This window comes from Notamacropus eugenii, chromosome 1, assembly GCF_028372415.1.
Source record: "Notamacropus eugenii isolate mMacEug1 chromosome 1, mMacEug1.pri_v2, whole genome shotgun sequence".
Classification (NCBI taxonomy): Eukaryota; Metazoa; Chordata; class Mammalia; order Diprotodontia; family Macropodidae; genus Notamacropus; species Notamacropus eugenii.
Window position 1 is genome coordinate 691,570,837 of NC_092872.1, and position 72,089 is coordinate 691,642,925.

At 37.7% G+C, this 72,089-nt stretch overlaps 1 long non-coding RNA gene across 1 annotated transcript; it reads left to right on the top strand.

The window, feature by feature from the left end:
• The first annotated feature begins 20,401 nt into the window (after positions 1-20,401).
• LOC140528398 (uncharacterized) lies at positions 20,402-50,137 on the top strand. The gene is made up of 5 exons (XR_011975176.1): positions 20,402-20,633; positions 20,733-20,975; positions 31,144-31,227; positions 48,993-49,084; positions 49,945-50,137. It is a non-coding gene; the product is annotated as an uncharacterized lncRNA (long non-coding RNA).
• The last annotated feature ends 21,952 nt before the right edge of the window (positions 50,138-72,089 follow it).

Genomic DNA, 72,089 nt, shown 5'->3' on the forward strand with positions numbered 1-72,089 from the left:
TGATTTAGGTCAGCATCTTCTTTTCAACTTACATTCTTAGTTGTCCAGAACACTGAGTCATTAAATAATCATCATCTCTCTTTATAATAACCACTTAATTTCTGTAGTCCTCAGTGTTCTCATATGTAAAATGGGAATACTAATAGCATCTAACTTCTACGGCTGTTGTGAGGATCCAATGAGGTAACAATTGTGACCTGCTTAGAATAGTTCCTGGCACAAAGGAAGAGGTATCTAAATATTAGCAATAACAGTAACAATAATAAATAGCATTTAAATAGTGCTTTATAAATATCTCATTAGATTGTTACAACAACCCTGGAAGATAGGCACTATCATTATATCCTTTTTAAAGATGAGTAAACTGAGAAAGATAGAAGGTAAATGACTTGACCCAGGGTTACCCACCTAGTGTGTGTAGGACTTGAATCTTGGTCTTATTGGCTCCAAATCAGGCTTTTTATCCACTGTAAATGGCCTCCTCTCATTATGAAAAACATTTAAAAACAAACGAACAGACCTATAGTTGACTACCAGAAGCAAGTCAGCCACTCTGTACTTCAAATTACTTGAAGTATTGGGAATCTATGCCCACAGATACTTGTAAGTATGCATACTCACCCTCTCCCCAACTTGTAATTCATTTTGGGAAATTTGATTCATTTCTAAAAAGAAGCCATTCAGATATTGAGATGAAATATGTGACCTTGTATTTTATTTTTCTTTAGGAGCAGATCATCTTCTATACAAATCTAAGAAAAGATAAACATTCACAATAGTTCATTTTTCTATAGTTTTAAAGTTTACAAAGCCTTTTCTTCATAAGAACCCCATTAAACTCCATTAAGTTCATAAAACACATGGAATTTGTTCCCATTTTATGAATAAGGAAGCCAGACTCAAAGACAGAAGTGACTTGCCAAAGTTCCCACATTTAGTAAATGCCACAGCCAGAATTTGAGTCTGACCCAAGTCCCTGGATTGTAAGTCTACAACCAGCAGCATATTACCTCTCAACAGAACTCACAAAACGTCCATCGTAAATGGCAATGTAACACCATAGACTTAGAACTGGAAAGGAACTTTGAATCAATCAAGGCCAAACCCCTCATTCTAAAGACAGAGAAACTGACTTACAAAGATGCAAAGGGATTGGCTCAGGGTTGCGTAGCTAATATCCAAAACAGGATTTGAACCCAGGATTTCCTGATTCTAAGTCCATTACTCTATCTACCAAAGCATCTTATAGACCATCTAAGATCCCTCTTGGCTCTCAGTGTATGATCCTAAGATCTAGTCTCTTTAAATATGAAGAAACTAAATTTTACATATTCTATTACTTACTCAAGGTCAACCAGTTATAAAGAAGATTGAAATATCTTTTATCCTTACGTTTACATAATGCTGACACAGTCACTACCATTTCATACTCTTAGTATTAATATACAACTCAACCATACTGTATTGTAGGAAAGTCATACCATTTTGTTATCAAACTCACTACCTACTCATTGCATTTGTTTTTGGATATGGAATTAGCTCTTCCTTGTAAAACTGCTTCACCTAAAATCATGCTTTAATGGAATGAAATAATGACATTAGGCTGAGTATGTCTGTATTTTAAGCAGAACCAAGACCATTTAGGAGCAATGTCATATTCTTAAGCAAGTAATCTGGCTACCTGTACAAGGACAGAAGAAAAGGGCACAGCCTGTGAGCTTGGCCCAATGGCATTCTAGCCCAGGGTAGCCAGAGCCTTCTTGCCTTAAAGCCTATGGTTGTAGAAGAGGGGAGCCCAGCTACTGAGAGTCACTCAGGGACATTTGGGGGTTCAGTGGGGCATTAAGAGCTCTACTTGAGCTGCTGGAGGAAGGCCAGAAGCAAAACCTACCTCTCTCTATGTGAGGTCATTAGAATGTGAGCTCCTTGAGGGCAGGACGATTACTTTTTCTGCTTCTATTTGTTTTCTTAGTGTTTATCACAGTGACTGGCACATAATAAGTGCTTAATAAATGATTGGTGACTTGACTTGAAGAAATACCCTACTGCATATCCAGGCAAAGCCTCAGAGAAAAATGTCCTGGTCATAGACCATAGATACTGCAGTATCTTAAAATAAACCCTCACTTAAAGACTAAATGCCTTGAAAATTAAACTGGGAGAAACAAAAAAACAAGAATTCAAGAAGACAGCAAGAAATATTAAAACTAAACCACATAATTAGAGGAAAAACAGAAGAAAACATAATAGCAAAAAGAACAGACCTGGAAAACATCTCAAAGAGAGATAATCTAAGAATTACCACACTATCTGTCAGAAAAAAGTCTAGATATGATATTTCAAGAAATTATAAATAAAGCTTGCCCAGAAGTTTTAGAACTTGTGAGCACAGTAAATATAGAAATAATTCACTGTTCATTTGTGGAAAAGAAAAGTGAAAATTCCGAGGAATGTCATAGCCAAAATTCAGAGCTTCCAGATGAAAGGAAAAATATTATGCCATGCAGAAAGGGAAGAGCAACCAGGAACCCTGCTTAATTCCAACAAATCCTATGCTATCATGGAACCAATGACAGGGACCTGCTCCAGACACAAAGACAATGAATACCTAGTAATGAAGCAGAGGCAATCCTATTTAGAAAGATGTTGGTTTATTATCGCATTAACTCAAGTCAATACTTCGGGCAAACTCAGGTATAACAGTTAATATTTTGCTCTGCCTTCCAAATCAACAGATTAACTTTAGAGGAGGGGCAGAGTTTCTTATGGCATTTGCAGAAATAAGCGTTACTTCACCTGCATTTCCAAGAGGAAAATGCCATTTGTGAAATTGACTTCTGAGTGAAATCAACTAACTGCTTGGTTTGCATTGAACTTAAAACAATGCAGGTCTGATTATTTTGTCCTCGATGCAAATGAGAAAGGGTGTACCTATTCAGATTCTTACCATTTGCCTCCCCCAGAAAGTGCATTACAATTATTGTGTTGTGTGTACTTATGTACTTTTTCTTCCCCCACACAGAACCTGGCATGACTCATAACTCTCAGGAGCTTGTTAAAGAAATAATAATAAAAGATTACCTCAGAAGTGCACTTATTCTAACTGCTTATGAGAAACAGCTAAGTACCATCTAAAAAGACCCGAGGTCACTGCCATTTTCTCAGTTACCACCCAATCTGGCATAATCAAGTATCAGGTCTTCCTTTCTATCCCCTTGACTAGAATGAAATTGACTTCGTTCCCCTTTTCCTGGTGTTGCTCTCAAGAAATCCTATTTATGACTGGCTTTAAAAGTCCTTCTCTATCCTCTAAACACACTCCAACTCCCTTAGGTAGATCATGAATATTATTTTAGTCAGCCAGTCGATAATCATTTATTTAAGCACCTATGATGTGCCAGGAACTGTGCTAATTCTTTCACTTGAAGGATGTTTAATTGTTTATCTCAAAAGAATAGGAATTTCCCTAATGATAGCTTAAGATACATTCTCCTGTACAAGATCTCCCTATTGCCTTGTAGGCAGCAGGCTAGTTCTGTTTTGTTCGTTATTCAATAAAAAATAAAAGAATAGCATTTATTTTGAGGTCTGCACAAAATGCTGTATATCTTATCTCACTTTGTTTTTCACAATGGACTTCTGAAATAAATGCTGTTAGTCTTCTTATTTTATAGAGGAGAAAACTAAGGTTCAGAGACATTAAGTAACCTATCAGTGTTTGCACATCAGAATCTAAGGTGATATTCAATCCTAGGTTTTCCTGACCCCAAATTCAGGGCTCTGGAGACTCATACCTATAGAGCTGGAAAAGGCCTTAAACATTTCATCCAGTCCAGTCCTCCTTATTTTCATAATAAAGAAACTGAGCCTGAGGAAGATTAATTGGCTTGCCCAGTGTTGCGAAGTACTAAACCTCGGTGGTTGAATTTTAAACTACATCCACTGACTGTCTTCTGACTATAGATAAAAAGGTGAATAAATGAATTAATAAAATAACACTTATTAAAGCCTAAATATGTACCAAGCTCTATGCTATACACTAGAGTACAAATATAAGCTATCAAGAGAGTCCCTATCCTTTGGGAGATTACATTTTAATAATAGAAGGCAATAGATAGATAGAATATATGCTATATATGTGTGTATAATATATATATATATATATATATACATATATTATATTGTTTATATGAGGTATAAATATTACACACACACACACACACATACACACACACACACACACATACACATGAGAAAAAAAAAAAGGAAGAACTACAGCTTCAGGATGCCAAGAAGTGTCATGAAGGGAAGAGTTAGGTTCACCCATCAGATCCCAGGATTCCAGGGCAGGAGGTATTTAACTCTGGGCTCTGGTGGAAGGAGATCAAAGTGGTCAGAAGGCTAGAACCATGGCTCCTAAATGGCCACCAAAGAAGTGAGCTCAGAGACTGTATATAAGGCAACCTCTTCATTTTGAAGATAAGTGATTTTCCCCACACTGTATACAGTGCCTAAGAAGAGGATATATGACCAGAAGTTTACTTTATAGCACTATGATGGACACTGAGAGAGATACAAATGACCTAAACTCATGGGTTAGTAGTGAGGTACAGTGAAAGGATCATTGGGTTAGGCATCAAAAGACCTAGAGGTAATGAGTGGGAGAGACATTGAAATGGAGATCAGGAGAGCTGTGGGATCCAGCACTTTCTAATTCCTGGCTGTTGAAAAAGTCACTCTGCCTATCTTGGGCTATGGAGGATTGTGCCAGCCAATCTCTGAAGTCCATTTTATCATTGACTTAATTTGAAATGGAATGTGATTTCCATGGGATTGGACTATGAGTCAGCCAGGTGGTACATTAGATAGAGGGCTCAACCTGGAGTCAGGAAGACCTGAGTTCAAATCCAACCTCAGACACCTACTAACTGTATAACTCTAGGTAAGTCACTTTATCTGTCTGCCTTAATTCACTGGAGAAGAAAATGATAAACCATTCCAGCATCTTTGCCAAAAAAAAAAAAAATCAGACAATATTGGTATGCTATTATCAACAGAGACACAAAGAGTCAGACATCGCTGAATGACTGAACAGCAAATGATCTCTGGGAATAATCAGCAAATGTTTCTCAAGTACATTCCATGTGTGAGACATGCTATAACTTCAGACAATTCCCATTCTAAGTAGTCAGTTCCTTCAGCTCCAGTGAGAAAACCAATTCTCTAACACCAAGGGTGCGCTATAGGTCTTGTAGCCTTGCTGAAGCAATGCTGCATGAATCGGAAAGTGGATATTTGTTATGCCATTGATTTTAAACAAGTCTGTGCCAGCTCGTTAGCATCCCTGGCTGCTGAGCTGACATGGGGTTTTCATGGCCATGAGCTATTGGGTAACTGTGTTAAAAAGAGAAAAATCATCTTGAAATATATGCTTTTTCAGACTCCACTACTCATCACCCCATGTGTATAATTCCACAATTTCCAGCCTCCATACCCTTACTTAAACTTTACCCTACATGTGATTGACCTTGCACAGACTTTGGACTAATAAAATGCTGTTTCTTCTTCAAATTTCTTCTGAAATGACAATTCCTCTTTGAAGTTTGCTCAAGCGAAAATGAACCTTCTCTTTTTCAGGCATGCTATCTCTAAATATATCTTCTTCTCAGTCTTGCTAACTATTCATACATGGCTATTGCCCCCTACCAGAATCTTAAAATCATGGAAATGTCAGAAGTAGATATGACTTGAAGGGCTATTTAGTCTAATTCTCTTATCAGAAATAAAAATAAATAATGATTTGAGCTAGCATTTATAGAGTGTTTTGAGGCTTGCAAAACAATTTACAGATATGTCATTTAAGCTTATGACAATTTTCAAAGATAGATGCTGGTGTTATCCCCATTTTGCAGATGGGAAAAATGAGGCAGAGAGTGGTTAAGTGATTCACTCAGTTTCCCTCAGCTAGAAATTGTCTGAGGGATTATTTGAACTCAGGTATTTTCTGACTCTATGTCCAGCACTCTAAGTCTTTGTAATCTTCAAAGGTCTGAACCAATCTGCCTCAAGACTATGATGTTCCGAGAGCTGAAGGGTCGTATCAAGCTAATCAATAGTATTTATGTCTCTATTGTGTGCTGAGCATAGGACATATGAGAACAAACATATAACAGGTATGCTTTTGCTTTTTGTCCTCAAGGAACTTATAATCTCTCCAGGTAGTGGAGTGAATGAGAGAGAAAGAAAGAGAGAGAGAGAATAAATGGGGGACAGGAATGATGTCATATAGAAGATGGTGCTTAAGCTGAGTTTTAAAGGATCCTAAGAATTAAAAGGAGACAGAAGGAAGAAGGGAATGAGTTTTGAGTTTTAGGTGTAGAGAACAACCTATATAATAGCAAAGAGAATGGAGACCGAAAGTGCTATATGGAGAAGAGAAAGTAGGCTCTTTTAGTTAGAATGAAGGGTACATGGAAGACAGAAATAAGTCTGAAAACATAAACTGGAGTAATTTATGAGGAGATTTGTATTCGCATATTTTTCCTTAATTTGAAGATCTTTCCCACCCATTGGTAGGCCCATGTGATTTGCTTAAATCACACGGAAGCCTAAGTCACATGTGGCAGGAGGAGCTTGCTGAATGGGTGGAACAGGAAGAGTGGAGCAGAGCTGGGATGAAATTGGTGAGAGCAGTTAAGGCAGAGGAGAAAGAGAACACAGTCAGGCAGTCACACCTTGTCTTGTGAGTGTTTGCTTGTGGGAAGGTCCTGGGGATGGTGGTGGTTGGAAATGGTGTTGTCCCCTGCAGTGTTAATGTGTATTCACTTCTTGGTTACTATAACAGATTTGACTTTCTGGTCTCTGAATAAATGTTTTTCTTCTGCCTTCTATATGAAGAGTCTGTTATACTTTGTGATTCAGAATTACGCTGGCATATTCATAGTCACTGTTGGTACCATGAATAGTGCCTTGGTGATACAAAATTTAAATGCCAAATAAAGTTGGTAATTTAAGTTGAGGCAATAGGAATTCACTGAAGCTTTTTTGAGAAAAGGTGTGCTATAGTCAAATCAGTATTTAGGACTATAATTTTGGTAGCCCTGGTGAGAAAGGATTGGAGAGTGAAAAGACAATGTAGGTAGACCAGTTCTAATGTTATTGAAATAGTCCAGGAGAGAGGATATCAATGGCTGAATTAGAGATCTGACTGTTTGAATGGGCAAAAAAAGGAATTGACAGTTGAACTAAGAGTCAAGCATTCAGTAAGCACCTTCTTTGTACCAGACAATGAGCTATATCCTGGAGATATAAATGTTTCATGGGGGAGACAACAAATTTAGATAGCTTAGATAGATAAATGGTAGAGATATGTGTGTATGTATGTATGTATATATATATATATATATATATGTGTGTGTGTGTATGTATGTATGTTTATACACATATAAATATATGTCTATACTCATGTATAGACATGCATATACATATATATGGATTATATACAATGAAACAAGTGTGAAGATAGAATTAATAGAATTTGGCAACTAAGTGTGATAATGGCTAATGAGACAGTGGACATAATACCACCGTCTTAAACTTAGGTTCCAGTAAGAATGATGGTGCCTTTGTTAAAAACAGGGAAATTTGGAAGGCAGGTATGTTTTGGATAAAAGCTAATGAATTCTAGTATGGATGTGTTTAGTTTGAAATGTTGATGGAACATCAAGTTTAAAATGCCCAAAGGGCAGCTGGTGATATGGAACTGAAACTCAGGAGAGAGACTAGAACTCACCATAAAGATGTGGGACTCATCTGCTTTATTAAAATACTTGAACCTCTAGAACTGTCTACAATAATTAAAAGAGAACCCACGAAGAAACTTTAGATATTACCTCTATTAGAATATAAGTGATGATGTAATGATAAAAACTAGATAGTGATAAGAAAAGTAGAGAATAACCCAGAGAGGATAGTATCATAAAAACCCAGAAAGGAGAAAATATCCAGAAGGGCAGGGTGGTAAACAGTATCAAATGCCTAAGGGAAGTCAAGGATTTTGAAAACTGACCAAAGGCCAATGCATTTCACAATTAAGATGTCATTGGTTCTTTTAGGGAGAGATGTTTCAGCTGAATGGAGACCAGTTTGATTGTAGAGGGGAGGCATGATGTAGGACAATATTTTAAGGGAAAGATAGGATCAAGCGTGTTTTTTTAAGGATAGTGTGATCTGGGAATGTTTTTTGGCAACAAGGAAAAAAATTAGTAGATAGGGAGAGAAGGAAAATAAGAGGAAAAGGAGGAAATAGAGAGGATTATCGATCTGCTGTTGGAGACAAGAGGGGATTAGATAAAGGGTGCAAGTAGAGATGCTGGACTTGGTAAGCATAAATGCTCCCTCTTTTAGTTTAGAAGAGAAAATGAAAAAAAGAATATGGGAAAAGAGAGTGCTCATGGCAAATGGGCTCAGTTTTCTCAGTGAGCAAATGGAGTGGTGTGGAAGCATTGAAGAAAGAATAGGAATGTGAAACAATGTGCAAAAAAATGCAAAAGCATTAGCAATGAAAAGGTTTACATTGCAACAGTGGGGGACTAGATAAAACAAAACATAATTTGCAACAAATCCAATTGATTGATTTCCTCCAGCACCATTAGTTAGCATGTATATAAGATCAGAAAAAATGGTGAGGATAAAACATACTTCAAATTTGACCAGACTTACCAGCTAGATAGGACAAGGAGGCAAGTGAATAAAGAGGAGAGGACATTGTAAAGTTGAACTGATTAATTCCAGAGTCAAGGTTAGATAGTACAGAACATAAAATCAAAGCAGGGGAGATGGCCTGATACAGCAGGGAGGACTGAAAGTCATATCAAAGACAAAATCTAGTTGGAAGAGTCAATCACACAGAGCCAGAAATGACATGATTTCAAGACAGAGGCCATTCAGAATTTTTGATAATGGAACACTTATGGGGAAAGATGAGACCAAGGGTTGACCATATCTTCATGGAATTGAGATAAAGGGAAAGTGTAGGACATCAGAATTTTAGGAAGATGATGAATTGGAAGGCAAGCATATTTGAGAGAACATTCACATACATATCCTAGTATAAGGAAAAAGAGTTAAGAGTAGAAAATACTGAATGTGAGTTAATGAACTCCTTGAAAAAGGAGGAAAAATGTCTTGGAAGTTGGTAGACAGCCTCCTTGGAAAGTTATATAGGGTGCTATATGTCCATAGTGTGAAGGGCAAAGGAGAAAAAGGGTTGCTGAATGATGTCTGCAGAAGGAGAGCATGTAATCAGTAACGGGAAGCAAGAAGTGTGACTACTTTCCCTGGACCAGTATTTGGATGCCGTAGGGTGGAGAAAGGATGGGAGATACTGCATTGATTACTGGAAAGGATGATCAGGGAAGCAATGTGTTATGAAGAAAGCCAGAAAATGAAAGGAATATGAGAGACTGTGTCTAAGATGAAGGGAATCATTTTAATGATAAAATGGAGTACAAGAGAGTGGAATGAAAGAGTTGAGCAACGCTGAATTGGCCCTTTGTTGGGACAGGGCAGTATTGAATAGGAAATGAGAAACAGGGAAGTAGGTGAAGGATTGGTTTAGGAGAGGGGTGATTTTTACTCAGGCATATAAGGATTCAATATCAGTGGAACTGGGAGAATAAGAAGTGAGTGTGTGTGGTGGTGGGGGGGGGAATGTCTTCAAACCAACAGGACACTGTTAAGAATCCTATGAATGGGAGGGGGCACATCACACAAATAGCTATTGACACATTTGAAACTAAAACCCAGATTTCCAGACACTTAGGGTACAACTCATTGTACATTACCCCCGCATAAAGAAGTACAATAAACCATTAGACTCACAAAAGTTGTTAGATTGTTAGAGTTCATCCAGTTCCACATCCTGTTTAACAGAGGAGGAAACTGAGGTTAATGAGGAAAAGCAGGACAAAAGGTCAGAGAGTGATTCTTGAGAGAAAACCATTAACAGAGTCCCAGTCTTGTGAATCCAGGCACTGACTTTTACAAATATGTTACCCTGTCAGGCTTCATGTCTGTTATCCCTTTGTTTCTCCCCAAGTCCCAGGTTAAGCACTTTGCACAAAGTAGATGCTTCATAAATGCCTATTTAATTGAATTTCCACAAAGTCGCATTCTCTTACATTCTTCAACTCCATTATAGCCAGCTAAAATATATAGTTTATTTCATACCAACATTGTTGTTCTTCTATTATCTGTATTTTAATACTCTGATGGATCCATGATTTCATTAATGCAGGTGCTCCCTCCAATAGCAAAGATGGTAACTCAACTTTCTTCCATCACTGTGTGACTCTTATCCCCATCCTTCTATAAATCCTCCACAAGAGCTATTCCCAGTGAGCTGAGGGCATTCCTCTAGAAATAATGTGTTAGAGCTACCACTGTGGGGATGCCAACAGAGCACATGATTATGTTCATGAGTTACTCCTCACCATTTGTGCATGACCAGCCCACTTCATTTTCTGGTCAGGAATCTTTCTGCTTACAATATTGACAAGTACCACCATATATAATTTTCCCCTGACTCTATGCTACAACCTCATTAGTCTCCCATAGGCCTCTCCATCGCCCTCTGGCTAATCACAATTTTTTTAATCCTTCAAGGTGCTAGATTTTAGACTGTTTTGAGTCTTAATCTTTCAGCAAAGAACATCGGTGGCTAGTAGTACCAATAGTTAGAACTGTCATTTGTTTGGTGTTTAAGTCTTTCTGACAAAAGTGGCTTGTATTGTACATTTAGCAATAGATGTGTGTGCATGTTTGTGTGTGTGCACATGTGTATAAAATAATTAATTACTTTTCTCATACTCAATTCATAAAATAAATTGGAAAGTGATCTCCTGCTCACTTTTTGGGAAGACCTTAGATCAAAGGCACAACCTAAGCTGTAAGTAAATTCATCCCTTAATATAGGGTAAGGTTGTAACAAGCTGAAGAGTTTGAGAAACTCTTTTTGTTATAGGGTAAGCTCCCCCAGAACTGAACCAGGTTGAAACAAATGCCTGAGTCAGAAACAGAAAAAGAATGTATGCAGGGAGTCAGCCCACAAAGACCCATTGATTCTTGATAACTATTAAATTAACAAGTCACTTTTATATATCAGTCTAAGATTTAAGTTACATAGAATGCTTTATCCACACCAGTTCTGTGACACAGGGAGTATAAGTATCATTGTCTTTACATTATAGATGAATTAAAAATATGTCATGGAATTAAGACTCTATTTGACGTGTTTAAGCAAGAAATGAGTGTTAAAAACTAGGAAATAGATGAAGGAAAATATACTGACAGACTATAATAATTCCATGTGTAAATTTGAAAGATAGACATTTATCAATAGAATAAAGAGAATAAAAGTGTCTATAAAGAATGTTAGTCAGCAAATACATGACTTTTCATTTTTTTTTTTTGCCAAGAGAGACCTGGCATTCAAAAGGTGCCATAATTCAGAATATAGCCTCTTTTCTGAATCCTTAAAAAAGGGTGGTAGAAAAATTATGAGCAGCATTACCTCATAGTACAGAGAGAAGCAATGAAGGAGAAAAAGAACTTAAGGGAAAAGTTTGGAGGGATACTCAAATAAGCAGATAGTATAAAGATATGAAACCAGAAGGAAGAACACATTCAGAGTAAATATGTAGACCTGCCACGTAGGGTCTAAAGCATCATTGTCAGGGTAAAGGGCCCTGAATAAATAAGCAAGCCAATAACCAGATAAATGTAAATAAAAAACCAAATAAGCAAATATAAGAATATATGCACACATATACATGAGAAAGGAAGCTATACATACATATATACATATACACACACATATATATGGGTATATATATGTATGTATGAGTGTGTGTCTGTGCATGTATATATGAAAGAAAAACTAGATGACTAATCATACACAACACGGAACAGATCAATCCTAGAGGTCATAAGCTTTTAAAAGTTTTAGGAATCAATTCTCAAAGTAGAGGACTAAAAAAATACAAAGAATATGGACCAAAATACAACCAGACATAGGAAACCAAGACAGCATCATTCATCAAAAAGCCATAAGGTTGTTTTCCTATCTATATAAAAATTAGGAAAATAATATGCACACATACTGAAGACATTGTTGATTTGGTTATTAGAATGGAACATTCCAGACTTCTACAAATGATATTCCTCCCTAAAACACCATACTTTTGCCATCATACAATTGACCGATAGATATGGAGTAACAAGATTGTACTGTACTTTTTGTTTGTTGAATATGAAACACACACATTTTTTGTTTAATAAAGCACAATGCCACCATAAAGGTTCTTTCCTCTCCCAATCTGCCTCCCAAGAATATCAAAATTATAGAATCTTTCTTATATCATTGAAGAGTAAAAGCCCTATGATCATTAGTAACGTATAAGGCATTAGATTGGAGATAGATGTTCACCAAAAGTGGTGTTCACTGCTCTCACAAAGGGTATCCAATAGAGGGACCAAGTTGAAGAAGCATTTCTTATAGATGAGGTCTTCCAAATGTTGCTGTTTACAAATGACATTTTACTGATGCATCAAGCACCAGAACAACACAGAGATTCCTGCATGTTATTCATAATCTTTCTAAAGAGTTTGCCCAAAATATCAACCTAGAGGAGAATAAAAGCATATAAAGTATTCTTATTGTCCAGATTATGAGATGGAGTTGGAGGACATCCTGGACAACTTTCATAGCCTGTCCTTGTGTGTATGGTGTGTGTGTGTGTGCGTGTGTGTGTGTGTGTGCATCTGCAAAAATTACAAGTAGAAAGTGAATTGAGCTGAGATTGGAACAGAAAGAGGAGAATGAACTGAGTTGCTTTTGGAAATTTGCAAAGTTCTTTTAATAAAAATTTCTCCCTGAAAGAAAGGCTTGTATTTTTAATATGTATTTTTTTATCATTGTTGAATGGCTTTGAATTCACAACCTTGAGAACGTCCTTTGTAGGCCTTCCCTTCACCCTCATGTATCAAGGTGTCACACATATAGAAAGAGTACAAGCATTGACTGGCATCTTTTTCAATTAAAAATTTCTCATGAAGTTAACTGAGCAACCCAATCCATCCAATTATGGATGGAGTGTTGGGTGTGGAGTCAAGAGGACCTGAGTTCAATTCTGGCCTCAGATACCAGGTGTATGACTGGACAAATAACTGAATCCTGTTTGTCTCAGTTTCTTCCTCTGTAAAATGAGCTGGAGAAGGAAATGGCAAACCAGCTCAGTGTTTTTGCCAGGAAATCCCCAAATGTGGTCACAAAGAGTTGGACACATCTGCAACAACTGAACAATGACTATGTGTAAAATCAAGTACTTGCTGCTAGAGAAAACATGAAAGTAAATTCTAATGACCCGTTCCCTCAAGGAAATTACCATGTATTAAATAGATAAGACATGGACACATATTATAAAGGTAACAAAGCTGTGAATATGAGTGACAAGTGAAGTATAAAATACAACGAGGTCAGAGTGGGGAGATATCTTTACCAGTATTACACAGAGATCAAGATTGTCTTCACAGCTTGGGACAAGAGGATATCTTAGTTAAATCTGTTGATGTTTTATTAAGATTACATGGTCATTGTTCCTAAGTCAAAGAAGGGAGATCATCTCTCAGTATGGATTGAAGTGGCCAGGGAAGGATTCATCATAGAAGGTTTGATATGAATCCCTAAAGACTGGTATCAATTGGGTGGGTTGGACAGGAACAGTGATGGCATTCTAGAGAGAGACTCAGCCAGATTTTGATGAGTTGTGTTAGGGTGGAGGGAGGTATGAGGAAGGTAGGTGAGGAGATAGAATTCTGGTTATTTGAGGGTGGAATTGTTGAATACCTTTGGTAAAGTTTATAAAATGGTCTAAGTACCTTGTTAGGAAAATGTTAAAGCATAAAGAAATATCTTAAGGTATTTATAATATGATGCTATTTCCAACACCCTTGTAAAATCTGATGAAATCATCAAAGAAGGGTTTCTCTCAAACAAGAGAAAGACCTTTTAGATCCTATTAATCAAGAACTTATATTATAAAATGGCATTAGATCATTTACTGTGGTTTGACTTTCTTTATACAAATTAAGCATGCTACCTCATATTGAGAAGCAGCATAGTACAGAAAGACATGAACTGGGAATTAGGAGACCTGGACTTCTACTGAGAACTTCCCCTGGATTCCTTTGGACATATTACTTTCTCCTTCTAATTTTTATTTTTATCCCCTGTAAAAAGAAGGTGCTAGAACAAGATTTCTTAACTTTTTTGTATGTATTGAACTCTTTTGGCAGATGTAAGTCCATGTATCCCTCAATGAAATAATGTTTTTAAATGCAAAATATAAAAGATGTAAGGTTAAAGACACTATCTGCATCCAGAAAAAGAACTGATAAATGGAAGTATGTTTAGGATAATTTTGCATACACATATATATGTATGTATATATGCATATACATACATATGTATGTATACAAACACACATATATAGTATACACATATGTATGTGTGTGTGTTTGTGTTTAATGGTAGACATCTCTAGAGTGGGTGGGTAAGAAAGAAAAAAGGGAAAGAGAAAAGAAATATACAGGATAATTTTATTGTATATTTTAAAGGAATAGTAAGTTGTGCATAGTTTCAGGTGCAATCATATTTTTTATTGCACCATATTATGGAAATGCTTGCCTTATCCCATAAATTAAAAACAAAATATTTTAAAATAATAAAACAAATTCCATAAACAGAAATACATTTAGCAAAATAAAACGCAAATATGCATACATGTATATATTATCAAATATGTATTTCTACATAATTGGTTTCCTTTGTCATTATATATATATTTGCATTTAAAACTATATATGTATATTTGTGCAGATATAAGTAGCTGTAAATACTTATGTGTAGATAGATGATAGTTGTATGTGTAGGTGTAGTTTTATTTGTAGGTATAGATATAGGTATGGATATGGAGACAGAGATAGATGTATACACAGATATAACTATAGATATACATAATATAAGTCTATAGAGGGAGAGAAAGAGATAGAGATAAAAAAAGGTGATATAGATTGATACAACTCTAGATATGGGTGATATCATTATGGATAGAGAAATATATGATATAGATAGTTTTAGCTAGAGATATAGATGACATAGGTATTTGTTTTTGTCCTTCGTTTTCAAAGAGGACAAAAATGACATCACCATGATAAAGTAAAGTTTCAATGTGTACAACTGTGGCCAATCAGACCAATAAGAGCTCAGAATGCTTTACCACAGATTGGGCACAGATATTCCATGTGAACATTTGGGGTAGTTACTTCAAATTTGTGCATCCTACATTTCCTTTGTGCTGTTTCAATTCTGCTTTGCTCATAGAGTACAGTACCCTTTCTGATGGGGGCATACCATGCTGATCAGTCCTGTGCCAGTGCCTCCCATGTTGTATAATCAATCCAAAGTTCTTGAGAGAGGCCTTGAGAGGGTTCTTGTATCACTTCTAGCCATCATGCAATCGCCTGCCTCATGCAAGTTCTCCATAAAATAGTCTTTTAGGCAAGCATACATTTTGCATTCAAACAACGTGGCCAGTCCATTGGAGTTGCACTCTCTGAATCATAGTCTGAATACATGGATGTTCAGCTTCAGCAAGGACTTCAGCGTCTGATAACCTTATCCTGCAAGACAAACCTGAGAATCTTCTTAAGAGTTCAAATGGAAGCAATTCACTTTCCTGGCATGGTGCTGGTAGACTGTCCATGTTTCACAAGCATACAACAATGTGGTCAGCACAATGGTTCTGTACACCTTCAGCTTGGTAGTCAGTTTAGTCAGTTTAATATCTTTTCTCTCCCAAAGTTTTCTTCAGAGTCTCCCAAACACTGAGCTAGCTCTGGCAATGCGTGCATCAACCTCATTGTCAATGTGTACGTCCCTGGAAAGTTCACTGCCAAGGTAAGTGAACTTATCCATAGCATTCAAAACTTCCCTATTTGCTGTAACAGATGGTTTCATGTATGGATGGTGTAGTAGTGGTTGATCTACAAAAATGATTCCACTCACCATCAGCACATGGAACATGTGCACACTTACAGACAACACAAAATCCAGTAGACTTGAAAGACGAACTGCTCTTGTTGCAAGAGAACTCAGCTTGTATCACATCCAAATAGCAGCCTGGAGTGAAAAGAAGGCTGGCAAATGAAGGCCAGATTACTGAAGTTGGAGCTAGATACAGATTTTTCTGGAGTGGCCACAGTGAAGGGGAGCACTGTGAAGCTGGTGCAGCTTTTGCAATCATTGACTCTGTCCTCATGTAGGTATAGATATATAGAGAAAGAAATGTAGAGACAAAAGGGATGATATAGATAGATAACATAGATATGGATATAGATAGAAAGAGAGGGCTAGAGAGAAAAGAGCAAATGGGATAGATAGATACAACTTTAAATATAGATGATATAGTTATAGAGATATATAGATGATACAGTTATGGAGGTATATAGATGTACATCTATATCTTTCTATATCTATCAAAGAAAGGGAAGAAAGAGAGAGGGAGGGAGGGGGAAAGAGAGAGAGAGAGAGAGAGAGAGAGAGAGAGAGAGAGAGAGAGAGAGAGAGAGAGAGAGAGAGAGAGAGAGTGTATGTAGATAGTTCATGGATTTCAGGTTAAGAACCTCAGTGCTAGATGCTTAGAGGGCTAAGGACCTTCTCATTTCTAACACTTGTTTTCCTTTCCACCAGTCCCTTCAAACTCCAGCATTCAATGTCCAGCATTCAGTGTTTTAACATGACATGCTCTTCTAGCCCTGACAAAATATGTTTCTTTGTTCTACCATTAATCCTGACTCTGCTGCCTTGGGAAAGTCTTCCCCACTCTGGGCCCCAGTTCTATCCTCTATCAAGTGAAAGGATTGTACTAGATGGTCTCTAAGGCTGCTCTGATGGCCTTTGATTCTAATTTAGGTCACATCACTCCAACCACAAATATCTAGTTACTAGTTGTGGTTGGGTACTTGCTGCATGTTTCTGTTTCATTCTGGGGCAGGAGCATTCATTGCCTTTGATATTGCCAATATTTTATCCTCCTTCCAGTAACTCCCCTTAATGAAATGGAATTTGGCCGGCGTTGTCAGTGCCTTGTGGTTCTTTTTATAGGACAAATGGATTTGTGCCATAAGATCACTGTGATACTATGGGAAAACGGGTTTCTATCACATTCCATTATTTTTCTCTGCCCTCTCCAGGCAATTTCTCCTGGACTTTTAAGAGAAAAGCACTCTAGTTGTATATAGTACATAACCCATTGTTTTCAAATTAATTAGAGCTTCAAACAGCACACTGGCATTTGCCCATTTCTGTCCCATTGGTATTTTATGTCCTGGAAGATCCTCATCTTTCCCTTCAGTTATAGGAGCCCAGCCTGGATAATCCTCCTTCATAACTCATAGAAACAAACTCTGAATCACTTTGGCTGTCCTCCCTTTCACCTTCCCTGTCTAAGCAATGTCCTTCTCATAATTAAACCTCAACAACAGGCAGGCACTAAGCAGTTGAGTTACTCAAAGATCTTCGCATTTAATGCTGAGACTGTGAACAAAGCCATTTATAATCAGCTGTTCCCTCTTCAGAGATAGCCTTGCTTGGCATTGCAGTCTTGAAGATGAAACAGTGTTTACCAAAATATTTTAGAAAATGTCTCCTCAGAATCCTATCAAGTAATGTAATTACCTACTCTTAAGAGTTGGGGGGACGGACTTTGAAGGTCATCTATTCCCACCGCATTCTCATTTTACACATGAAGAAATTGAGGTCTAAGAAGGAAAGGTGACTGACTTATCCAGGGCCACACTACAACTAAAATTCAGGTTTAACTCTCAAGTTTAGGGTTCTTTTTATCCATATTATTTTCCTTTTCTGATACTCACCTTTCTTGAGGGGGTGGAGACAAGGAAATAGGAAAAAATATGTAACTGCTAGTATCCTAATTGTACATCTCACTGAAATAGAATAACAGTTTTAATCTCATTGCTTAGTCATGTCAGTCATGTCTGAATCTTCATGACCCAATTTGGGGTTTTCTTGGCAAAGATACTGGAGTAGACTGCCATTTCTATCTCTATCTCATTTTACAGATGAGGAAACTGAGACAAACAGGGTTAAGTGCCTTCCCCACGGACACACAACTAATAAGTATATGAGATCAGATTTGAACGCACAAGAAGAGTCCTCCTAACTTCAGACCCAATCCTCTATCCACTTTGCCACCAAGCTGTTCCACTTTTAAGCTCAAGCATGTAGCAATCAATCAACCAACAATAATTTATAACGTGATTACAACATGCCAAACACTTTGCTAGACTCTGGAGATAAAGAGAAAATAAAATGAAACAACCCCTCCTCTCAAGATATATAAGTTCTTATACCCAAAGAGCTACAAAAATGTGCATACCCTTTGACCTAGCAATATTGCTTCTAGGGTTGTATCCCAAAGAGAACATAAAAATGGGAAAATGTCCCACATGTACAAAAATATATTTATAGCAGCTCTTTTTGTGGTGGTCAAGAATTGGAAATTGAGGGGATGCCCATCAATGGGGAATGGCTGGACAAGTTGTGGTATATGAATGTAATGGAATACTATTGTGCTGTAAGAAATGGTGAACAGTTGGACTTCAGAAAAACCTGGAAAGATTTATATGAACTGATGATGAGTGAAATGAGCAGAATCAGGAGAACATTGTATACAGTAAGAGTCACAGTGTATGAGGACTCTTTCTGATAGGCTTAGCCCTTCACAGCAATGTAAGGACCTAAAACATTCCCAAAGGAGTCTTGCGGCAAAATGCCATCTACATACAGAGAAAGAACTATGGATTGGAATGCAGAATGAAGCATAATATTTTCTCTTGAGTTATGTTTTGTTTTGTTTTGGTTTGGTTTTTCTTGTGGTTTCTCCCATTCGTTTCTATGCAACATGACTAATGTGAAAATGTGTTTAATAAGAATGCATGTGTAGAACCCATGTAATGTTGCATGCCGTCTCAGGCAGGGAGGGGGAGACGGATGGGGAGAAAATTTAAAACTTATGAAAGTGATTGTTGAAAACTGAAAACAAAGAAATTAATAAAAATTTTAAAAAGACTATGTAAAACAACATGTGTTTATTAAACACCTATTCTTTGTCAGGTAATGTACTGGGAGCTGGAAATACAAAACCAATCAATCAACAAACATTTTCCTCCTTAAAATAATGCTGACATTAATAATCAATCCTTTCTATCTCTTAAAAAAATATATATGTTATATTGAGAGAGGAGACAGAGGAAAAAGGAGGTAGAGTTAGTGACCGAGTCAGAGAGGCAGACAGACAGAGACCGACAGAGAGAGAGAGAGAGAGAGAGAGAGAGAGAGAGAGAGAGAGAGAGAGAGAGAGAGAAAGGAGACAGAAGTGAAGGGAGGTAGAGAGTTGGAGTGACAGAGACAGTCCGAGATAGAGACACAGAGATCAGATGTCTCCCTGATAAAGAAGGATGCAACTCTTACTATTAAAGTTGTATTTTGAGAGAGGAGGATGGGACTTTGACTCAGTTTTCATCATGTTATAAGTTGGCAAGATGCCCTCACAGTGGTTAAGGGAAACATGGCCCTTGGGAGAAAGCACAAAACAGAATCACGGCACAGCAGAAGAGAGAAGAAAACAGGCCACTCATTCTCTTAGAATGTCTGCTTTCATTCTCATCTGGGTACCCCTCTACCTTCACTTCTGTTCCTCTGTACCAGTACTATGCCTTACCCCAGTTAATTTTGTCAGATTAAAAAAAATCTCAATTATTCATCTGTTTAGTTGGAAAGAGGGCTGGTTTTGGATGAATGCAGGAAACTCAAGTTCATATTTGGGCTCTGACATTTCAAGGGTTTGTGGTCATGGCTAAACCACTTATCCTTTCTAAGCCTCAGATCTCTCTTCTGTAAAACGGGTATAATGATTAGATTTCACGGAGTTATCATAGTACTCCATACTTTGACAACCATAAATCTTAAAGTACTATGTAGTCTTACTCTTTCATTTTCCAGAGTAGGAACTGAGACTCAGAAAGGGGCAAAGTCTTTATGAAGGTCACAATGATAGTTCTAGCACCAGAACCCAACACTGTTGGCTTCAAATTTGATATACTTTCTACTGCAGTCTAATGATACTTAAATATCCAAATGAATCTGGAGTTGCCCCCAACAACAGAGGCAGAGACCCATTCATGTTTCCCCCTCCAATGATATTCTCGTCCTTGCTCTCCACCCAATTTGTCACAATGGACTCACCAAACATGTAGGGCGTCTCCCTCACTTTCTCCACATATCTAGAGAGCACCAGTGAAGCATTTTGGTTGTCCATTCATGATTTCTTCACATGACCAAACCATCTTCACTTTCTCTCATGTACTTCTTTAATAGAATCTTTTAATAGCCCTGTTCTCTGGAGTTCCACGAGAGTGCGACTGTGTCTTACTCACCTTTAGTTCCCTGGAGGCAGTGTGGTTTCAGGTATTGTTGTTCTACAGCAACAAAGGTAATGTTTTCATTGATAAGATGGGCCTTGGTTGCTATGGGAAGCTAGAAGTTAATAAAAATATTTGGTGATTCTCTTCTTTTTCAACTCTACATACAGATTATTGTTCATCTCTATATTGAAATCTGGGCGATATACATTCTTCATCCATTGGACTTTCCTGCACAGACCATCAAAACTGCTATGCATGATTGTGGATCTCTACCAGAAGACTGCAATATTTAGGGCTTTAAGACAGTCAGCACAAAGTCATCCATAAATACAGTCATCTGGAAAACCTTTTCAATCATAGGAAACCTTTCCTGGATCTAGACTCCACAATGAATCTCCTTCATCACAAAGGTAAATACTTTCATTGAGCATATATATATATCTCTGATTATTACTTTTCTGAGTTTTATCATCAGAATGACAATGAACAGGGTCATTTCTGTTGTTAAATTCTCAAAGGAATCTTGGATGATCCTGATATATAAATGGGAGCTATGTTATTCGAAAAGAGTCTAAAAGGCAGATTTTTGTTCTATCAAGTAGAATGCCTTTATGTTGGTATTTATTTTTGTTTCTGTTTATTTTTGGTAATGAATAAACAATCAGCACAATAGGATCTTATATTCTCTAAAATATAAATATACAGTCCATTATTGAATGTAATTTGCAAAGGACTGTTTATTTCCTACTAATTTGATCATTCAAGTCACCCTCATTTTATGTTTAGATGATACTAGCAAATATTTTGTATTGATAGTTGGGTGTGCTTATAGATCAGTAGTTGGTGATGTTTTCTTAGTCACTACTTTTTAATTGATTAGGTCTGAAGATTTTTTTTAAACTACACCTTCTTTCAACTATCCCCTTCTTTCAATATCTATTAAATTGGTCCTTCAACATCTTCACAATTGTGTCTCCTCCAGCAAGGATTTCTTCTATATATGCTTGATGTAATCTATATGTTTTTCTGTCTTGGTTCTCATTAGTGTAATTACTGCTTTCTAAGTAGGTATATCAGGATTAAATGTTGTGGTTCCACTCTTCTGGAATAAGAAAACAATTTTATGCAGTCATTTTTATAAGTTATTTGCGAATGAGTTTTGACTCCCTAGTTACATAAGGAATTAACTGGGTTGCCTTGGAAGGTAGTAATTTGAGGGTCTTCAAGAAACAGTGAATATCTTTTGGGAATATTGTAGAGGGTAGCCTTCCTCGCTAGCTTCCTCTCTTCCTCACTGCCTCTATGACTTCTTTTTATTTTTCCTTTCTTCATTCTTTCCCCTTACAACTGGGCCTAAACCAGCTGCTTTGAAACTTCCGCCACGTGGCATGGCTTAATTGGTCATATCAACACTAAGAGATACCCTCAAAGGCCTCCTGCTAAGCACAACTGTTGCTTTCCTGAAAGATTTGGAATCATAAACTGACAGCTAGCATCAGCTAGCCACAGCTAGTTGCAGCTGCCCAGCCTTAATCCCCCATGCACAAAGCCCCCCAATGCCCTAATCCAATCAGGGTCCAAATTCCTTCATTTTTCCAATCATATTGAAATATCTCTGACTACAAACATCCTGATAGTCTTCTCAACAGCATTGCTCTCTATTATAAGAACTCCAATCATTAACAGCTGGGTGGGTCATTTCCGCAGCTGTGTCACATGGTGCCACCTGCTGTTACTTGAATAGGCCATGTTGGGACCCTGAGGATAACAGCATTGATATACTGACCCTTGAATAAATAACTGTACCTTTTAGTGGACTGAATTCTAACATCTGGGACACTTTATTCACTAGAGTAAAAATCTACTCTTGAATAAAAATAAGTATTAAATGAATATTATGTTCTTTTATATCATTGATTGATTGATCTAATTTTGTAAACTAAGGAACAAATTGTTCTGCTGTAATAGAGTTTCAGGTCTGGAATATCATCTTCCTGAGATGAAATATGGTCTCAGGCATTTACTACTTACAAATGGACAAGTCACTTACATAACTCTAGTTGCCTCAGTTTCCTCATTTGTGAAATGCGCTGAGAAGGAAATTGCAAAGGACTCCAGAATCTATGCCAAGGTAACCTCAAATGGGGCTATGAAGTCAGACACAACTGAACAACAACTGAAAATGGAATGCCCATACTTGTAGCTGTAATTAAAACAAATAAATTAGAAGCAAAGTCACTTGCTCTCCTTCAGTTGATCAGCACACATTTATTAAGCACCCACTATATGTGCTTGGGTTCTGTGCTAGGTGCTGGGGATATGCAGACACAAGATTAAGCCTTCCAGAAGTTAGACATTGTATACATATACAAAATGGATATAAGGTGCTAAGGATGTGAGAGAGAGGAACAGGAAAGGCCTCATGTAGAAGATGGGACTCAAAGTCTTGAAGTAAACTAGAAATTCTGAGAGAATGGTAATGAACACTGATCCTCAGTCTACCACTTCAGGACAGTTAGAACTGTGTGAAGCAAATTATCCATTTTACAAATGAGAAACTAGTCCCTAATGAGGGGAAGTCACTTGTTTAATGTCATATAGTAAATCAATAGGGAATCAGTTCTTAGGGTATCCCCTATTCTGTCTAGATAACATTGCAATGAATAGCTGTTAAGTAAAAATAAAGGAAGGAATTATTTCCTCACTTTTTAGTATTTTACAGGTATCCTTGGAATAGTGGATTGGCTAGAAGTATTTTCAATGGGCAAATCTGAGGCCAATAGGACTTAGTCCTTTAAAGGACCCAGACACTGAAAGACTCAGGTATAACAGGGGGTGAGTTGAACATGGGATCAAGCAATCTGGGTTCTAATCCTGGCTCTGACTCATAGAACCATGTGATTTTGAGTAAATCATTTCTTTCTTCTAAGGCTCGATTTTGCCATCTATAAGATAGATATAACAAAACTTGCACTACTTTGTAGAACAGTAAGTGAGCAGTTTGGTGGCACAGTGGATATGGTGCAGGTCTGAAGCCAGGAAGATTCATCCTCCTGAGTTCATATCTGACCTCGGACACTTACTACCTCTATGATCCTGAGTGAGTCATTTAACCTTGTTTGCCTCAGTTTCCTCATCTGTAAAATGAGCTGGAGAGGAGCATGGCAGACCACTCTAGTATCTCTGCCAAAAAATCCCCAAATAGGGTTATAAAGAGTCAAATATGACCTAAAAAAGCAGCTGAACAACAAACAACAATAAAAAGCTGAAAATGCTATACAAATGTGAATCATTATTGGATCTGACAAATCTTAGCTAAGTGGGATCAAACCCAAAATGTAGTCCAGGAATCTGAGTTGGCATTGTGTCTAGTTGGGGGAATATTCACATTGATTAAAAAAAATAATAAAAGACAGATCTTTTGAGCTTTCACAGTTAATATATTCAAGCCATCCACAACAATGAAACTACAATATAGCAGGGGAGAAAAGGGAAGAAGGATATGAGATTCTTTTGTTGGGATAAAGTCACAGCCTTCATAGTTCTAGTTCTATGTAGCTTATGCTTTGTATTCTCAATGGGGAAAGGGATGTTTCATAAATTAAACTTTAATGCTTGTTTTGATGGAATAAAGATTCCTTTTTCACTGCAGCCAGGGATGCAATGAAGTGACTCAGACTTGGCCTATCTTTTAAAGCATGAATAAGACCATGATACAGTAGTCTAGGCAGATCATCCATTTTCTATTTCTATGAAATCTACAGGATCTACTCATTTTTGGCATTGGTCTGGGTTTAATGGCCACCATTCTGTTCCCCCAAAACTTTCAAACCTTAGAAATTTCATAGAATATCAGAATTGGCAGAAGCCTCAAGTAGGGGAAAGAACATGGGTTTTGGAACTATGGGCTCTGGATACCCATCCTGCTTTCTGTTACTTGTGAGGTCATTGGCAAACAAATGGCTCCAATTCTCTGGATCTCAATTTACTCCCGTGTAAAATAAGGGATTGCACAAAACAATGCCCCTATCTTATATGAGCTAGCTCTAAATTCCATAGCCCTGTAAGCACTCAGCAGATAGCTAATCCAAGCCCTTGAACAAATCCTCTATGGAACTCTGAGAGGGACTATAGTGTCAATCAAAAGAATATTGAGCCCAAAGTCAGAAGACCTGGATTTTAGTCTTGGTCACCTCCCACTTCCTAAATGATTATGGTCAAGACTTTTCAATTCTCTAAACCCTAATTTCTGAGTGTCATTATTGATACTAGAAGCAGCTAGCTCCCAGCACTACTGTGCTTCTCTATCAAAGAAAGCCACTATCATTGTCCACCCTGTTTGGTCATTCAGTCTCTCCTTGAACGCCTCCAGTGTTGGGGAGCTCATCACTTGATGAGACAGGGTATTGGTTTTTCATAGACAGAAAGATAATTCAACTGAGAACAGACTTCATGTTTCAGCTGAAGCATATCTTTGTGTAGTTTCTAACAATTGATCTTAGTTTGCTTCATCAGGGATAAGCAAAATAAATCTAAAGTTTCTTTCTCATGACAATCTTTTAACTAGTTGAAGGTACTCATCACCAGCCACCTGTAACCTTCTCCCAAACTATCCCCCCACCAGGAAAGTCTTCTCTTTCCCAGGCATCACTGGTTCTTTTAACTGATCCTTCCATAGTGAGTATAACATGGTCTCTAGCCCCCTTACTATCATACTCCTGTTCCTTTGGAAGAGTTCGAATTTGTCAGAGCTGTAGAATGCACTGGAAAATCCATCTCCCTGTTCACATCACAACACTATATAAATATCATTCACAATATTATTGTTCCTCCTGGCATCAGAAATCGCTCTCATGTTAAAGTTGGGTATGTCAAAGGGGATTTCACTCTTCTCATTGGCAGTGGTTTCTAAGTTTTATGTCTGGCCATTACTTTATATTCACTGGCACCAAAGACATACAGTGCATCAATTTCCCTTCATTTCTGTTTCTCAGCTACCACTAAAAAACACAACCACCATAAATATGTGACATGACTAAATGATGAAGCAGGCACTTCCTGCTGAACATTTTCAAGCCAGCAATGCATTGTTTCTGGGGAGGAAGCCATTTAGATCCCAGCTGCTCCCTCCCTGAAAAGATGCAGTCACCATCAGCTGAAGAAATGGGCTGGGGTTGTTTGCCTGTCCATATTGAAAATGTGTTTGGCTTATCTATGAGAGCTCCACATGGCTGCCCTTGGGGGCAGGATGCCAAGGAGGAGGAGGAGGAAGGGAACCGGAAAGAAATGCTCCATCCACCTCATGCTTGGTAACAATTCCTAATGAGAGAAATTAACTTCATAATCAATAAGCCAAGCTGAGCCATCCCATCAGACCCAAGCATTTGCAAAGCCCTATTTCCTGACTTCATGCTTCCCACCCTGAATACAGGATAGACATCAGACAGAAGAATTGTCTTTTCTCCTTTATGTATACATATACAGATTACATAACAATTGAAAATGAGCTACATTCGGCCATCTGGTTCTAGCCAATCGAGACAACTAATATTAATCTGATCACAGAATATTAGTGTTGAAGAAGGGAATTTGAGATGATCTGGTCCAACTTTATCATTTTGAAAATTAGGAAACTGAGGACCAGAAAGAGGCAGTAATGTGTGCAAGGTCACAGCTATTGAGCCAGTGGACTTTCAACTTCTTCCAAACAAGAAAAGGAGATTGAGGGTGAAAACAAGGATTTGACTTATTCAAGTCACCATGTTAGAAAGAGAGAAGCAAAGTGACTCATGTAATAAGTCAATAACAGTATGGTCTAATGTAGCCCTTTTATACCAGAATCCTGCAGTTATAAGGTATTATCCAATCTCAAGGCAGCCAGGTGGCAGGTATCAGGTGTGGAGTCAGGAAGACTCATCTTCGTGAGTTCAAGTCTAGTCTCAGACACTTCCTAGCTGTGCAACCCTAAGAAAGTCATTTAACTCTGTTTGCCTCACCTCCTCATCTATAAAATGAGCTGGAGAAGAAAATGGCAAACCACTTCAGTATCTTTGCCAAGAAAACCGGGTCACAGAGTCAGACACAACTGAAATGACTGAACAACAACAAATTCAATCTCAATGGGCACAGGGAAAGAAGAAACTTTAAGACATTTCTTTCTTTCCTGCTTTTTGCTGGAATTATACAATTATTTTTGGCACAGTAGATTGATTGAAAACAGTTTAACAGGATATATTTAGGTCAGGGATATACTATTTTTAGGAGGTCTGGATGCTGAATTGAATTAATCAACAAACATTTTTCAAGCACCTACTATGTGCCAGAAACTATACTAAGCATCATGTTAGCTAGGCTGGTTAAAGTTTTCCTGATTCTTTGGGCAGACTAGCAATCTTCATTTGTACTATGTCTGGGACACACACACACACACACACACACACACACACACACACCTCGTCTCACTGATAACTGCACAAATATTCCTTGCAAAATAATCATAGAATCTCTCAAATTGACTACACTTTAGGAAATTATTGGAAAATAATTAGAATTGCAATGAAATCCTAGAATTAGAGAAATGCTTGATTGTCCTTTTTTCCTCCTTTTTTCTTTCTGAAATCATTTTCGAAAGCAAGGTTTTCCAAGTTCTTTTGTAAATGGGATCATTTACAAAAGAAGGGAACGGCTTTCATGCTTTCCTCATTCATTGAAACCATTCTTCAGTGAACCTTTCCAAAGCACCTATTTTTAGAGATAGCTTTGTGGATTCCGTTCAGTGAACTAGATTTGGAGCCAGAAGACATGGGTTTGAATCTTGGCTCCTTTACTTGCTAGCTGGGTTACTCTGAGCTAGCTACTGAGCTTTTCGGGATTTCAGTGGCCTGATCCATTAAACAAGGGGATCAAAGTGGATGATCTCTAAGGTTCTTTTGCTTTTCACATTTTATGTTTTGGGTTACCTTTCACCTCTAACATCAATTGACAGAGGGAGCATCAGATCAGGAAAGTCTTCAGAAACCATCTTTGGGAAAACACCCTAAATAAAAATCTCCATCAAAACCACATGTTCACCAAATGGATCATCAGGTCTTTGCTTAATAACAAAACAAACAAACCAAACAAAAAAAACAACAAAAAAGAACCTTTGTTGAGGGAGAACCTGTTGAGGCTCCCCTTGAGGCAGCTTATGCTACTCTAGAATAGCCCTGTGAGGAAGCAGATAGCTAGTTTTGTACATATTTGTTTACATGCTATCCTCTCTCCCCCCGTTAGGCTGTAAACTCCTTGAGCCAGGGACGGCCTTTTTCTTCTTCTTTTTCATTTTGTATCTTCAGAGCTTACCATAGTGCCTGAACGTAGTAGGCTCTTAATAAATGTTTACTGACTTTGAATTGAAAATTGAATTGATTTTTTTTGTAATTTGTTTGCTTTTACATCAAGACTAAATCTGTTACTCTGGGACTTTACTCCATGCTCCTGGTTTTACCCTCTGAGGCCAAGAAGAGCAAGTCATATATCTCTTCTACATAACAATCCCTCAAATATTTCTAGGTAATGATTTTGTTTTCTCTAAGGCTTTTCTCCCAGCTCTAGGGCTGCCTTCTCTTTGAGGCCTACCCTTCTTATTGGCAGTTCCTGAGCCCTGGTTACCATTTCATAAGGGGCTCCAGCCATGGTCTCTTTATCCCCAGCTCATATCCTCCAGGAGACATTTTAACTTCCATTTCAGTGGGTTTGACAGAGTAACCTTGCCTTCTACCACCACTCAACCCCCCCATAATACCATACCCTGACATCTGTTAAGTGCTTAATCAATGTGTCACGAGGATAATGGTGACAAAAATGTAATAATGATCATAGCTAGTACACACACACAGACTTATATGTGTACACACAATACTTTAAGGTTTGCAAAGCATTTCACATATGTTATCTCATTTAATCTTCACAACAATTCATGAGGTAGATTACTATCTGCATTTTACAGATAAGACTGACAAGTTAATTGACTTATGCGAAGATCACTTAGTTAGTGACTGACTCAAGATTTCAACTCAGGTTTTCTATCTATCCACCCCTCTATGATAGTGAAGCCTTAACACTCCAGGTTATCTTTGTTTGAATATCCAGATTATCCATGTCCTGCTTAAACTATCTCAGCCAGAATTGAATGTGATACTCCAAATATGTTCTGACCATATCATTGTGCAACGGAATGATCACATCTCTATTACTGGACACTATGCCTCTTTTAATGCAGCCTAAAATTGTATTAGCTTCCTTGGCTGGCATATCACACTATTGACTCAAACTGAATGAATGGATGAAAAGCATTTATTAGGCAAGGGTAATATGCCAAAAACTGTACCAAGCAGTTAAATTGAGCTTGCAGTACACTCAGCTTTGTCCTCTGCTTGCCTCAGTTTTCTCATCTGTAAATCTGGGGGAATAAGAGCACCCAGCATTTAGCACCATGTCTAGTACCTAGTAGTTTTTTTTCCCCTTTTGTTGATGAGTTGTTTCGGTAGTGTTCAGCTCTCAACCCATTTGGGCATTTGTTCACAAAGATGTTGCCCTGATTTGCCATTTCCTTCTCCAGGTCTTTTTACACTTGTGGAACTGAGACGAAGAGAGTTAAATGACTTGCCCAGGGTCACACAGCTAGTAAGTGTCTGAGGCTAGATTTGAAGTCAGGTCCTCCTGACTCCAGGGCCAGCACTGTACTCTGCCACCTAACTGGTCAGTAGGTACTTAGTAAATACTTATTAGCTGACTGATCTAGCTCCCAGAGTTGTTGAGAGGTTAAAATAAATGACTTCTAAAGTGTTTTGTAAACCTTACACAAAGTTTTTTTTCTTTTTTTAATCATTCTTGTTATTATTAAACTCCTTAGGCATGCTACTTCCTAGGAATGCCTTTCCTATCACATACTATTGAACTTGATGTTTTGAAGCCTTGCAAAATTGATCCCAATTATATTTCATCTTATTAAATTTAGTATGTTCTAGCCTGTTAAGATTTTTCTGAATCTTGAATCAGACATCCATCCAGTGATTGTCCATCCCTACCAGTTAGGCATCATCTCCAAATTTGATAAACATGGGATTTATGTTTTTAGCCAAATCACTGATGGAAATGTGAAGTAGTGCAGATCTCTATCATACTCAGCGGGAATCACTTTACAAGTTGAAAATGAACCATTAATGAACTCTTGTTAGTGTCTGGCTATTAAATCAATAGTACTATTATCTATCCCCAAATTGTAGATGCCTCATAAGAGGATGGAGCTTCAGGTTAGGAAAGTGATACTCTACCCACTACCTTAAAAAAGCTCCTTAATTATTAAATGCTACAAGGGAAAAGTTTATAGAAATTTAAAAATAAAACATCAGTCGTAGAAAGAGTGCCTAGTAGTCCCAGAGATGCCTTTAATCCCCAGAGTTGGATCGAAGCTCTAAGGAATGAGGCTTCCTTCTCAGATCAATCTTAGCCTCCATTAAAGAACTATATAGACAATGATTATTATTGTCATTCTGTAATAAGAATTAGTAAATAATTAGAAATAGATATTGATAGATCTACGATAATTACATATCATTAGATGGCAATGACTACATCATGAGCTCACTGAGAGCAAAGACTGTCTTTCACCTTTTGTGTGTGTGTCATTAGTGCTTATCATCACATAGTAGGTGCTTAATAAATGTTATTGACTAATTTTAAAATGGGCAGAAGAAGGGGCAGCTAGGTGGCACACTGAATAGAGCACCATACATGGAGTCAGGAGGACCTGACTTCAGATCTGTCTTCAGGTACTTGACACCTACTAGCTGTGTGACCTTGGGCAAGTCACTTAACCCCAATGACTTCACTTCCCCCCTCCAAAAGAAAAAATGGGCAGAAGGGCATGATGGTTAGGTTAGAGTCTCCTTTATATTTGTAGTAGACCAAAGTAACGTCACTGTGTCAGGGTTAATGTACAGTGAATCTTACTGTGGCTGTTAGGTCAGAAGACTCTAGCACAGGCTGGAGAGAAATAGCCCACATGAATCTTTGGAGTGCTCATAGAGCACACCACCTTCTTTGATGTGGGTACGCCATGCTGGGTGGTCCTGTACGAGTATCTCCCATGTCTCATGGGATAATACTAAATACTAAAATACTTAATACTAATTAATACTAAAGAGTTAATACGAAAATTCTTCAGAGAGACCTCAAGAGTGTCTCTGTATCACTTCCTCACTCCCTGTGAGCACTCATCTTATGTGAGTTCTCTGTAGTCCTTTAGGTAAACATACATTTGACATTTGAACAGCACGGCTGGCCATTGGAGTTGTATTCTCTGCAGTAGAGTTTGAACGCTTGGCAATTTAGCTCATGAAAGGATTTCAGTGTCTGGTATCTTATCTTGCCAGGTGATCTCAGAATCTCCCTAAGATAATCCAAATGGAAATGATTCAATTTCCTGGCAGGGTGCTAATATACTGTCCAGCTTTCACAGACGTATAATAATGCTCTATATGCCTTCAGTTTGGTAAGAATCCTAATCCGTTTTCTATTCCACATTTTCCTTCACAGCCTCCCAAAGCCTGAGCTAGCTCTGCCAATGAGTGTCTCATTCTCATCATCTATATAGACATAGGTGGAAAGGATACTGTCAAGGTAAGTAAACTTATCCACAAAATTCACAATTTCTCCATTTGCTATAACTGCTGGTTCCACATATGGATGATGTGATGCTGGCTGGTGAAGAACTTCTATTATCTTGATGTTAATTGCTAAGCCAAGATCCATACTTTGTTGCATGTCAGATTCAGAGGCTGTATTGAGTACACAGTCATCAGTGAACAAAAAACCATGTACCAACTCTCCCTCCTCTTTAATCTTGGCTTGTAGACTTTTCAAATCAAATAATATACAGTGTGGTAGCTGACCTTCATACTGTTTTTGTCCTTGTTGAGGGAATTGGATGACATTGCTGAAAATATCATACTAAAAAGTTTGAGATGAGGTCATGAGATATAGAAGTCTTCAGTAGTAAGTGACCCCTTCAGTTGCTGTTTTCAACTCCATTCCTCCCAAGGACTCCCTGCCATGTCTGATAAGTTGTGCTTACTTTGGCATTAAAGTTACTCAGAGTAAACTTGTCCTCTTTTGGCTCACTGGGGATAGGCATCTGCAGGTTTTCATAATTTTTTTTTTTTTTTTACTTCAGTAGGGTTCATCATGGTGGGAGCATATGCACTGATGATGGCGGCATGGCACTTTCCTGCAAGTGGCAACCTCAGTTGTCATGAGCATATCGTTCACTCCTCTTGGGAGGCATAGGAGCTTGTTCACTAGATTAGATTTGATTGCAAACCTACACCGGCTTCCCAGCACTCCTCATCACAGCAACCTCTCCAGAGTAAAAGTATATACAGCTCTGACTTTGGTAAACAGGTCTTCATTTGCTAGCCTGTTTCATTCAGGGCTGCTATTTGAATGTAATACCTGCTGAGTTCTCTCCCAACAAGAGTTATTAGTCTTTCAGGTTCACTGGATTTCATGTTGTGCAAAAGTGTGTGAACATCCCATGTGCCAATGATTAGTAGAGTCATCTTTGCAGAAGTTTTCTGTACATTTGTGTGTGTGTATGTGAATATGTGTGTATGTATGTTTGTGTGTGTGTATGTGTTTTGACCACAGGGTAGGATCCCCACCTGCTGGGGTAAGCAGACCAGTTAGGTTAGGAGAATCAGATACTTTTTAAGGCACCTTTTCTAACCTCTTACTCACACCAGGAGGTGAGCAGTATTATTTTAAAACTTACCCCTGTTTGCCTCAGTTTCCTCATCTGCCAAATGAACTGGAGAAGGAAATGGCAAACCAGTCTTTGACAAGAAAACCTCAGATGAGGTCACAGAGAGCTGGACATGAATAAAAAAATGACAGAAATTATAGGAAAATTATTTTTCTTTTTTAAAACCAAAATAATTCTTAGTGCAACTCTTATCTATTCCTCATTGTTCACTTCTTGGGAGCAAAGAAAAATTCAACCTCACTTTGTCATTTAAATACCTTTGCTACCATGCCCCCCTCCCTCTTCAAGTTTTGTTTGTTTGTTTTGTTTCCTTGTTTGTTTTTCCCAGGTTAAACATCTAATTCCTGTATAGCATTGTTTTCAGTGGCCTTAGTATCCTGGTTAGTCACCTCTACATATGCTATGACTTTTCCATTTCCCTAAAATTTAATCTAGAGAATTGAAAGCAATTCTCCAGATGCCATCTGACTATGTAGTTCTCAACAGGAACATTACCTCCCCATTTCTGAACTTTATGATTCTCTAAAGGTCAATCACCAGAATGCTTTTCTCTAGGAATGACATTCTTTGGGTATTATTGCTGTCTGTGTTCATTTCATTTCAGTCATGTCTGATACTCTACGAGCCCATTTGGAGTTTTCTTGGCAAAAATACTGAATTGGTTTGCCATCTCCTTCTCCAGTTCATTTTATAAATGATAAACTGCATCACACAGAGTTAAGTGACTTGCCCAGGGTAACACCATCTAGGAAATGTCTGAGATCAAATTTGAACTCGTAAAGGTTAGTCATCCTGAGTTCAGGTCAATGGACTGCACCACCTCGCACCCTCTTAGGGTATAGTAACTTATGAAAACTGCCAACAAAGACAGACTTTTGTATGCTATGACTTCTTGTGATGGAAGGGTTCCCTACCCTGAAGAAAATGACTGACACAACTGTAAAGTGATGTTATGCCCCTTTAGTTTTGTGTGCTGTCATGTCAGCTTTCTCACTCATGTTGACCTTGACATCTACTGATATCCTCAAGCTTTATTTTTCCACACAAATTATTATCTAACTATGTCTTCCCCATCTTGTACTTGTAAAGTTGATTTTTTGAACCTCTGTCAAGGATTTGACATTTGTCTTTACTAAACATCTTGTAAATAAATAGGCTACAGACGGAAAATCAGACAAATTTGGAGGGAGACAAAATAGAAGACTCTTTTTTGCTTTCAAATTGAGTCTGGTTTTATACTGTGAAACACTAAGGATATAAATGAGATTTTATTCTCTACCTTGCATGTTGAGCATTTGTTTATGTGTATGGTTATCAAGATATTACTATTAATATTAATAACTTTTTGCTAGATTTGGTCCATGGTTCTACCTTGTAAAGGTCTTTTTTAACATTATTTCTGTCATTCAAAGCGATATCTAGAGCTCTCAGGTTTGTGTCATCTGCAAATTTGATAAGCTATTTTTTAAAACATCAGCAATCAGTTCAAAAATATGTAATTAAGAAAATGTTGCATTAAAGGTTGTGTCCTTAAATTGCTTCATGGTCTCATTTTCTTGCAGCATATTAGGAAAGTAATCAGGATCAGTACTCAGGCTAAGTAAAGAGCACAGTCATTTTCCCTTTAATGACTGAAGAAAAATATATCCACAGGGACTATTTGAGGCTCATTCTGCTGCTGCCATATCTTAATTTTTAATATCTTGTTGGATTCTGTACTCTTTGTCAAGGTTTCTGTACATGTAACTTAATAATGAACCTTAACATTCTTAAGGATGGCAAAGAAGGAGGGACTGACCTAGTCCCAGAATCACTGTGGACCATGTATGGGTCATCCAAGTTGTTGAGGGTTAATAGCCCAAGCCACAGAGCATGATTCATGGGCAGAGTCTTCAAGAAGCCAGGGTCATGTCTACATGTCAGTAAGGCATCTGGGGAGGACTTTAGCCATGGCAATATAGAAAATTTTGAGTAAATTCCATGAAAGAGATGACCAATTCTGAGACTGCTTCAACAGAAAGATTTGACCTATCACTAGATTGATCATAGGCCATCTTCCCCAGCCTTGTATCCTCCCTTCCCTTCCACCTACATACATATGAATACAAAAAGAGCTAGGATCTGCTTTATAAAATATCTACAAGAGGTCATTCTTTATCAAAAAATGAGCCAACCAATAACCATTTGTTAAGTGCCTACTTTGTTCCTGGAAGTGTTCTAGGTTCTGGAGAGACAAAGGCAAAGAATAAAAAAAACTACTGCTCTCAAAAAGCTTATATTCTTACATCATCTACTCATTGTACTTAAGCACATGCCTCTCCAAAGAGACTCGCTCTTTGTCTGAGTAGTGCCTTGAATACATAGGTGATCTTGGAGTCAGGTGCTGAATTTTTTTTTTTTAGACACTTACTAAGTGTGTGATGCTGGACAATCACCCTTAGGGATCCTTAGTTTCCTTATCTGTAAAATGAGTGTATTGGACTTGACCTCTAAAATCTATGACCTTACCTATGCTCTCTGCCTCTCAGAATCTTTCTCACATTTCCAGGTTCAACCAAAGTGCCATCAGTTTCATGGTTTTCCTTATGGACCTTCCTTCTCCTTCCCCAAACTATCATCTTCATTAATATCATTTCCCTCTTCAATTTTTCTTCTATTTATTTTGTGGATGCTGCCTCCCATCAATTGGGAATCATCTTCTTTTAGACTAAGAATTGTTTTGTTCTTGTCATTTGATGTCCAGTGCTTAGTATGTGTTAGATGCCTGATTAATGTTTGTTAATGAGGCAGCTAGGTGGCTCAGTGGATAGAACATTAGCCCTGGAGTCAAGAGGACCTGAGCTCAAATTGGGCCTCAGACACTTATTAGCCGTGTGACCCTGCTCTTAGTCCTCATTTTGTCACTTCTCAAAAAAAAAAAATTCTTGTTAAGTTTGTGTTCTGTTGAAAAAGAAATCCTCATTATATCAGGGGAGACGATCTAGAATATCTCCTGTTGAGCTAAAGTTTGTGGGGTTGGATGGAAGGTGAGAGGTCAGTGTGGTATAGTGGGAAAAAAAAATCGTTGGCCTAGGAATGAAGAGATCTGGGTTTGAGTTGCTTCCCATTCTCTCCCTGACAGAAATAAGAACACAATAGGGATAAGTAAGAACACAAATATGAACTTAGCACAATTCCTGGCACATAGTAGGTGCTTAATAAAAATGTATTGACTGAATTACCTACATTGATATGCTACATGAACTGTTAGGAACGTTTTTCCCCACAGCAAACCTTTTAGGTAAGCATACCAAGTAGTCCTTGTCTAATGGAGACTGGGCAAAGTACAAGCTATGTTTCACAGAGGTTAAGTGAAACCCCTTGATCATACAGCTACTGATTTTCAAAACCCAAATGCAAGCCTCATTCTCTTACAGACAGTGGATACAGCCCTGAGGTTGGAGAAGACTTGAATTTAAATTCTACCTCAGACACTCAATAACTGCGGGCAATAGCATTCCATTTTTGGACCTCAGTTTCCTCATGTGTAAAATTAATTGATTAGACCCAATCATCAGCTCTAAGGCTACGACAGTTTGAACAAATTTCATGAGCTCTTTAAAGTTTTCAAAATACTTTTCTTACAAGAAGCAAAACAGAAGTATTATTATCTTCCTGTTTGCAGAAGAGAAAAAAGGGACTTTTTAAAAGTGATTCAAGTATTAACTAGTAGATCTGGTATTTCAACCCAAGTGTGGTGACGCCAAGGCCCATGGTTTTTCCAGCCCGTGAAAATTAATACAAATTGCAGCAAAATTAAGGTATATGATTTATAATTAGGGAACTTAAGTCTGCCCTTCTCCCATCACTTACTACCTGTTATGACACTGGGCAAGTCATTTAACCTCTGTGGACAGCATTTTCCACATCGGTAAAATGAGGAGTGTGGACTAGATAATTTTTAAGGTTCCCTCCTATTCTAATTCTTTGATCATGTGGTCATGAAAATTCTCTTTGGACAAAACTAAGTCTTGACAAGACAAGAATTTATACAATTTCACTGGTATTTCAGAGACCTACATAAATGCTTGTCTGTTTGCCTTTGTGTGACTTTCTCTCCCTGTACTGTCTACCTGCTTACCATCACCACATTATAGAAAAACAGCTGGGGACCATATGTCCTTCCGGGTGGCCTCTTGCATTTCAGCCTCTGCGCAGGGTCCTTTGAAGATGGTGGGAGTGATACATTGTTCTTGCCAGGGGAAATCCAGCCACAACAAAAGAGAATTTCAAAGGCAAGAAAGGACTTTTAATTCCCAATTAAAACACAGGATGCAAAAATATATCAGACTGAAGAAAGTGCTTAGATTTCTTTTAAGGTTCTGCAATTAGGTTAATTCTGAAAACTAATGTGTGATTTTATGGAAAAACCCCTGGACTTCCAGATAGGAGATTTGGGTCTGAGCACCAGTTCTGATACTGACATTAGACAGATCATTTACCTTCTATGAGCATGTGTCCTCTTTATGAGCAAAATAATACTTGCACTAGTCGGTCTTCAAATATTTAAGCACTTACTGGGTGCCAGGCATACTAAGTATGGTGCTGTAGTACTAAGTAGTTAGTACTAAGTAAGTGCTGTAGAGACAAACGCAAAAACACTCCACTCAAAAGATTACCCATTCTAATGGGAAAGACAACATGTAAATAACTAGATGGATATGGATAGATATATGGATGGATGGATGGATGGATGAATGGATGGATGGATGGATGATGGAAGGATGGATGGATAGATATATAAATGAATAGATAGATACATATTCACACCTCTCTGTATACACACAAACACATGCACACACACATTGTATATACATGCAAACATATATACAGCTATAGATATAGAAACAGAGTAGATGGAAGTTGATGTGAAGGAGGAAGGCGTTAGCAGCTAGGGAAATTGGGAAAGGCCTCTTGGGGAAGGAGAGATTTACTAAGAGAAAAAGACAGAATGTTCTAGGTCCAGGGAACAGTTAATTCAAAGTCATATGGATGGGATATGAAGTGTTCAAGGAACAGTGAGGAGATCAATGCCACTGGATCACAGATTACATACAGAAGAGTAAGGTATAAGACTAGAAAGATAAGAAGGGGCCCAATTTAGGAAGAACTTTAAATGAGGACTAACAGAGGATTTTATATCCTCCTTCAGCTAATCAGGAGTCACAGGAGCTCTTTGAATGGAAGGTATCATGGTCAGACCTTAACTTTAGAAAAATTGACTTGGGATTTGAGTGGAGGGTGGATGGGAGTTTCTAGTACTAGCTACCTAGCAGGACTTTTGTGAAAATCAAATATAATATTTATAAGAAGCATGGTTATAAATTAGATGTTTCCCTCTTTCAATTATAGAATCATATGTTCTAGAACCAGGAGGAGGCTCCAAGAACATCTATTCCAACCCTCTCATTTTACAGATATAGAAAGGAAGGACCAATGAGTTATGTTACAGAAATAAAAGAGCTGGGATTCAAACTTGTTTCATTACTTATCTGGCTCAACCTTGCTGAATCATGGTACAATTCTTAAACTGAAACTTAGTGTTCTTTTACTCTACAGTAATCTCAGGTTCTTTATCTGTAAAATGGGGATGACAAAAATATTTATTCCTTCACACATATACCGTACAGAAAATGTTTTGCAAACTGCCAAAGTGCTATAGAAATAAAATTCATCAATATTAAATTAACTTGGAAATTATACTTATTAATTACCTAGTTAGATATTTAGTGATCAATTTTGACTCCCATCTCCAGAATCAGAGATAGGAAATGGACTAGGAACTAATTTTATTGTATCTGTCAGCATAATGCAGAAACATAATGTAAATTTAATAAAATAAAAAAAGCTAATTTGAGATAATTTAATACCAATTGATTGTTAAGAGAATGCATTTTGTGGTTTGTCTAGTATATAAGAATAGTACATAATGAACTGGAAACTGCATCAACAATGCCATAATTAAATTCTTGGTAACTTTTAACTTTGAGCACTGTTTAACAAGTTAATTAACATTTTAGAAGATGATTTATAATATGATTTATTAAACACCTATTATGCTGAGTGGTAGAAATACTAATCAATATTTGGTAACTGAGTATCTAATTTGTGAACTGTGTATTCTTACAAGCTAAGTAAATATCATGCTACAAGCTAAATAAAAACCTAAATACCCATTGGGTATAAATTAATGATCAATTACGCACCAAAGTGATTATGTTTCATTAATTCCAGTCATAGCTTTTCATCTTCCCTCTTGTTTCTAATTTCCTGTACTATCTTTATAAAATCTAACCATAACACGTAGAGGAAGGAAATTGAGTTCAGTAAGTATATACCTTGATATATATTTTATTCTACTAGATGTATGCCTCCATGAGGACAAGGTTCTTTTCATTTAAATTTCGAGTACATTGTTTTGTGAGTTATTGAAGAATACTAGTCATTTATTTGGTGCAGAGAATAATTCTGCAGTATGAATGAATGAATGAATGATTTCTGTATAGGACCCTGCTTTCAGGAATTAGGAATTACTGCTCCATTTTGCAGGATTTAAAGATTTTCATAAATCTTTTCATAAAGATTTCATAAACAACAATAATGGATAGGATAAAATTGCCAGTTGCAGAATATCATGAGAAGGGTGACCAGGAGGTCAAAGGGACTTGAATAATGTCCTCATAATGACGTACAACTGTGCTTCCATTCTCCTTCAGCAGCACTGCTTGTCTTGACTGCAGGTAACAACACACTCTCCCATCCAGCATAAATCAATCACCTGAAATCTTATCATCATCAAGAACGACTCAGGTTTGGATACTCTACATTTCTCACCTCACCCTCAGTTACCTCTACTCTCTGAACTAAACTCCTCCCAAAGCCTTCCTTTCCAGGGAACTCCATTCTCCACCAGTTGCTCTATTTGGTTTTGATGGCACAAGAACATGGCCACTCCAGGTGATTCTCCCCCCCCCTTCACTTTTCAGCTTCCTTTTGTCCGTTGTTGTCTGCCATTAGACTGTCAGCAGCTTGAGGACAGGAGTTGTCTCTCTTTTTTTTAATAACTTGTTTGTATCCCCAGCACTAAGCATGGGGATAGACACATAGTAGGCAGTTCATAAATGTTTATGGTATTGAATGGAATTTAATTTCATCATAGGAATTATGAATTATATTAAAGCTTGGTTTAGCCTGGAGAAAAAGCAGGATACTTTTATTTAAAAAAAAATCTAAAAAGAACTAGACCTAGAACGGATGACCTAGGCTCAAATTGAGATAAGCTCTCTGATTTCAGTTTCCTTATTGTAAAATGATAGGTTTTTTTACAAGATAACTTCTAAGGTACCTTCAGACTTTAAAATCTTATGTTCCTAAGGCAGGGACATGAACATTGTCTTCAATTATTTAGTGGGCTATCAAGGTGAACAAGTGTTTGACTTGATTTGCTTGCCCCAGAGGCCAGAATTAGGAGTAGTTGTTAGAAAATTTCAGGGAAGCAGATTCTAATTCATAATGTAATAATAGTTCCACTATGCTCTCCCATAGAATGAATGAATGGGGGAAGGGAGAATTATAATGTGTATTCAGCACTTAACTCTGTGCGGGGTTCTGTGTTTAAAGCTAGATCTAGAAATACAGAAATAAAGAGAGTCTTTGCTCTCAGTGAGCTTCCATTATAACAAAGGAATGCAACACATAGAAAGAAGTGGTAGATGAAAAAAGTCAAAAACAAACTGGGAAATCACAGGTGGAACCAAAGAGAGATTAATTGATATAACCTTTCCAAGAATGATAGTGTTCATTCAATTTCAGAAAGCTGTCCTTGATAGTATTACATTCTAATCAGGAAAGATAATATGTGTACAGGAGTAGTGTCCACAATGGATTTGTTTTTTACTAGGAAGTCCCAAAAATTGCGAGTGGGATCTAAAAAAAGAAAAAAATCTTTGAGGAAAAGGTAGTGCCAATTGGACAATCAGATTGCTTTTTTCCAACACTAGAGGTAGAAAGTGGTTTGAGGACAGAAGAAATGACTGGGGGAGGTGGGAAAGGGTGGTAAGAAAAAGGCTATACAAGTAGAAGTGTGATATGAAGATGAAAGGAGAGCAGCAACAGGGTGGATTTATATAAGCCATGGAAAACTCTTGCCATTTAGAGTATGTGTCCAAAAGTAGGAACTGGAAAACCAGGTCAAAGCAGGAGGTACAGCATGAAGATGGCCATTAAGAAAAAGTATCTACTGTCATAGGAGAATTTTTCTAGTTTTTTTTTTTCTCTCTCTTTCTCTCAATTACCTTTATTTCCTTGAAATGGCAAAAATCCAATCTCCAGCTAGAACATGCATATTTTAATTGACATATCATTTTAGCTCAGGTGATTAGTTAGTGAGAAAAGAATTTCTGGTTCAGATTTACTGCCTCTTAGATGAATATCTCAAATAATTAGGTACAGTCCTATTTTTAAAAGTCTGCAAATCCCAATTTCATCCCCAATGTTTACTGAACAGTTTATAATTTTATCTAGTGCAGAACTACTCTCTGTTCTTTGTCATATAAATCTTTACACTCCCTTTCTGCCTTCTGTAAAATTCCATTGTGTCCATCTTGCCTATTGTAGGGTTAATGGAATATGAGATCTTCCCTGTCCATTAATAGCCCTATGTTACCACATGTGTTCCTTTTCTCCCTTGGAACATGGGTCATGTTCCTAGGTCTAAAGGTACAAAGATATCAATCAGGGATGTCTTGCTGCTTTGAGTTCCAGCCCAGTTCACAGCTGTGACACATCCTGAGTCAAGTGGAGACCATCAAGTGATTCAGGGAGATTTATTTTGCCTTGGGGGAGGAAGCTTGCTTATGGGGACGCTTGCTTGCTGGAAGGCTTTCTCATCTTTTGGTGCTGAGACAATTAGACATTGAGTCATGAAGGCTGTGATGGCTTCTGGCTCTGAGCTTATTAGTTGAAAACTATATATTCTGGAAGGTTGGTATATTACTTTGGGGTTTATTCATGGGAAGAATGTTTCTTTGTGATTGGGCTAGATGAGATTCTGGGTAATCATTGTTAAGGAGCCCCCTCCCCACTTGTGAACCCAGATGTTGGTGCTCCCTGGTCTGGTGATTATGTATCTATTACTCTGTTTAGACAGTTGGAGCCCTGTTAGCTTCTTTCTTGGATATTCACTTCTTTCTACTTCTCTGTCTACATTGTTTAATTAAAGTAAGATTGTTGACCCCTGTGAAGCTGTCTTTCATTTTAGAAAAGCAGATCAAAGAACCTGTGCTAGCAGCCCACCCTGTGTGCTAGTGTGGTTGCTAATACAGCTATGTAACTAAAATCTATATAAGGTTATATAAGATTACTCAGGTGTTTTGTGTATCATATAGTATATATATTATATATTAAGTATATAATAAACTGGTTATTAAAATGCTTTTAGTATTGTTAAGTATAATTGGCAGCAGTATACATCAATGAAACTTTGGGCAATTTTTACGTCAGTAAACATGCCACAAATGTCTCTCCTTCTCCATCTTTCTATCTGTCTCTGTCTCTGTCTTTCCATCTCTGACTCTTTCTGTCTCCATCTCTCTGTCTGTTTCTTTCTCTCTCTATCTCTCTCTGCCTGTGTCTCTGCCTCTTTCTGTGTCTCTGTCTCTATCTGCCTCTTTCTCTGTCACTCTGCCTCTATCTGTCTTTGTGTCTCTTTCTCTCTCTGTCTCTGTGTCTCTCTGTAATGGTAATTTAAATGGGAAGCTCTTTCCCACCTATTAATAGGCCCATGTGACCTGCTTAAATCACATGGCTTCTTCGGCTTCTAAGTCACACGTGGAAGGACAAGCTTGCTGAATGGGTGGAACAGGAGGGGTGGAGCAGATCTGGGAGGAAGTTGGTGAGAGCAGCTAGAGGAGAGAAGAGAGGACACAGGCAGACACAGATAGTCTTGTGAGTGGTTTGCTTGTGGGAAGGCCCCAGGGGAGGAGGCTTGGGAATGGCATTGTCCCTTGCCCTGCTAATGTGTATTGGCTTCTTGGTTACTAAAATGTATTTGGCTTTCTGATGTCTGAATAAATGTCACCTTTGGTGCTGTGAATATTGCCTTGGAGATATTCTCTCTCTCCCTCTCCCTCTCCCTCTCCCTCTCCCTCTCCCTCTCCCTCTCCCTCTCCCTCTCCCTCTCCCTCTCCCTCTCTCTCCCTCTCTCTCCCTCTCTCTCTCCCTCTCTTTCCCTCTCTTTCCCTCTCCCTGTCTCCCCTTCCCCTCACTCTTGCTAGGGTTAAAATTTGTATCATTGCCAATATGCTGTCAATCCCAACCCAGGTATGTTTTAAAATTATTGTTAAAAGTAATATTTTCCTCATAAAGAAGTCATTTTTTGATAGATGCACATGTTTATTACTTTGTTAATTACCTGATGACATTGGCATGTTTGTATCGAGTGAAAAAGTTTCCCTTGCTAATATTCCAGGTGTGGCCAGTTCCCAATTAAGCTTCATGTAAAGTACCATTTTGTATTTATTTTGGGGAGTTCAGCAATCCAGGTGCAAATCCTAGAAAATCTCTGTAGAGTTTGTCGCCAACAGCTTTCATGAGATAAATTGGCTAGATTAGAAGAGTAAAGGAATTGAGGAGTGTCTACCTTCAAATTCTGCTTCATCATAAGTTTGATTTTTCTTGCCTTCTTAAGGATGGATGAAGAAAGAAATAGACTTCAGAACAGAAAGTAAAATAAACTTGATTTTAATAAATACTCTCAAATTTCCGTGCTTGCAGACTCTCTAATAATATATCATATACTGTGAGTCTGGAGACTTTGATGTCCTCTGTGCTCTGGTAATAACTCACTTAGGAATGTTGGACCAATTTGGACAAGATAATCTCTCAGATGCCTTCTAGTTTTAACAATCTAGCTAACATTCCTTACAAATCTAACATTCAAGAGGTCTGAGTGAGGCTACAGTTTTGGTAGCTTTAGCAGGATGGGAGAAAAGGGCATGCACTTTGTGGTTGGCAGCTAGATGTCACAGAGAGTTGGAGTTCATGTCTGGAAGACCTGATTAAAAATACTGAATTAAATACTTCCTAGCTGTGGGACCCTGAGCAAGTCATCAACCTTTCAGAGACTCAGTTTCCTTATCTGTAAAATAGAAATAATAGCACCCACCTCACAAGATTATTGTCAGGATCAAATGGAATAATGAGTTGCAGTCCTTAAAGTGTTCTATAAATTCTGGCTTTTTTGATTGTTATACAAGGAGATTAGAAATCTTCTATATCTAAGAGAGGTAAACCTCTTTAAAGGAGGGGTATGCAGCTCTTTGAAATCTTTCTCTTTGAAATGTTTCAAAAAGTAGCCCCAGTAATTTAACCCATCAGGAAGCATAGAGAACTGAGATTTTCAAGGAGAAAATGAAGTGGCCTTCCATAAATCAAGATACAGTGGGAAATCTTGATCTTCTGAAATGTGTCATCCATGAAAAGAAAGACAAAGGATCCATTCTACAATGATAATTCATGAACCAGCATGGAATTAGAGGAGAATACCTACTTATATGAGTAGCAAGGTGGCACAGTGTATCAGGCCTGGAGTTAGGAAAAATCTATCTTCCTGAGTTACAACCTGGCCTCAGACATTCCTAGCTGTGTGACCCTGGGCAAGTCATTTAACCTTGTTTTCCTCACTTTCCTCCATTATTTTTACCATGAAAATTCCAGTGGGGTTGTGAAGAGTCAGATATGGCTGAAACAACTGAGCAACAACAAACCTACCAATATTTAAAAAAAAAAAAAAAAAGTAAGTTCATTTCTCTAGATCCCCCTGAGAAAACTAATGAGTGAATGCTAGGTTTGTAGATTCAAAATATGATAGAAGCCTTCTAAAAACTGTGGTACTCAGGCCTAACGATGCAGATGTGTTTCAAACAGCATTAGAGAACCAAAACTATCAGAATATTCTTCTTCCTATATGAGCTACTGCACCACTAGTCCCAGAAAAAAAAGGGACTAGGAGACTAAAGAGATTTGCAGAACAACAAAAGACAAAAACCCTCCATGAAAGTCCTCTATCTTCTAGGACCTTAGGAGTATTCCAATTTTGTCGCTCCAATGTCCTTCTAGACATATCAAAGTGGATGTCCAGTAGACATCTTAAACTCAACGTGTCCCCAACAGAATTCATTGTTCTAACCACCAGACAGAGACAGAGAAGAAACTGACAGTTGATACCTAAGAGGGGTCAAAGAAACTTGTTATTGAAGAAGATCCTAAATTATGCTTTATCCCACAGGGACAGTAGGAAACTATTCATATGGACATTTTCCTTGTCTCATGCTTGTAGACACAGGCCCATTTCCTGGAGAATGCTGATTCTCTCCAGTGTGTGAATCACCAAATCATCCCCTGCCCACTCTCCTGAGACAAGAGTGTATGTGCCAAACTTCTCTGTACCTTGAAATTAATGCTTTAATAAAGCTATAAAGCATCTTAGAATGCAGTGTGTATGCTAAAAGAAACTTCTAAGACAATTAATCTAGACTTTTTAACCTGGAATGCATGAATTTTTTAAAATTTTTAAAAATATATTTTTTTATATCTGCATCTCAACATAAATGCTTTCCTTTGTAGTTCTGTGAATTTAAAAACATTATTCTGAAAATGGATGCACAGGTTTCACTAGAATGCCAAAGGGGTCCATCTCTTTCACACACACACACACACACACACACACACACACACACACACACACACACACACACTCATTGGGAATCTTTGATCTCTTCAGTCCCTTCATTTAATATATGAGGAAGCCAAGCCTTGGAGTGAGGTGAGGTATCTAAATTCTCACAAAGAGTTGGTGGCAGAGCTGGGTCTAATGGTCTTTATTCTTTCTATGACACTTTGGAATCTGCCAAAGTAAAAATTGCCAAGATTTAAAAAAAATCCCTTGCAATTCTGTTCTCACCATGATTCTGTCCCCAAGTTTACTCCAGCAGACCTTAAGTAATGATGATAATTCCTTGAGGTTTTAGGCTGTTCTTGTTACAAACATGTTCACAGTACAGCCCTGCCTGACTTGAATGGATCATTATTTTCCTCCAAATCATTTCAGTCCACCTGGACTCCAGTCTTTAGTCCAAAAACCTCATTATGTGTATATGATGGCATCTAACACATAAATCTGTAGAGCTGAAATTCATTTTAGTATATAGAAAATTAGGAGAAAGGGAGGGGGAGGAGGGTTAGAAATCAGAACTGCAAATTAAATTAAATTAAAAATGAAACATTATGCCTTTTCAAAAAATAAAGGATATTAAGTCTTTGAAATATAAAATTATTCATTTAGAACTTGAAGGGAAATTAAAGATCATTTACTTCAATCCCTACAACATATAGTTAAGAAAGCTGAAGGATAGAGAGTTGAAATGACTTGCCTAAGGGAGTCAGTTGCAGAGATTCAAAACAAAATCCTTTTTCCGAATCTGGTACTTTCCTTGGCACTATCATCTCCCTTCCAATGCTAAAATTCTGTACTGTGTAATGACATCATGGTACCGCAATAAATGGGACTGGAGCTGGAAAGGGCCTTATAGAACAGAATGCTAGCACTGGAAGGATTCTTAAAATATTGATTGCAAAAAAAACAGTATTGACAGCTTTCACTTTTATATCACCTTGATTTCTAAATATATTCTTCTCCCTTTCCTTCTCTCCCTCTCCCCCACTTTTCTCAAAGAGATATTTCTTGTAATAAGAAAAGAAAGAAAAAGGAGAGCACAGAGGAAAATCTAGAGAAACTAACCAAAATATCAACCAAATCTCCTAATATATTCATTGTTCTACACCCACAGTTGCCAACCTCAGCAAGGAAAATAAGACAGGTTCCTTTTTTTAAAAATCTTTTTTCCAGAAACAAGTCTTGGTCACTATAATTAGACAACTTTGTGCCATTTTTGTTGATGTTCTTATTACACTATTGATTTACAATTATTGTCTACATTTTTTTTTGTGGTTCAGATTACTTCATTCTGTATCAGTTCATGCAACTTTTCCAATACTTTTCTGAATGTTTCGTGTTTGTTTCTTCCCACACAGTGATATTTCATTATACTCATGCACCACAATTTGTTTACCCATTCCACAATCAATAGGCATCGACTTTGTTTCCATTTCTTTCTACCACAAAAAGGACTGTGATGAATCTTTTCCTACATGATACAATTCTTGCTGATTTTATCCTCTTTGGTTTATATATCTAGGAATGGGATCACGAGATTAGAAAGAGTAAATATTTTAATCATTTTTTAAGCACAATTGTCAGTTGCTTTCCAGAAAAGACAGACCAATTTTTAGCCAATGTATTAGTGTGTCTCTCTTTCTATGCCCTCTCCAACATTGACTGTTTCTATCTTCTCACATCCTTTGCACTTTGTGGTCTATGATGTAAAGCCTCAGATTTATTTTGCTTTTTATTTCCCCCTATTTTTAGTGATTTGGGGCAATTTATAATATGGTCATTAATAGTTTATAATTCTTTTTGAGACACTTTTGTAGAAACTTGGATATTAAAGATATAAGGGATTTTAAATATCATTGAGTATTGCCTCTTTATTTTACAGATGAGGCCTATTAATTCATTACTGTGCATTAATTATTTATTTCCTTATTCCGTATTTCCTGATTAGGAAATTAGATTAGATTATTAGAGGATGAAGGCTTGTGGGTAAGGAATGAAATGTTTTGGGTTTTTTTTTGTTTGGTTGTTTGTTTTTTGTTTTTGTTTTTTTTTTTTTGGGGGGGGGGGGTTGGACTCTTTTTGTATCTCCAGTGCCTGACACATAGTAGGCACTTAATAAATGTTTATTAATAGACTGTTAGAGCTGTCTCTTGAACTGAAGGTTTCTAACTCCAAGTCCAGGGCTTTTTTCTATACAGCAAACTTCTCTTGCTGAGTAAGTCCCACCCATTTCAACCATCTTTTCTGTTGTGAGCCCAGTTCAGCTTAACATGATCCTCTTCTCTCTCCCTGAGGCTTGTTTCAGGAAGGTGAGCTATATTAAACTCACTGCCATAATGTTTGGTCTTATTGATTTCTTTCTTTTCTTCTCCTTTTCGTTTTTTTTTTTTTTTGTAGTGCAAAACATCCAAAGGGCAGTTTAGAAACAAAACAAAACAAAAAATAGGGAGAAGAAATGAGGGAAAAAAATATGCTCCCCACTGTAGCATTTCCACCATCAGCAATTTTCTTAGAGCCTTCGCTCTCCATGGTGTGTCAGTGCTGGCACTCTTTTCTGGACAGAGTCTTTTCCTTCTTTCTTTCAAAGTGTGTGATGGCTTTAACTATAAGCAACACTGAAGGACAGGGGCCTGATTCCACATTTCATGCCTGTTAACTATGGACAGAATGGTTCCTCTTTGACAGACCACTTCTTCCATGATGGCTGTTTCTGGGAGTGAAAACATGTCTCCAACATCAGCTGGAGAGGGAGCAGCATAAAGGGAAATGAGCATTGAGTTTGAAATAAAGAGATCTGCTTTATGCTGGAAGACACTTCAGAACAGAGAATGCTGAGACTGGGAGGAACCTTTGAGCTCCTCTATGCTGAGGAACCTACTATGGATATTGTACAGATGAAGAGAGAGAGAGAGAGAGAGAGAGAGAGAGAGAGAGAGAGAGAGAGAGAGAGAGAGAGAGAGAGAGAGAGAGAGAGAGAGAGAGAGAGAGAGAGAGAGAGAGAGAGAGAGAGAGAGAGAGAGAGAGAGAGAGAGAGAGAGAGAGAGAGAGAGAGAGAGAGAGAGAGAGAGAGAGAGGGGAGAAGGAGAGAGAGAGAGAAGAGAGAGGGGAAAAGGGAGAGAGAGAGAGAGGACCCCATTTGGGGTTTTGTTAGCAAAGATACTGTTGTGGTTTGACATTTCCTTCTCCGGCTCATTTTACAGATGAAGAAAATGAAGCAAACAGGGTTAAGTGACTTATCTGGGGTCACACAATAAGTAAGTATCTGAGGCCACAAAATGAACTCAGGTCTTCCTGACTCCGGATACGTAGATAGATGGATGGATGGATGGATGGATAAACAGGCAGACACTGGCCAAGGCATAGTAGATAAGAGCTCTGAGGCCAGAGACAGGAAGATCTGATTTCAAATCCATTTTCAGACACTTAGTTCCTGCATGATCCTGGGCAAGTCAATTAACCTCTATTTCCTCAATTGTAAATGGGGATAATAACACCACCTTCCCTTTCATGGTTATTTTGAGGATCAAAGGTAATCCTATTTGTTGAAAATACTTAATATGATACTTGGCACATAGTAGGTGCTATATAAATGTTTATTCCCTTTGTCTTCCCCTGTTCTCCAGCAACTCTAAACCACTGTTCTTTTTATCCCAGTACACAGCCTTGCTCAAGATCGTAAGACAGATTACAATCATTCGTAGATTAGCCTGATTATGCTTTTTAAAAAGAAACCTTATTGGAACCTGACTTTGACATAACTTCTCACGCAAAATACTTTCTCATCATTCCAAATGGGACAAGGACAATGCTAGTGGAGGCTATATACCTGTCACAACATATCTGTTTGTCCAGGTTCTGACTGAACATGGGAGATGGAGAGATGAAACCAAGGTCCAGAATATGACGTCTGAGGGGCATTCATTCATTCAAAAGAAGCAAGATGGGTAAGAGACAGTAGGGGTGTCAGAGAACTATAGATAGATGGATAGATGGATAGGGAGAGAGAGAGAGAGAGAGAGAGAGAGAGAGAGAGAGAGAGAGAGAGAGAGAGACAGACAGACAGACAGACAGACAGACAGACAGACAGACAGAAATATCCATACATATAGATACATATGTGTGTGTGTGCATGTATAAATGACATGCTCATTTGAGGAAATTTAAAGCCAGGAATGGGAATGCAGAATGGGGATCATTTGAGTGATACATAACGGAAGGAAAAATGCAAGCAATTGCATGATCAGAGAACAATAGTACACCAGGACAGAAAAAGGAATCGTTAAGGAGTTTAGATAATATTAGTCTAGATTAGAGGAAAGGAATGTAATCATTGTGAGGGACAGCTACTGGAGTAGTATACTATCTTCTGTGTCTGTGTGTCTCACTCTTTCTCTCTCCCCCCTCAGCCCCCCAGAGATATATGTAACATCTCTTGGCAACTTCCTCAAGGCACAAACATAATGATCAGCATCAATCTGATCTAGTGCTTAACCCTCTGCCCCTTTAACTCCTGCAGGAGGCTTTTTACCTATCCCATTGATAATTCCACTCTTATGAAACTGAGAGTTCCCATAACATTTCATCCAATTTTGTATTCTTGTATAATCAGTTTATGACTTTCGAAGGGCCAGGTCTGTATCATTTCCCCAATGTTGCTTTTCTAACTAGCCTTGTACTGTTTATAAAATGCTTTTGGCAATATTAATACTTCCTGTTTCTATAATACTATAAGCTATTTCAGACTCTTTCTTCACAAGAATTTCAAGAAAGAGGCAGTAAAATTATCATTATCCCTATTTTACAGAGGGGAAAACTGAGGTCTGGAGAAGTTACAAGGTCATAAAGTTTTTAAAGCTGCAGAACTGTGAATTGAACCGAGATCTTCTAATTCCAAAGCTATGTTCTTTCCACTTCAACATGCTACTGGTAAAATTATCAGACTTCAATAAATATTAAGAGCTCACTAACTGTAGAGAAGTATGATAAGTAATGGAAGAGAAATACAGCAATGGGAGAAAATACAATTCCTGACCTCATTGAGGCTTACAAACCAGAAGCAGGCTATGTCTGAAGCCATAACTAGGGCAGGGTGATCTGGGCTCTGCTCCAGGACACTGAGATTATAGAGAGCAAAATCCCTCACCCACACAATGATGATTAACAGGGTAGAAATGTGAGACTGGCAAGAATTTTAATTCCTAATTTAAAATGAGGAAAATGAGGACCAGATTTGCTCAAGGTTACACAAATGGCTAGTAAGTAGTAAGGCTAGAATTCAAACCTGTTTCTCTTGACCTTCAGGCTAAGTTTTTTCCAGTATTCCACACACATGTTGAAAAATACACACACATGAAAAAATACACACATATCTATATATGTGTACACACATTTATATATATATATATATGCATATATATACATATGTATACATATATAAATGTATATTCATGACGTGTATTATGTATATGTGTCCTGGAATATATCTACATATATGCATGCTTGTATGTACATATTTATATCTATACATAGACATACATATGTAGGTATATGTGTATATATCTATATCAATATATCTATAATTCTATGTCTATATTACTATATTTATAGCAATCTATTCTATCTGTATACTTATATATAAAGAAATCTCTATTGACCTTTTCTTATAAATATGATAAATATCAGGCCATAGACTTTGAGAAGGAAGAGAGCTCAGATATATAGTTCTCCTCTGTGCTTTTATAAATACTCAAAACAGGGCCAATGAAAATTGAGAAATATGCCTATATGAATATAACTGGACAGAGTCAGAACTAGATACCAAGGTCAGTCTGTGCCATTTCCCAGTGCTCTCATATTCTCTCATTAGGGTTCCAGGTAAGTCAGAGTCGGCTGGCCTTGCCTGGGACCTGCACTCCCTGCCTTGGCCTGCTTCATTGCTGAGTTATCTACTGGAAGTACATCACCCATTCCTATAAGTATAAATTTATAAAGGAAGCTTAAAAGGTTGGCAGAGTGGCCCAAAGTGAATTTCAGAATAGATATCTTAATGTCCTCATGTAAATTAGAGGCATTTGCTCACTGTGCAGCAATTGGCATCTGAAAATCTGCTAACCTAATGATCTATGAATTATGAGCATTTCGTTAACGTCACTCTCCTCATATTCCTGCTGAGGACTACCCAGACACTGGCTATGTTGTTCTTCTCCCCTCAGACCGTAGAGAATTTTTAAAAAATTGCAAAGAGTTGGTGTGGTTATTTGTTATGTTTTATTTCATCTTCATAGTTACATGAAAGATGTAATTATGCCAGCCAGTCAAATTAGCATGAGACCATAGGCCCCAGGCCTAGAAGAAATTAGGCCATATCTGAAAACTAATCAAGCTGCTGGAAAGTAGACATTTACTTTCAAATACTTTGGCCCTGGATCTATCCTCCTGGAAAGATCACTAGACCTAGATATTGATATTGACGAACTGGATTCTAATTCAGGCTTTGTTAGTTACTAGCTATATGACTTTAGGCAAGCTGATTGACCATGCTAACCAGTTTCCCAGCTCTAAATTATACTTTTTTTAAAAAGATAGATGTATATATCTATATGTGTGTATATATACACATATAGATAGATAATAGGTGATGGATAAATAGATGGATAATTGGATGACATAGATAAAGATAGGGTAGATGACTGATAGAGATAAATAGATATAAGCTTGATAGATATATAAATAAATAGATAAATCTAATGTATATATCTATATACGTGTATATACATACATAGATAATAGATATAGATGTATAGCAAGATGACAGATAGATAAATGGATGGATAGATGATAGATAGATAGATAGATAGATAGATAGATAGATAGATAGATAGATAGATAGATAGATAGATAGATAGATGGATAGATGGACGGACGGACGGACGGACGGACGGACGGACGGACGGACGGACGGACAGACAGACAGACAGACAGACAGACAGACAGATAGATAGATAGATAGATAGATAGATAGATAGATAGATAGATAGATAGATAGATAGATAGATAGATAGACAGATAGATAGACAGACTCTCATTTTTTTTGGACTTTCTGTTTCATTGGTATAGGGAATTCCAGTGTAAAAACTTGTTGCACCGGGGCAGAAAAGCAACTTTGCCTTAAAACACTGACTGTACCTGAAAGGTTAGGTCACTGATCCCTAGTGATACATCTAGTATGTGACTGAGATAGTGATTGATTCCATGTTGTCTTGATTTCAAAATCCCTGCTCAGATATAACAAGTCGTTATTTCTAAAAATAGTCTCATTATTCACATTTCTCAAGGTGTTATGGTATAGTGGATAGGGCATCAAACAGGGAGTCTGTAAGACCTGGGCTTCAGCCATGCCTCTAATTCTAAGCATTTATGTGACCATGGATGAGTCCTTTAAGCTCTCTGAGCCTCAGTGTCCTCATGAGGAAAGTGAAGGAGCTAGACAAGTTGGCTTCTAAGGTCTCTTCTACCTCTGTGTCTATGATTCTATAATTATCACAACTAGTGATAATAACGCTCTCCTAAGTTCCTACTCTGATCCCTTATCATGGCGGTCTTCATAAGTGTGGAAATGCTTGGCACCACAAGGTTGCTCAATGGGTGGTCAATTATTTTGCTTATAGTAACTTATGAACCCACTAACTAAGGAAAGGAGGAAAATAGCCATCATTGTCATCATCGTCATCATTATCATCACCACCACCACAGCTACCATCACCATATACAGTCTAGGGATATTTAATCCCTCATGCAACTCTGCCATTTGTAAGCAGGGATAGATCAGAAAATTGTTTTCTAAGACAGGCACTTCATTTTGGATTGTTATGTTCAAGACTGACTTATGTGCAGTAAAACTCCATCCTTTATCTGGTTTGAATAGTTTAACAGAAATCATCTTCTAGATAGTTCCTCCTTTATCTCAAGTCATCTGCTCACTGTACTCTTTCCTTAACAAAAAATTTCAAGGAAACTTTCCAACTATGAACATTTTGCTTGTAATATTGTTGTTGTTCAGTCATTTTCAATCATGTCCAACCCTTTGTAACTCTATTTGGGATTTTCTTGGCAAAGATATTGGAGTGGTTTGCCATTTCCTTCTCTAGCCCATTTTACAGATAAAGAAACTGAGGCAAACAGGGTTAAGGTGACTTGCTCAAGGTTACACAGCTAGTAAATGATTGGGCCCAGAACTGAACTCAGGAACTTTAGTCTTCCTGACTCCAGGCCAATCAATCTCTTCTCTTTGCCACCTTGCTACTCTTTCTATGGCCTTTCTTTTCTCTGACAGCCAATGAATTTCTAATGTCTTCTCTCTTTTCTTTCAGTAACTAGGTGGGGAAGTGAATGAGGAGTTACACTTGTAATCAAGAAAACATACATTCTCATGTGGTCTTAGACAATGCCTGCCAATGTGATACTGGGCAAGGGACCTAACTTCTCTCATCATTCTTTCCTTCTTTACCTATGAACTCTCTTTAAATTCTCTGAAACCATTTGGTCCCAGACTATCTTCCCTGGAGATAAAAACAATTACATATCCATGGTAGCTAACATTTATATGGCATTTTAAGATTTTCAAAACTTTCGTCATATCTCAATTAAATTCATGACAACCCTGGGAGGTAGGTGCTATCATTATCTCCACATTATAGATGAGGAAACTGAGGCAGAGGGAGGATCAGAAACCTGCCAAAGGGCAAGTTCCTATTAAGTATGTGTGAGGCAGGACTTGAACTCAGTTCTTTCTGACTCTCAAGTCCTATGCTCTCTCTACTTTACCATCCTGTTACCTACCTACAAGTCTCTATGTATCAGTTTTTAAAAAAAGAAAAAAAAACCAGAAAACAGAAGAATGAGTAAAACAGCAATCCCTGCCTTTGTGACTTATATTAGCAATTTTGCCACTTACTAGGTAAGTATGATCTTCACCAAGTCACTTAGCTACTCTAAGATACAATTTCCTTAAATGGGATAATAATATTTTCAGCATCTATCATATGGATATTTCTTTTTTTTCTTCCAATTCAATAAACATTTATTATATATCCATTATGTTCAATGTCCTGTCCTAAGAGCAAGTGATATTCTGCATGCAAAGAACATTTTGATTTAAAAAAAATAAGTATAATGGATATCTTTTATTTCCATATCACAATCATGTCTGAATATGCTCATATACCCACTAATGATCTTTCCCTTGTAACAAAGGAAAGAAAAAGCACATAAGAAAAACTAACTGACACATTCACTCTTCTGACAACGTAAGTAACCTTCCACAGCATGGAAGAAGATATATACTCAAAAGAAAATGTTCAAGATATAGTCTTTCAGTCATGTCTGACTCTTTGTGACCTCCATTCCAGGTTTTCTTAGCAAATATACTGAAGTGGTTTGCCATGTCATTTTCCAGCTCATTTTATAGATGAGGAAACTGTGCCCAACAGGGTTAAGAGACTTGCCCAGGATTATATAGCTAGTAAGGGTCTGAGGCCAGATTTGAACTCAGGAAAATGAGTCTTCCTGACTCCAGGCCCAATGTTCTATCCACTTCACCCGCTAGCTACCCCTAGAAAAATGAAATATTCTAAATAACTAATAATTAGAGTAATAAATAAAAAAGACTCTGAAGTTTTACCCCATATCCTTCAATTTGGCAAAGATGTAAAAAAAACAAAACAAAACAAAAACTAAACCTAAACATGACAATTATTGCAGAGTCTCTGGGAGGAAAAAGAGACACACTAATAACTGTAGTGGAACTGTAAATTGGTACAACTATTCTGGAAAGCAACTTGAAACTAAACCTCAAAAGTCACCAAATGGCACACAAGCTTTGATCCAGCAGTACCACGACTGTGACTATACTTCAAAGAGAAAAAAGGAATAACATGGACAACAAAAGCTATGGCAGCTATTTCTGTTATAGAAATGAACTAAAAAATAAAGGGTGCCTACAAATTGGAAAACTACTAAAAATTAGGATGCATGAATATAATGGAATATTATTGTGGTATTGAAATTGTTGAAAAGGTAGATTCAGAAAAAGCTGGAAGGACTCAATGTAGAATGAAGCGATCTGAACCAGGAAAACAATTTAATTTATGTAGTACCAACAACATAAAGGAAAAAAAAAACACTGTGAGCACTTGAGAATTCTTCATCAACCAGAGTATGGATGATGAAGCATGATATCCACACTTGTACTGAGAAGCAATGCAAGGTTCAGAATGAGGCATACTTCTTCAAACATAAGCAATGCATGAATGTGTGCTTCCTATGTGTATTTGTGGTGAGGGTTTTGTTTTTCTCTTTACTTCCCTCAGTTTTAGGAAAGGTTAGGAAAAGCCGGGTTAACTGATAAGAAAAAGGGAAAAGAAAGAAATAAATTAGGAAAGAAAAAAAGGAAGGAAAGAAAGAGAAAGAAAGGAAGGAAGGAAGGAAGGAAGAAAAAAACAAAAAAAGAAAGAAACAAAGAAAGGAGTCATTGAAGCTTTTTTGATGCATAGAAGAAAAGAAAGGTCAGAAGGAAGCAGACAAGCAATACAGCTTTGAAAGGTATATGCTAATTTTACGAAAGTAGCATATAATATTTTCAATTTCATGTGCTATTCTCTCTTTTTTATATTTCTATCTTATAGAAGTGTTCATTGTATCTGGTGATTATCAAGTTCAGATTTTTTTTTTTTTAACATCAAGAGATGCCTCTTCTATAGACAGATACATTTGCGTTGTATCTGGCCCCTCAAAATCTCTCTCCAAAGCATGGGGGCCTTCTTGTTCACACACAACAATGACAATCCATCTAGCCCAATGTTCTCATTCCACATGTATGGAAACAAAGACTTGTATCTCCTTAGGAAGTGAAATCACTTGGCCCATGTCAAATAACTAGACAGAGGGGATGTGAATTCAAGTTTCATGATGCCCACCCACTCTAATCTTTTCATTGTACCTCCCCCCACCCCCACTGTCTCTCAACTGTACTGTGTTCTGCTAGGTTCCAGATAGAATCCCAATTGTGCTTTCAAAAATATATCTTTGAGATGTCAGATATAGAGTACTGAAAAAAATCCTTTGTCTTCCCAAGCCAAAGAACATGAAAACAAGTTTATGACCTGGGAAGAGAGATTTTCAATGCCCTGGTTACTATTACTGCCAGGAAGACAAGGTATAATGATTCATTTTCCTGCTCTCTGCATCATCCACAAGGGGCTTTGGAAAAACTAGGCCTAGGAACATAATTACAAGAAATAGAAAATGAGGTGGAGGCCAAATTAAGGAAGTGAGCCTTAGGCATAAATTTAAACTGGTGACAATCTTTCAGCAAACTTCTCCTGAAAGGGAGTTAAAAGGCTCCAATATTTGTAGAAAGCTATTAGATAAAAGGAATAGAAAATCAACAGGTGCAGAGCCCAGTGAGTCCAACTTCTTAGGACATGCTGTAATCCATGGTGGTTTTCAGAGGTGGTTCATTTCCTGTACATGTGCTTGATTTGCATAATTTGCAGCACAGTCTCATGGGAGCAAACTCTAAACTTCCAGGAAGGACATTTCCTCTGGGCAGTTTTGGAAGAACAACTAGGCTAGAAAGAAGTGTAGATCAGCTGGAGTTCAGGGTTGGAGTCTGAGTTGCTCTCCTACTCATCAAAATTATGTTTATTCAGTGGCAGAATAAAGGCAGTCTCAGAAGAAAAAGAAGGAAGGAGTGGCTTTGTGGCATTAATAATAATTATGCATTTATTTCAAGTATCCACATAAGAGAATTCCTAGATGAACCTCTTGTGTCTCCTTAATATAGTGGTGAGAGTTCTTTGAATTAGTTAACCCCATTTCAAGGTTTACTGATTGTTAACAAGATTAAGATGGAAGAAGACTTTGCCTTGGAAGTAATGATGTAATCTTGAAAAAGTGAGAATTTACCTGAGCCTTGATTTTACCCTCTCAATCTGGAAGTATCCATTGGTTCTGCTCTTCCAGTCCTACAACTCCATTCTGCTCCTACTGCACCTTTCTCTAACGGGTTGGCTCCTTCCAAAACCCCCTTTTTAAGGAATGTGCCCAGGCCAACCATTTGGTCATTACTCTTCAGGTTAACCATATGACAGGGTAGGGAACCTGTAGCCTTAAGGCCACCTATAGCCCTCTAGGCCCTCAAGTGTGGCCTGTTGACTGAATCCACACTTCATGAACTAACAGCAATATTGCAAGGTGATCAACTGTGAATGACTCAGTTATTTTCAGCAATACAATCATCACAGTGTGGGTACCTGCCCTTGAAGGGCCACACTTGAGGACCTAGAGGGCCACATGTAGTTTCAAGGCTGCAGATTCTCCTCACTGTGTCATCTTCTTACTTTTCAGTGTTTTTGCAAACACTCCACTTTCCCAGCTTCCCCTTATCTGTGTAGCTTTCTCTTATTAAAATATAAGATCTTTGAGGACAGAGACTTTCTTTCTGCTTGGTAAACACATGGTCTAGCACATAATAAATGCTTAATAAATGTTGAGAACTTGGTTTCTTACCACCATGTTAAAGATCAATCATAAATCCATGGCCAATTCATAGACCCTTGTATTGGTCTTTTAGAAAGGAAGAGAACTAGAGAAAGAGATGAAGTAAAGAAAGAGACTATATACTGAGGTTAAGACTCAGTTACCTGAAGTGTAACGTCTACAAGGGCTTTCCAAGAGAGCCACATGATCCAGGGAGAAGAAGAACCATGTGACTCCTGAGAAGGTAGTGGGTGGAGGCAGCTATTATGCAGCAAAGCTAGTCTAGAGCAAGCTGGAAATAACATGAATGCAAGCTGCTAACAGAATGGTAGCCATGGCAGCCATAGTGAATGACAGAGAACCAACCTTCGTAGACTAAGCAGCAAACTGGAGAGCCAGTGTGGGGAAAAGAAAAAAAATAGACTTTGGCCTTCAACGGTATTGTGAGTGGCAGGGGCTTTTTAGGTCCAAGGAAAAAAAATGTTGACTGACCAGGGACTAAAAATAAATTGCTTTTGTAGGTATACCTCAATCCCAGACTATTGTTATAACTAAGAGGACTGTGTAGACCAGCAGTGTCAAGCTCAAATAAAAACAGGGCTATTCATTCCCATGTGAGGGGACCTACTGCTGAATATTTACTTGGTTGTTAAAGGTAGTGGTATCTGCGGTTCATTGTATTTTTATTTAGTTCCCAACTGTATTTCAGTATGGTTCAGCTATATATGCCCACTCATCCCCTCTTTTGTGTCGGCCTTTGGGGAATGTGGGTATTCCCCAAGGATTGGGTGATGTTCTAGCAACCATTAGTGCTTTCCCTTTGTGTGCAGTGGCCTTACCCTTACTATAATTCTTAAGGACTTTAAATGTCCCTATACAGGGCGGAAAGTGAATCGAAATACCATCTCTGTGACCTCCAGTTGACTTCATGGAAAAGAGATGGGTGGAGAAGAGGAGAGGAAGATACCTAGTGAAATACTGTAAGATGCACTATGAAAATACTCATCTCTGCTTTATAGAATGAGGAATGTGAGACTCAGAAAAAGAGAATAGTCCAAGGTCACACAATTAGTAAAAAAGAAGAACCAGGACTAAACCTACATCTTTCTACGCAATTTTTCTGCTTCAGCCACAAGTTCCAATGGGATGAAAGAAAGCAGAGACTACCCTAGTTCCTCTGACCTCTCATATCAAGAAGGTGCTAAGGAGGCGAGCACCTGGCTCAGTAAGAGGGCAACAAGAGGGGGTGGAGAATAGCAATGGGGGTTGTTGAGAGAGGACCCCGGGCAGAGCGTCATATCCACCTCCGAGGCTAGTCCTGGGGTTAGCAAAGGAGAACCTGGCTGATATCAGCAACAAAAGATGTCTGAAAGACACCAGTAGAGAAAAGATTTCAGAGTGGCAGAGAAAACCCTCATCAAGACAATGGGAGAAGCCTGGGCCCAGTTGAGATTATCAAAAAGGTAGAAAGAATTGGTCCCAGAGTAAGACAGTGCTGAAAATGGCACATAACAGCAAAAGTGTATGGATGAGTCAATAGATTCTATGAAGGTGTCTCATCAAATACCCAGATATGCAAGTGCTCTGGGTATTAGGAAGCCATTAGAAAAAAGCTAATTTTAGCATGATTGAAATGTGAAGTCATTTGGTTTCTTGTAGACAAATTGGGTACACTTGTTGATTTTTCTTTTCCACTCTGCTCATAGAATTTCTCTCTGCTTTGGAAGAACCTCAAAGATGATCTAATGAATCATACCTTTCGCAGCTAGGTAGCACAGAGGATAAAATTAGAAATTTAAAGTCAAGAAAATCGGAATCTGAATCTTGCCTTGGACACTTACTACTTGCATTACCCTTGGGGAAGTAACTGAACTTTTCAGTGCCTCAGTTTCCTTATCTATAAAATAAGGCAATAGTAGCATCTACCTTATAGCATTGTTGTCAAATGAGGTAACATATAAAATGCTTTGCAAACCTTTATGTGCTAAATAAATACTATTATTATTATGGAGATCATTAACATTAATAGTAAGCATCTTCTTTATACCATCTCTAACAGATTTTAGTCTGTGGTGAAGGGGAAACCACTTATTCCTGAAATTTCCTTCTGATACCTTCTGGACAATGGACAAAAAATGGAAGAATTAAGTATATTGGGCTTATGAGTGAGGATGATTGTCCAGGGAGTTTGTCTGGAAATTGAATCAGGTGAATTGTGACACTCTCCCAAGAGACTGTTTTGTTCTTGTCATTCCCAGAACCTACCCCAATGCCTGGGACATTATAAGCACTCAAAGTAATGCTTGTTGATTGATTGCTACTTCATTTCCTTGGCACCCTGGCACCAAGGTCATGAAAGCTCAAAGTCTAGATGTGTTTCCAAAAGAAGTAGCCAGTTTGGGGGCAAAGCTGACCAAATTGTCACCTCATTTTCTTTGCTCTCGGGTTAAGTAACATGTGAGTGAATGAAATCTACAATCTATATGTATTTAATAGAAAGGCATTGAATCAAAACAAACTCAAGTCCGATCTTTGACCAGTAAGCCTTTTGCTAGTACTCCTCTGCTCCATCTACAACCTGGTGGAGAAGAGGAAAAAAAATGAATTTCAGGCAAATATTTCAAGGCAGAATGACATGGCCCTTCAATTCACCTTCTTCAGGAGACAGACACAATTCCAACCTGAGTGGCTACATGAGGAGGAGCCTTCCAGAGACTAGGTGATGTGTGACTTGAAAGCTAAATTCAAAATCAACCCCAAGCTTGAGATTAGAAACCCTCAACATAAATAATAGCATAAGTAACATGTCAACAAAAGCAGAAGTGGCTTCTGTGGCTTTTTAGAAACAGCATTGAGATGAAACGATTATGACCACTGCCTCCCGGAAAGACCAAAAATTACACTGTTCTCCATTGTGGAAATAGATCAAATTCAAGGACAGCTGACATGGGAGCTATGACAAATATACACAGCTCACTTCTTTTCACACAGGTATGGGAGAAAAGTCCTTTGGAGCCAGAAGGCCTAGACTCAAGTCCCAGAGTCACCATTAAAAAACAAAGTTTTACTGATATGTTTTGTTCATATATTACGAACATTGGCAGATTACTCCTACTTACTGAAAAGTCTCTTGTAATACCATAAAACAGTTATGTAAAACTACCAAGAGAATGACCTCATTTGAAAGTACATACAACATTTAACAGGCTTTGCAATTCCTCCATCCCCCCACTCTCTATTTTGAAAAATTAACAGAAACTAGTTTTTTTTTTCTTTTCCAGCTCACTCCATAGGGGGAAAAAGAGAGAGAGAGAGAAATCAATTTCTTCTAAAAAATATGCACCGTCAAGCAAAACAAATTCCCTCATTTGCTGTAAACAAAAATAGGTATATTTCATTCTGCACCCTAAATCTATCACCTCTGTAATGTTCAGCATCATTGGTCTTCTGGAATAATGGACTGTCATTAAGTTGATCAGAGTTTGGAAGGCTTCAAAGTATTGTTTGTACACAATTGCTGTTGCATAAATTGTTCTCAAGGTTCTGTTCATTTCATTCTTCATCAGTTTATAAAAGTCTTTAAAATTTATTCATTTTTATAATATTGATTTGATATTATAAATTATTCTGTGGTTTCTGCTTTAATTTTTGTTTTGGTTTTCTACATTAGTTCATGAGTCTTTCGTGTATTTTAAAGATGTTTCCTCATTTCTGATAGCATAACAGTGCTCCATAACATTTATATGCCATGACTCATACAGCAGTTCCTCAGCTGATGACTCTCCCATTAATTTTCAGTTTTCAACCACAAAAGATTTGCTGCAAATATTTATTTTTATTTGTTTCTCAAATAAAGAACTTTCTTTTCTTCTTTTTGATCTCCACCTCTCCCCTCTCCTAGTATAGGCCTAACAGTGATAGGACAAAGGGCCTATACTGTTTAGTAAATTATTATGGGACATAATTCCCAACTGCTCTGTAGGATGCTTGTACCATTAACTATGAGATTTTGGCCAGTCCCCACACCTGAGTCTTTTCTCAATCTGCAAAATAGGTATAATGATACTGGCCCTACATCCCTTACAGACTTGTGAGGAAAACTCTTTTTTAAACTTTAAAATGCCTTAGGAACATTGCAGCTATGTTCCTCCACAATATGAATGGAAACTACTTCTCCAAACTTTTTATTGTCCATGGGGAACTTCATATTCCATCCAACCTGGACCCTGAGCTGTTTACTGATCTGGATATTTCACATTCAGCTTCTCTGCTGAATTCTCCTCATCCTGACCTTTCAGATCCTCTATGTTATCCAAGACTTCGATGACCTACCTCCTCCCTGGTAAACATTTCCCTGAACCCAAATTCCCCCACAAATCTTTCTACCTTCTGACATTTCTAAAATACATCAATATTTCTTTGGATCCTATCATACTCTATGCTATATTATAGATTATTAAAAAGCTATCAATAAAGATTTCTTTTGGTAGGGAATTGGGGTTAAATCACTTGCCCAAGGTCACACAGCTAGAAAATGTCTGGGGCCAGACTTGACCTCAAGTCCTCTTGACATCAGGGTTAGTGTTCTGTGTACTGTACCATCTAACTACCCCCCCATAAATATTTTTTAAATATGGCACCCAAAAAGAACACAATGGTTCCAAATGTCAACAGATCAAATTAAAAACCAACAAGATTGAGAACTACTTCTTCTGTATTTGGATAATAGATTTTTTTTTTTAATTTAGTATTTTGTTTCCCCAAATGGCATGTAAAAAACATTTTTCAATATTTATTTTTAAAATTGAGTTGTAAATTCTCTCCTTCCCTCTCTCCACTCCTCATTAAGAAGGCAAGAAATTTTACATAAGGTTGTACATGTGTAGCTATGAAAAACATATTTCCACATTAGTCATGTTGTTAAAGAAAATATAGACAAATTTAAAAAGAAAAAGAAAGCATAAAACTATGCTTTGATCTGTATTCACACACCATATTTCTTTCTCTGGGTATGTATAGCATTTTTCATCATAAGACCTTCAGAGATGTCTTGGATCACTGTGTTGCTGAGAACAGCTAAATCATTCACAATTGATCAAACGATGGTCATTTTCACCAATGGACTTGACACACGAGTTATAAGCACCTGTGAGCATAGAAGATAGAGCTCTACTAGATTTGAACTCAGGAAGACTTGCGTTTATTGCTATGTGTCACTGAGTAAATCGCTTAGCCCCTCTTTCTATGTCTCAGTTTTTATTTGTCTTAAGAAAGGGATAATAACACTTCACAAGATTGTGGTGAAGCTCAAATGCAGTAATAGGTGCCCAAGTTTAGTCATTATTCTTTAGTGTTATTACACAAGTGTACTCAAGTCAGTTCACAATGGCCTACAAGAGCTTATTGTTAATTTTTTATTGAGTGCATTTACTCCACAATTTTTATTATTGTTATTATTAGTCTTGTGAACAGAAGAAAAGGCTTTATCGGACCTTCTCTTCAAACTCAACCCTAGGTGAACACTTTTTCTTTTTGCAAGTGGGTGGCAACATTGAAAACATATGTTATAGCTTAAATGTGTCTAAAACTTGGAAATAAGAACCACAGTAGGAGGTACCCCTTCAATCTTTCTATCCCAATCAAAATTAAAATTAATATTCAGCCAGTACCAGGGATGTATGATTTCCAATCTAAAATGGCCTTAATATTTTTCATATTAATAGATTGGAATATAAAAGAGAAATAAGAGAAATCCACAGACCTATATCATTTTTAAGTTTTATGTATATGAACCTGAAGATATTGGATATGCTGTTCATGCCCATTAATAATGCATGCAGTCTGGAAGAATCTGGGATTTAAACTGGGTAGTTGGAGATGAATCACCCAATATTTTCTGTGTGTCTCTAAAGAGTGCAGGGAGAAGGAAACCCAGGAAATACAACCTAGATGTCAAAGAAAGGAAGGAGATCTGCCCTTTTTTATTTATTATCCTAGCAAAGGACATTTCACACTATCCTGACTCCACCTCTAACTTGACTAATATGACTTCATTTAATTTTTAACTCACATCTCTTCATTGTTGTTCAGTCATTTTAGTTGTGTCCAACTTTTCATGACCCCATTTGGGGTTTTCTTGGCAAATATATTAGAGTGATTTGCTATTTTTTTCTCCATCACATCTCTTAGGTGCCTATTATGTGCTAGTCACTAAGGGTACAAAGATATGATACATCCAGAGCTTAAAATCAAGTGGTGAAGACATGTGTCAATGTTATGTTGGAGACAGAGATAAGTGCAATGTCCCAATCAAGTGCTATGATAAATTGGAAGTGGGAGAGAGCACATTCAACTTGGGACCTGGAAAATGGCTCATGGAAGAGTTGAAACTTGAAAGAAGAGAGGGGTTTAAAAATGTGGAGAAAGAGGAAAAGAATGAGAAAAGTCCATTTCTAGTATGGTGAATGGAATGCATAAAAGGACTTGGTTGAGAACTGGGGTTGGTGAAAATAGAAGGGATTCTACACATGCATTCTCATTAAACACATTTTCAAATTAGTCATCTTGCTTAGAAGAATTAAAATGAATGGGAGAGGGGGGAGGAGCAAGGAGGCGGACTAGAAAGACACACTTATGCAGAGTCTTCCCACAGCCCATAAAATAACTGTAGAGAGGGACTCTCAACAAATTTTGGAACAGCAGAAGTGGAGAACAACAGAGTGGAGGAGATTTCCAGCCCACAGTGACCTGAAAGGCACACGGAAATGTTGGTTGCACCAGACATGGAGCCAAACCTGGAGCCCAGCTCAGCCTTGGCCAAGCAGCACGGTGTGACCAGACTCTGGGAGGAGGACACCTCAGGGGCAGAATCTCCAGTCACAGTAGCAGATCCTCAGATCCTTCAGCCCACAGGTGCCAAAGGTCAGTGATGGGGTTTTATCAGCTGGACAGGAAGGGAGAAGGGCTTTCCCATAGCTCCAGCAGCAGGCAGCAGCCACAGAGCCTGAACAGCTGCTCCTTACGGAAGCTCCATTGTTGGAGCGTAAAAACCCCTGAGGGCATTGAAGAGCTGAGTCTTACCTCAGCCCTGGGTGGAGGCCCTGGCCAAGATGATCTTTGTCTCAAACTGAATGGTAGCCCTACTCATCCAGCTTATCTGAAAATCAGCCCCCAGTGCTGCCTTGGTAGAACTGGAGGCCAAGTGGCTGTGGAGAGGTATCTGCTAAGATTCTGGGCACAAAAATCCCTCTCTGTGTCCAGACCAGTACACACTTGATTGTGCCACCTTGAAGAAACTGAGATCTCACAGATTTCCAGAGTATACCCTACTCTTGGCAAAGGACCCAAAAGTCAAGTAACTGGTTGGGAAAATGCCCCCAAAAGGGAAAAAAAATAAGACCATAGAAGGTTACTTTCTTGGTGAACAGATATCTCCTCCCATCCTTTCTGATGAGGAAGAACAATGCTTACCATCAGGGAAAGACATAGAAGCCAACTGTTCTGTATCCCAAACATCCAAGATAAATATTCAATGGGCTCAGGCCATGGAAGAACTCAAAGAGGATTTTGAAAATCAAGTTAGAGAGATGGAGGAAAAACTGGGAAGAGAAATGAGAGAGATGCAAGAAAAGCATGAAAAGCAGGTCAGCACCCTGCTAAAGGAGACCCAAAAAAATGCTGAAGAAAATAACACTTTGAAAAATAAGCTTACTCAATTGGCAAAAGAGGTTCAGAAAGCCAATGAGAAGAAGAATGCTTTCAAAAGCAGAATTAGCCAAATGGAAAAGGAGGTTCAAAAGATCACTGAAGAAAATACTTCTTTAAAAATTAGAATAGAATTAGATAGAAGCTAATGACTTTATGAGAAACCAAGAAATCACAAAACAAAACCAAAAGAATGAAAAAATGGAAGATAATGTGAAATATTTCATTGGAAAAACAACAGACCTGGAAAATAGATCCAGGAGAGACAATTTAAAAATTATGGGACTACCTGAAAGCCATGATCAAAAAAAGAGCCTTGACATTATCTTCCATGAAATTATCAAGGAAAACTGCCCTGATATTCTAGAACCAGAGGGCAAAATAAGTATTCAAGGAATCCACAGATCACTGCCTGAAAGAGATCCAAAAAGAGAAACTCCTAGGAACATCGTGGCCAAATTCCAGAGTTCCCAGGTCAAGGAGAAAATATTGCAAGCAGCTAGAAAGAAACAATTCAAGTACTGTGGAAATACAATCAGGATAACGCAAGCTCTAGCAGCTTCTACATTACAGGATTGAAGGGCATGGAATATGATATTCCAGAAGTCAAAGGAACTAGGACTAAAACCAAGAATCACCTACCCAGCAAAACTGAGTATAATACTTCAGGGGAAAAAATAGTCTTTCAATGAAATAGAGGACTTTCAAGCATTCTTGCTGAAAAGACCAGAGCTGAAAAGAAAATTTGACTTTCAAACACAAGAATGAAGAGAAGCATGAAAAGGTAAACAGCAAAGAGAAGTCATAAAGAACTTACTAAAGTTGAACTATTTACATTACTACATGGAAAGACAATATTTGTAACTCTTGAAAGTTTTCAGTATCTGGGTAGTTGGTGGGATTTTACACACACACACACACACACACACACACACACACATAGAGCACAGGGTGAATTGAATAGGATGGGCTCATATCTTTAAAAAATGAAATTAATCGTTGAGAGAGAAATATATTGGGAGGAGAAAGGGAGGAATGGAATGGGGCAAATTAACTCTTATAAAAGAAGCAAGCAAAAGACTTTTCAGTGGAGGGTAAAAGAGGGGAGGTGAGAGAAAAACATGAAGCTTATTCTTATCACATTTAACTAAAGAGAGGAATAAAATGCACACTCATTTGGGTATGAAAACCTATCTTACAATAAAGGAAAGTGGAGGAGAAGGGGATAAGCAGGGTAAGGGGGATGATGGAAGGGAGGGCAGTGGGAGGAGGGATCTATTTGAAGTCAACACTCTTGGGGAGGGACAGGATCCAAAGAGAGAACAGAAGCAATGGAGGGAAGGATAGGATGGAGGGAAATATAGTTAGTCTTACACAACATGATTATTATGGAAGTCATTTGCAAAACTACACAGATATGGCCTATATTGGATTGCTTGCTTCCCAAAGGGAATGGGTGGGGAGGGACGGATGAAGAGAAGTTGGAAGTCAAAGTTTTAGGCACTACTGTCGAGTATTGTTCTTACTGCTAGGAAATAAGAAATACAGGTAATGGGGTATAGAAAGTTATCTGGCCCTACAGGACAAAAGAGAAGATGGGGACAAGGGAAGGGAGGGATGATAGAAGGGAGGGCAGATTGGTAATAGGGGCAATTAGAATGCTCAGTGTTTTGGGGTGGGGGGAAGGGAGAAATGGGAAGAAAATTTGGAACCCAAAATTTTATGAAAATGAATGCTAAAAGTTAAATAAATAAATAAATTATTAAAAAAAATATAAAGGAAAAAAAATAATTTGTCAAAAAGTGCAAAAACAAAATGAATGGGAGAAACCATGAGAAAAACAAAATAAAACAAAATATAACACAAGAGAAAATAGCATGCCATCTCAGGGAGGGAGGAGAAAATTCCAGACTTATACAAGTGATGATTGAAAACTGAAAACAAATAATTTATTAAAAAAATATAATGTAATCGAGTATAACATAGTTTGATGAGAATGTAGACTACATAATGGGAAGCAGTATGACATAAAACTGGAAAGGAAACACAGAACTAGATTGTGCATGGTTTATATGTTTGGATCAAGAGGTTTTACATTTTTCATTAAACCATGGAGAGATGCTAGGGTTTGGTATGGTGGTGTTATTGTTATTTTTTCCTTTTGTTTTGTTTTAGTAAATAAGCAATTTGATCAGAGACATGCTTTTAAAAAGATTATTCAGGTAAATGGCTTGTTTTTTTGTATCCTCAGAAATGATCAGAGTGCCTGATAATGCATATTTACTTCCTTCCTGATCTGAGCCTCAGTTTCCCTATTTGAAAAACGTGGAGACTGGATCTCTGTGGTTCTTTCCAGCTTCAAAATCCATGTTTGACATTCTAACACTTTTATAATCTAAAGTGCCCTTCAACTTCAACATTTTATATTCAAAATTCATTTCTGCCTCCAAAATTCTATGTCCTAAGGTCCCTTCTAGCTCTAGCATCCCTTGATTGCTTGAACTATCTCATAAATGTAACAGACTCTAATTTTTTTTTCAATTTTATCTTGTTTTCAATACCTAACAGGAAATAAAGTATAAAATAAAATGAGCTAAGAGGATGTACTACACTCCCTATCACTCATTGGGTGCCTTGACATTCCTTGTATCATACCACGTCCCATTATGGCCTTTATTTTATGATAGTAATGCTTGTCTGCTCCTGCAAATTTTGATAAATGTAATGCCAGGTTAAACAGCACGCAACCACACTAAGCAATATTAATCAAAGAAGAAGCAAGCCGAACACTCAGGCACTTTTCCAGTAGGAAAAAAAAATCATCATAAATGCCCAACTTCTTCAAATGACCACATTTCTTTGTTTGCTTTTTGTTGAGCCTACCATTCAGGCTGCACACAGGCAAATGGCTCAGCGTTTATCAATGGGTATTTTTTAAAAGGTGTCCCTGGAGGGCCTATTTTTGATTTGTATGCTTTTCATCTCCCAAGAACACTAAATAAATAAAAGTAGGTTGCTTTTAATGAAACTCTTAACCAAGGCCTAGCTCTTAATTGCATAAAAGTCTCATGCACACCATCTCATCTTTTGCCTTTTATTAGAATGACAAACTTCTTTTTGAGATGTCAAGCTGCACTAGAGAAAAATATGGGAAAGCTCCAGCATGCAGGGAAGAGGCAGAGGCAGCACTGTCCGTAAGATTCTAAACTGACTTTGGCTCTACTATTGCTTTCCCTTGGAGATCAGCATGGTAACGCTGATGAATTAGACGTGGGAAACACCAAAATAGTCTGGTGGGGTTCCTCTGTGGACATGAGCAGGGAACTGTTTCTGGGCTGGGCTTGTTTGAAAGAATTAGTATCAGTGTACAAGGAGACAGCGAGAAGCAAAAAAAGAGCACTGGATTCCAGTTCACAAAATCTGCCTTCCCATCCTAGTTTAGGAGCTCATTAGATGTGTAACTTTGAGCAGAGCTTGGTTTCTTCATCTGTCAAATGGAGATAATGCCTCCAGCTTATCTCATAGGGATGCTGTAAAGAAAACATATATATATGTATGTATGTATACATATATATATACACACACACATATATAATGTGTTTGTGTATATACATATATGTATATGTGCACATACATATATACGTGTGTGTGTATGTATATACGTGTGTATATATTTTTATATATATATATATATATATATATATAAATTCTTTGAACCAAGCATAAGGTCTGACACATAGAAATCTCTTACTAGGTTGATTGATTGTTGATTGTAAAATTTTGAGGTCCAATGATGGGATACCTAATAGAGAAAGCAGAGAAGACAAAGGATGATAGTTGTTTTGGGGTCAGGAAACTTCCAACAGTGAAGTGCCATTGGGAATGTCATGCCTCACTCCTAGGCCTCCATTTCCTCAAATTTAAAATAAGGGGGATTGAACTTGAGGAACTTCTAGTTTTGGCGTTCTTTGTGTGAGGGTTGTTTCTAGGCATAATATTTTATGATTGGAGACTCCTACCAATTCTTCCATTATATGTTCTTGGGGTCTAAAACATAAAGGTGTCACTATCACTGTAGTATCTAAGCCAAATGAACTAGTCTATTTAGGAAATACAAGTTGTTATTGTAGAATTATTGCAGTTGTGTCTGTCTGTGATCCCATTTGGAGTTTTCTTGGAAAAGTTACTGCAGTGGTTTGTCATTTCCTTCTCCAGCTCATTTTACAGATGAGGAAACTGTGACAAATAAGGCAAAGCGGACTGTCCAGGTCACACAGCTAATTGTCTGAGGCCAGATTTGAACTTAGGAAGATGAGTCTTCCAGACTCAAGCCCATCACACAGTCCACTCTACTACTCAGCTCCCCAGGATGAAGCATTTAAAATGAAGGCATCAAATAAAATTGAACAAGTTAAATATTAGAATATGATAGAAAGATACAACATCTAACCAGACAGCACAAATAGTAATATACTGACAAACACTATGATGAATTAGAATGGCACTCCTGGAATGTGTGTTAAACAGAACAGATGGACCAACTAACATTTTAATTTCTTGTTGTAATGTCATCAAGGTAGTAGATGGCAAAATGCCAAAGGATGGTGGAGATGTGGGGAAAGAATAACATCAGCAGCTTTGTAAAGAGCACAGTGACACTCCAGACATCATCAAACATAAGATCTGATATTGTCAAGTTCTAATATTATCCTGTTTATGAATTAGAAAAAAAAAGAAGTATGAAAGAGAAAAGGAAAGAGGGACAGAGATAGAGAGACAGAGACAAAGAGAAGACAAATTATTGTGTTTGTCCTTCATTCTCAAAGAGGACCATAACATCAGGGAGATGATGACATGACTTGCAGTTGACTTTGACTTTAGTGAGGGAGAGCTGTGCAAGGTCACCAGCCTCACTTTCTCCTCCTGAGCCATCTGGGTTCAGTGGGCAGATATTCATCAGGACAACTGGAGATGTTGCAGGATGCAATGGGAGACTGGCTCTTTTAGGCTAACATCTTTTCAAATTCTCACTTGGAGTGAGATAACCCTCATTCAGTGAATGACCTCTTTAAGTAGTTACTCAAGGGATGAACCCTTTAATAATAATAATAAAAGATCAAACTGGGAGGGGAAGATACTGTGGGTTGCCAGCCAAAAGAGAAACAGTTACTACTTAGTATTTACATTCACTCTATGCTGTAAGGGCAGGGACCTATTGTCCAAAGAGACAGACAGAGAGACCCAGAGACAAAGAGACCCAGAGACAGAGAGGAGAATGACAATTCTTTTCTATTCATTTCCCACTGAAATTTTATGGAAATTTGCCTCTAAAAGATAACCATATTTGTGCTTTGAGGCTACTGGGTCAAGACCGTGACTCCCATAGAGGATTTATGTGAGATGGAGAAAGGTCAGAAGATTTGATAGCAGGATCCAAATGTATTGTGGTCTTCAATGCTTCAGGATATGTCCAGGTGGATGAGGTCACAGATTCACAGAAACCCCCAGACTTTAGTATAACAATGGAATGGGGTGAAAAAAAAAAAACGTGAAGAAGTTATTTTGGATATGGTAGATTCAATTCAGAATATATGAGAATTACTTGATGAATATTCCTATATTCTTTTAGGAATGTGTGGGAGTCCTACTGAAAAAAAGTGAGAATCTTTTGGATTTTTGAAAGTTTTGGATTCCGCCTTTCTAGAATATATTGGGGTTCCCTCCAGGAAAATAATAAATTCATTTTAGAACATGTGCAAGTTCTTTATAGAGCAAGTAAGAATTCTACTCAGAACATACAACCCTTCTGTTTAGAATTTGTAAGGTTCTAGTCACAACACATGAATCATTCAAAATGGGAGTCAAAAGGGGCTATAAATAGCATTTAAGGATTCTTATCAGATATGAGAAGGATCATCTCAGTTTACTTCTCTTCAGAAAGTAGGAAGTTTCTATTCAGATGAGGGTCCTCAGAATTTTCAAGAGTCCTTTTTAGAAGGAGTAAGGACTCTATACGGAGTATGTTCTATTGAGGATAAGTGGAGCTTCTCTTTAGAATAAGTGAGGATTCTCATAGGATACATATACAAAGAATCTATTGAAATTATTTTTGCTTGCTTTTCAGCAAGTGCTGTGAAAGCCCAAGGCTAGTGCAAATTATGACTTACTCTTTAACTCATGTTATTGGAGGGTTGACTGCTACAAGAAGTGAAATGACTTGTCTAGAATCCAACGGGCTTTATGTGTCAGAGGCAGAACACATTCCGAGGTCTTCCTGGGCCAGGTCTAGCTCGCCAGTGTCTCCCAAAGTCCTATCAAACTCATCAAACTATTCTATTAGAAACATCCACAATAGTATTCAGATATGTGCCAATTCTTTTTTAATTAATGAAAATCTTTCATATCAGGCATCATTCTAGGTACTGGAAATCTAGGTAGAAAAGATAAAATAATCCCTACTTCTAAAGATTTTTCCAGAATAAGTGAGGGTTCTACTAAGACCATAGATTCATTCTCTTATTTATTCTTCAAATGAGACAATGAAATGTAGGTACTTTAAAAATCTTAATGCTGCTAAAAGACTGGTTATTATTAATGTTGTTATCATTTTTAGGGTTATTAATGTTGATGTTATTATCATCATTACGATTTAATTTATTATGATAATTTAGCAGTGCTATAGTAAATAGTAAATTTACTTCTGAATCA